Source organism: Cryptomeria japonica, chromosome 7 (assembly GCF_030272615.1).
Source record: "Cryptomeria japonica chromosome 7, Sugi_1.0, whole genome shotgun sequence".
Lineage (NCBI taxonomy): Eukaryota > Viridiplantae > Streptophyta > Pinopsida > Cupressales > Cupressaceae > Cryptomeria > Cryptomeria japonica.
Window position 1 is genome coordinate 276370919 of NC_081411.1, and position 72089 is coordinate 276443007.

The window sequence follows — 72089 nt, forward strand, 5'->3', positions numbered from 1 at the left end:
ACAAGCCAAACAATACAAGAGATATGAAGAAATAAAGAAGTTCTATTTGAACTATTTAGCCAAACTGAATTGTTCTCTCATTGAATCAACGATTAATTCAGCCCAATCCAAATACTACTTTCCTTCTAAAATCAGCTGCACATAACAATAAATCCAGTCATCAAAGCTGTAAGCTTCAGTTGATCCTCTGGCTCGGTGCAACAAAAGCATTACATCATGAATGTGTGCCAACATGTGATTCTTATTAGGATTCTTGGGTAACCTAGATTCACCTCTTTGAGGAACCCTCAACCAGAATTTTGCTACATTGTTTCAATGTTCAGCTCTGTCTGCATTGAACTCAGTGATTGACTGAGCAGGAGAAAAGTTGGAGAACTGATAATCAGGTAGTTTGAAGACTGAGGAAATTACTTTATGATTTATGGTGAGAAGGGTTTCACCATTGTCTCTCCTAATGGTTTCAGACACTGGGTCGTATCTAGCAATACATTCTTGAATCAACTCTGGGTGAGGAATGGCTGGGGGAAAAGTTGCAGCTTCTACAAGACCACTACTCAAAATCTCCACACCAAAGGACTTGTCAATTCCCTTGAACACCCTTTCTTTCAACACCTCAAGGTTTTCCCCTTTTAGATCAGTATCACTAACTATGGGTTCAGTGGATGCCAGGCTAAATACGTTCCCGAACAAATGCACTGTGGACTTCATAATTTTAAATGATAAGCCTAAACTGGTTACAGAAAAACTTTCTGTAAGAAATAAAATGCAAGCAAAAAACCACTGAAGAGAACAAGGAAAAGACTCATGTTCAAATTTGAACAACCGGATGATGGCTAGCAGAAAACAAGACTCCTATCCAAGAAAATCAAAGACACAGCAGCAAGGAACAAATGTGGAGTACTAACAATCCTTCATACCTTATTAGTGAAGGCAATGATACGGAAACATTGAATGAAATAATTCCAATTTTCAGTCTGAGTGTGTCAATTTTTTGGATTAGACCTCGCATGCATGCATTGAATGCATGGCGGCATTTTTGAAGTAACAGCCAATTCCTGAAATGATTACTTACTTTGAAAAACCAAAGAATGACATCACTTAAGAGATTGTTCTGCCTCTTCATATTTGGCAATGAATGCACTATTAAATCATTAAAACCCACGGGGCCCACCAACATCGAACTCATAAGAAAATCCTGAGCAGACTTCATGGGTGTTCAAGTAGTTCAAGATGTACGCTGCGCTCAAGGAGAATTTTGCCAAAACAAATAATACCAAGCTGCTGACCACTTGTGCTATATTGAACATGTTGAACATATTTGAACCTCTTGAACTTAGTTCAATGAGTTCAACACCAGACGAGTAATAAAGTGACATATCACCGAAGAAGGAACTTTTTTTTTAAGAGAGCTGCTGCAAGACACTTAGAGAAAACATTAGTGTGAAAAACCTCCCTGAACACCTTGGAACCTATGGAACCTAAATGAACCTATTGAACCCAGTTCAAAATGGTTCAACGTGTTCACAGAGTTCAATGAATTATCTAAACTTGACCTTTATGATTGGGAAAAGGCTTTACTGACACACTAAGGACTTGAACCAAGGTATCACTTGAAGGATTAGGACTTCCAATTGAAAATCTTAAAGGATGATTCACTCTTATCATGAGGAATAAAAGACGCAGTAACATTGGCTCTGACTGGGGATTGTATTTTTCAAAGGAAAATGCAAAGAACTCACAGACTCTAGTTTCGCATGACCAAAACAAAAAGGAGAAAGGATAAGGGGACACACAATTAAGAACACCTAAGCTACTATATACAAAAATCTCGATCAAAGGACTTACAATTTGTAGAGCTTGAGATCTTGCCCATTGTAGGTATAGGGCATAATCATTCCGTTGGCGTAGCTGAGTCTAAAAGAATTTTGTCCCACCGTTTCACAGGATCTTGAAAGGGCCTTTCCACAATGAATCAAACTTGTCGTGAGCACCTTTCGGCTCTTTCCTTTTATCCCATAACAGTACCTCATCTCCTATTAGGAAACCTCTTGGCCGAGCTCGCATGTCAAAAATCCTCTTCACTCGGTTCTGATGCTCTGAAATTCTATCCACCAACAACTCCCTCTCCTCTTCCAACTTCATCAAGTACATAATTCTTTTATCCAAAGCATTCTGAAAGAAATAATCTTCCACTACTATTTGCAGCTTGGCTACTGATAATTCTAGAGGTAAGGAAAGTTTTGCTCCGACACCATACACAACTTCAAAAGGTGCCATTCCAATAGCCCTCTTGGGTGTGATTCTATCTACCCACAAAGCCTCATACACCTTCTTATGTCAATTCCGAGCACTTTCGTCAACCAACTTTTTCATGATGGCTATCAGGTTCTTGTTGTTGGATTCTGCCAGTCCATTACCTTGTGGAAAGTAATCAAAGGAATGCGAGAGGATAATCTGATGCTCATAGCAAAACATAGTCAACTCTTCAGAAGAGAAATATGATGCATTATCTACCACAATGTTTTGGGGAACCCCAAAATGGACTAGGATGTAATCCTTGAGAAAACTACACACAACCTCTGAGTTTGCCTTTTTAGTGGGAATGGCCTCTACCCACTTGGTAAAGTAGTCAGTTGCTATCAAAATGTACATATGACCAGCACTGGAATGAGGTTTTATTGGTCCTATGAAATCAATGCCCCACTATTTGAAAGGTTCATCTATTACCACAGGCCTTAACGGCAGAGCCACCACATGTGGCTTCCCAGAAAAGAGTTGACATTTCTCACACTCTTTAACATAAATATATGCATCCCCAAACATACCGGGCCAATAAAAACAATTCCTTAGAATTTTGAAAGTAGTAACAGACGATGAGAAGTGTCCCCCACAGGCTTCACCATGATAGGTCTCTAGGATTTTTTGCTGTTGAGGTTTATCTACACACCTTAAGTATGTTCCATCTAAACCTTTTTTGTACAAAACATCCCACCAAATTACATACTTAGCAGCTTTTAACTTAAGATTCCTTTGTTCTTTTTCTGAAAAATGACTTGGGCGGCTACCATAAGTCAAATAATAGGCCACATCTGAGAACCAAGTATCTTGCAACCCAACAAAAAGAGTTAATGGCAATTTAGCTTCAGTTTCCACCTCATTTTCTGCTATCAACCTGCATAAGCCTTGTCCTTTGACTATCTTCATAGGGCGAATATCTAAGTCATATTCTTGTATTTTTGTTACCCAAGTTGCTCTCTTATTTAGTCCAACCTCTTGCTGAGTTAAAATGTTTTTCACTGCGGAATCTGGGACAAAAACCAAAGAGTGGGAGTGCAGAATATAGTACCGAAACTATTTCACAGCTTTAACTACAACATAGGCATGTTTCTCCAAGAGTGAGTACTTAAGCTCATGCTTCTTGAGTGAGATACTCATGAATGCTATAGGTGCTTTGGTCCCAGATTCATCCAACTATAACAGTATTCCAGACATTGTATGCTCTGATGCATAACAATACAAAATGAAGTCCTTTGTGAAATCTAGGTTAATGAGAGTAGGCGCATTTGCAACTAAACCTTTGATTTTTTTGAAAGCGTCTTTGGCCTCTTCAGTCCATTTGAAAAGATGGTGTTCACTTAACAAGTTGATGATGTGTTTTGTGGTCTCTGCAAACTCAAGATCCAATCTTCTTAAGAAATTCATTTGACCAAAGAATGACCTTACTCCAGTCCGGTTGGAAGGTAAATTAAGACATTGAATTGCATTAACTCTCTCAGGATCGATCTTGACTCCTTCCTTTGAGACAATATGTCCTAGCAATTTGCCCTCCGTGACACAAAAAACTGATTTCTTTGGGTTCAAGGAGATTCTGTGCTCGTGACAACACTGTAGAACTACACTCAAATCCCTAAGATGGTCCTTCCTTTCTTTTGAAAATACTATGAGATCATCCAGGTAAACAACAATAATTTTATCTCGAAAATCCTTAAAAGAGGAATCCATAGCTCTTTGAAAGGTGGCTCCGGCATTTATTAAGCCAAATGGCATATGGTTATATGCGAATGTTCCCCATGGAGTGATGAATGTTGTCTTGTGTTGTTCATGCTCTGCAACACTAATCTGATTGTAACCAGAAAAACTGTCCAACATTGACATCATCTCTGACCTAGATATCGTCTGCAAAATGTGGTCCATATTGGGTAAAGTGTAGTTGTCCTTTAGACTCGCTTGATTCAGATTACGAAAATCAACACAAATACGAATTTCCCCATTCTTCTTCCTTACGGGCACAATATTGGCTACCCAAGTAGAATGATGAATTGGATATATGATTCTAGCCTTAAGCATTTTATCAACCTCTTTAAAAATTGCATCCACCATTATGGGGTTACAATTCCTCAATTTTTTCCTGAAAGGAGAGGCACTTGGCTTCAACGGAATCTAATGCTGAAAATGCCCATTTCTAAACTCCTTCAGGTCATCATAGGACCAAGCGAAGACATCAATGTATTTTTTAAACAGTGTGCCAAGTGCTCGCTTCTCCTCTATAGAACAACACTTGCCAATTGTTACCTCTTTTGGGTTGGATTCCTCGCCCAAATTTATTTTCTCGCAATTTCCTTTTTTGTCATCCTTGGGAACTTTCTTGCCTATGAATGCATCACCTCTAGTGAAAAACCTCTCCAGAGTCACTAGCCCTTTCAGAATTTTGTTGCCTTTGAGTTGAATAAAACTATTTGTAGGTTCTACCTCTAGATCTGGACTAAAATCCTTGCAGACATTTTCAGAACCTTCAAAATATGATTCGGAGAATGACTAAGCACATTCTAGGAAATCTTTGATATGTGCATCTGCATAAAACACTTGCCAATGATTTACATTATCAGGGACACTGGGCCTATAATTCATTTCAATCTTATATGAATTATCCTTAAAGTTTGGATGTGGTAATAAAAGTGAAGCTGAAACGGCCAACGAATCTGCCCTACTATTTTGTTCCCTCAGAATGACTTCAATCGAGAAAGCATCAAAGAATTCTAACTCATCCCAAACCCTATTTCTATAATGCCTCAATTTGTCATTCTTAACCATATAAACATTTCTCACCTGTCTGACAATCAACTCTGCATCACCTTTAACTTTGAGCAATTTGATACCTTTACATCTGGCCTCATTTAATCCTAATAATAATGCCTCATACTTTGCAGTATTATTAGTATTCTTAAAATCCAACTTGAAAGAAAATGGGAAAATATTACCAGTGGGTGATAGCAAAAGTACCCTAGCTCCAGAGCCAGAGTTGGTGCAGCTTCCATCAAATTCCATCTGCCACAATCTGCCAAGTTCGTCAACAGCCTCTTCCAGTTCCCTTTCGCCAGTTGCAAGAATGAGATAGTTTCCAAACTCGCATTCTTGAAACAAAATTTGGGCTTTGGGGTTATCTGAAGGAAAAATAGTGTACTTATTTTTAGGCTCGGGTTCAAGCTTGATCCTCTATTTTCCAAGGGGAATAATGGCCTCAGACCAGTCCATTTTGATTTCAACTCCAAGGTCCTTGCAAAAAGTTCTACTCAAAAGCATTTCGTAACTCGCGGGAATATCAGCAACTAGGATAGTTAATCTTACTCTTTTATCAAGGCATGCTTCTAGCACTGTCTGGATGTCTTTTACCTATCCAATAAGAGGAACCTATCTCCCATCCATTGAAAAGCATCTCCCAAATCTTTTAGTGAGGGTCAAACCTAGAGACTTAGCCACAGGTGAAGGAATTATGTTGTCTGATGCTCCTGAATCTATTATGCAATTGCTAAGCTTTTGACCATTCAAGAGAAGGGATATGTAGAAAGGTTCAGGTTTTAGAATCTCAACCTCAAGCCCATTTTTTGCATCATGAAAAGTACAGGGATCAGCCAAGTTAGCTAATGAGCATGGGACGAATGAAGACTTTTCAGCAGCAGTTAATTCACTATTCTCCATACATCCGTGTACCAGGGATTCTGAAGAAGAATCTCCCTTAACATATTTGACCAGTTTATCTAGTTCTTTTGGGTTCAGCTTCAAATACTTAGTAGTAGGAATTTGAACAGTAGAAGCTTTACAAAACTCAATGATGTCAAAGGGGGAGGCAGAGGAAGAGCTATTGTTATCTTCATGATTCCTTTGCAAAACCCTAACTTCAGGGATCTTCGAAAAGCTATTACTTGGGAGATCTTTACCATTGAAATTGCTTCTAGAAGGATTCACAAAAGAAGAAGCCTGGGAAGTTCATTGATTCCTTGTTAGAATTGCACATGAAGGACCTTCAAGGGCCACCAAAATGTTACTATCTTTTTCCGAATTTGACTTATATTTGAGGTAGAATGTTCCAGAGTCGCCAGGTACCTCTTGAATTCTTTCTGCTTCAGTGAACTCACCTAATTCATCTTTTGTGTTTTGCATCTGAACATGTCTTATCATATCAAGACAAGAACCCCCATCGTGATCCATGGTAAGATGGAATGAACACATGACACCTTTGTCGGGAGGTGCCTCTATTTGTAATCTTTGTGGAACAGTAGGCAATTGCAATGGTCGTCCATAGTTATATTGATTTGGAGTTTTTCTGCTTATATCCTGATAAGGCTGTGGATAAGAGCTTCCAGGCTTGGGCATCTACCTCTTCAAAGAAATCATATCATTGACAAGCCGCTGAACAACTGGGTCAGTGGAAGAGGTAGATGCTTGAGATTGGCCCTAAGGGGTTTGTATATCTTTCCTCCATTTTTCAGCTGTTATCAGATCATCTTCAAGCTATACAGCCTCATTTTGTGTAGTCTCTAGATCAGCCGGCCTACTTCTTCTAAGGTGGAAACCCACATTAGGTGGCATGGAATTTATGAAGAAACATTGTTGATTATCTGCAGTTGGTCTTTTGGCTTGAGGAATTTTATGGATAATCTTATTATACCTGGCTACATAATCCCTCATTGGCTCATGAATTTCCTTTTTCATTTGTGTAAGTTGAGCTAGTAGCAAATGTTCATCGTCAACACTTTTGAATCTTTTCTCAAAAGCGGTTTTCATTGTTTGCCAGTCAGTTATGGATCCTGCTCGCAGATGACTGAACCATTCTGCTGCCCCCTCGGTGAGAGTTTGGACAAAAAGCCTAACGGCCATGTCCTCATATTGGACTACCAGAATTCCAGTGGCCACATTAAAAGAATTCAAGTGCTCTTCAACTGAGACTTTTCTGTCTCCATTATATTTAGGTAATACATCCCTCGCCCCTTTTGGGAGTGGATTATGAGCTATGAGAGCAAGAGGTCTAACAGCAGCACCCCATGGTTGGGCCATGATGAACACAAGATAAATAGTTACAAGGGGAGGGGCTTGAACTCCAATAAGCATTAGTGCTTGTCAAGGATTTGAAGAGGAAGGTATAGGAGTAACTCTAATAGGAGAGGAAGGTCTACTCTTAGCTTTTCTTTTAGGAGTTAAATTTGTGGCGAATGACAGCCCTTGCAATTATTTGAAACTATTATTAACTATTCCTTCTCTCCTTTGCGCTCTGGTATATGGATGAAAATATAGTGTTATCACCCTTAGGAATGCTAATCTCTTTCAAGTGAATCTCAATCTCAACGGTTTTCCTAAACTATTGAACTGTGTCTTTGACAAAGCAAACTCTATGAAATTTTGCTGATTATAGGCTCAATTTTGTTATTTCTATGGCATACCAGTCTACTGAATGTATGGTTTTCTCTTTGTTCCGTTTCCCCAGCAGAGTCACCAAAAATCTGTTAGTGAACAGATTTGTCCTTTTTACAAATGATCAATCTTGAGCTCTATTGCCTTATTTTAAGAACAAGTGTTTCACTAAACAGTTGGGTAAGTGTTGTTTGAATCACTTCCCTCTGAATTTTGCGTAGGTACAGCTCCCTATCTCAGTTTTTCAAGGAATGCTCTAAACTATTTATTTTTTAATAGTAGCTTTTAACCCGAAAGCATGTAAGGCAGCCTACTTCATTCTTGGATGAGAGGCTGATATTTCACACATGTTTCAAAAAGAAGAAAGCAATTTTTCCTATCTTTTCAATATATGAGATGACAACAACTGAAACAAAGTTCAGTATACCATTTCCACAGGTTTAATAAAGAATGAATAGATTTAAGAAACTAAATCTGTCTCCAAACATGAATCTTCTCTACAAGTAAACAAACACTCAAAGGAAAGAACATCAGAAGAATAATAATTTTTTTGTAATGGAAAGATCATTACTATTATTTGATCAGATAAACATATGCAAAGATATGTATCAAACACATAGATTTTCCCTCTCCCAAGAACAATATGATCAGTCTATATATATATTCTAATGCAACAAAGGCATGAAAGTACATCTACAAATCTTCTTCCATTCCAGATTTAGCAGTCTAATTCTTCCTTCGACAAAACAGAAAATACACCAAAACGAAGCCAAAAACCAAAAAATTGGTCACTAAATCTAACCCCTATACTATCTAATTTTCCTTAATTTATAGTTTTGAACAAGGGAGGTCTCCCTAAAAACTCGACCACCCCCGTAAACAGTAATGAAACCAAAAAGAAGTATTTTGGGACAGATGTCCCGAAGTCTTTTCATAACCATGAGAAATTACAAAAATAAAAGAAACCAGCCCTAATTTAATGCATTATGCAATATTTCCATCATCATCATCCTCTCCGCTTTCGCGGGCGTCGTGAGTGGTTGTGACTTCTTGAACAATGGATTGGCTTGGGACTTTCATTGCATTGAGCTTCGCCTTTGCAACCTCTTTATTCCACCGGTGTTGCACCATCTTCTTAGAATGTTTCGGCAGTTGATCATTTCTAATGAAAGTCATAGACTCAATCCTTGCCACCCTAGTTATATCTTCAGGCATGAAGTTACCCTTGGTCTTGATCTTCTCCATGTTCATCTAGAAAGATCTGATTGCATCCTGTGTGCTCAACCCACAAATTCCCAACTACCAATCATGGTCAGGGTTAACCACCTTGTTATCATTTACTATGTTGCATTGGAGATCCTGGAGTTCGTAAACAGAGGTCTTTACATCGGTGATCACAAAATTGAAGGTAAGCACTCACCACATTATGATTTTCTTCGGCACAAAAAGATGACATTCATCTGCCGCCAGCTTGATTGAGTGTTTTGTCAAAAACCTGATAACTGCATATTCTTCTATTTTGGCAAACAGAGGCAAGATATTCTGCCATTTGTGCTCCTCTGTCTCCCACGGCACAAGTTGATTTTGAACCTCGGCAATAAGACCCTGTATTTCATCGCATAGTCTCCGGGAGTCGGTAATGTACTTCTCATCATGCTTGATTATCCCCTCAATCCATTTTTCCATAGCTTCAGCAATACTCTTGGCCCATTGAACTTGGTTCATTGCTTTTTATTTTTCGGCGAAGTCGGGTCAAAGTTCTCTGTAGCATGAGATATTGGAAGTGCCCCAAGGCAGCCAATACTATCGATGAACTGGGCTAGGATGTTTATGTGTCGCTTAAGTTCTCTCTTTTCTTTCCCATCCTTTTTTGACCTAGTGAGCATTTTATTTGCCAACACTTGGAAGAAGTGGTTGTCTATGTCTCTTCTCATGTTCCCCAATTCCACCTTTGTGATCTCGAAATCATTAGGGTTAGCCTCTTTGTTTTCACCCTTGGGTTTATATGAGGCGATTTTAGCAACCCATTTTCCAGTTTCCTCATCATTATCCAGGCGAGCGACAGTCTTGAACCTCTTCAGCTTTGGATTCTTCTCTGTGTATTTAACAACCATTTCTTGAATCTGAATAGTCACAGGAAGAAAACTCCTTTTCTTATTCACCAAGGTGGTCAAACACTTAGGAGTTGCACTGGAATGAGTAGTTCCTTCGATCATTTTTGAAGGTGGCATCATAGCCACAGTCACCGTATGAGAATCCAAGGTACTAGCAACTTCGCTGTCCAAGTCTTCAATTTCAAATATCTGGGCATCAAGCACAGTATCTTTCACTCGCGTATCCTTTGCCTGATCCATCTTTCTTTGAGTGACACTTCGCGACCGGGTATGCCGAGGAGCACAAAAAGCCAAAGTTGAATTAGACCTGTGTCTAAGCTGGGGTAACCTATTATCCTTACCTACACGAAGAGGCATAGAAACATTGTTATAAAGACACTTTGGTGAAGGTAGAAGATCCTTATTACTTCTCCCAGAATGAGACTTAACACTTGACTTCATTGCTTTCTTATTGGCCACCCATGTCGCGGTCCTTTCCAGAAATCCTTTGGTCCTTAATTGTATATCATCATTCTCTTCCTCATCCTAGTTAATTGGAGGCATTTTAGCTTCTACACGGGCTAAGTACCCTGGTTCGAATAGTTCTAGACAATCCTCTTCGAGCCCCTTAGTATCCAACTTTATCTGCAAAGAAACAACTTGTTCTAACACCAATCTCATGTTTCCCCTTTTGAATATTTCAAGTTCATCTGTACAATCTTCCCAGAAATCTTCTAACTATGGCATGGGAAGATATGGAATTAGACCAAGACTTCAGGAAATTCCTTTGTTATCAAAACCTTTCCTTTCAGAATACAGAGAAAAATTAAAATTCTTGAGGTCTGCTCCTATACTCAAAGCATCAGACATTAAACTGCAGGACAACACACCCAATTGTATGAGAAAATGACCTTCCCATTTGTCCCTGGGTTGTGCCTTTTTTATTATAGAGGTTAGTTGCCTGCATACTTCCACTAGAACAAAGCAATCTGAATAGAAGTGAGGGAGCTTGAAGGGTTCCGCTTCAAAGTCACCTACCCATCTGTAACAGAAGCGTGGAAACTAGATATAAAAACTACCAAACCTCTTTGTCAAATTTTGTGCATCATCAGAGATTCTTTTAGCTTTCATATTCTTCAATTCATGACACAAATCACCTAGAAAAGCATTGTGCACCCTTCTAAAATCCTATAAAGCTTTATCCTTTTGCAGCATAGGATAGAACTCATATACGGGAACATCCTCCTCAGTGAGATATTTCAATATTCCAACCAACTCCTTAACACAAGCTAAACAATACAAGAGATATGAAGACATAAAGAAGTTCTATTTGAACTATTTAGCCAAACTCAATTGTTCTCTCATTGAATCAGCGATTAATTCAGCCCAATCCAAATACTGCTTTCCTTCTAAAACTAGTTGCACATAACAATAAATCCAGTCATCGAAGCTATAAGCTTCAGCGGATCCACTGGCTCGATGCAACAAAAGCATTACATCATGAATGTGCGACAACATGTGATTCTTATTAGGATTCTTGGGTAACCTAGAACCACCTCTTTGAGGAACCTTCAACCAGAATTTTGCTACATTGTTTCGGTGTCCGGCTCTGTCTACATTGAACTCGGTGATTGACTGAGGAGGAGAAAAGTTGGAGAACTGATAATTAGGTACTTTGAAGACTAAGGAAATTACTTCACAATTTATGGCAAGAAGGGTTTCACCATTGTCTCTCCTAATGGTTTCAGACACTGGGTCATATCTAACAATACATTCTCGAATCAACTCTGGGCAAGGAATGGCTGGGGGAAAAGCTGCAGCTTCTATGAGACCACTACTCAAAATCTCCACACCAAAGGACTTGTCAATTCCCTTGAACACCCTTTCTTTCAACACCTCAAGGTTTTCCCCTTTTAGATCAGTATCGCTAACTATGGGTTCAGTGGATGCCAGGCTAAATACATTCCCGAACAAATGCAGTGTGGACTTCATAATTTTAAACAACAAGCCTAAACTGGTTACAGAAAAACTTTCTGTAAGAAAGAAAATGCAAGCAAAAAACCACTGAAGAGAACAAGGAAAAGACTCACATTCAAAGTTGAACAACCGGACAATCGCTAGCAGAAAACAAGACTCCTATCCAGGAAAATCAAAGACACAGCAGCGTGGAACAAATGTGGAGTACTAACAATCCTTCATACCCTATTAGTGAAGGCAATGATACGGAAACATTGAATGCAATAATTCCAATTTTCAGTCTGAGTGTGTCGAGTTTGTGGATTAGACCTCGCACACATGCATTGAATGCATGGTAGCATTTTTGAAGTAACCGCCAGTTCCTGAAATGATTACTTACTTCGAAAAACCAAAGAATGACATCACTTAAGACATGGTTCTGCCTCTTCATATTTGGCAATGAATGCACTATTAAATCATTAAAACCCATGGGGCCCACCAACATCACACACATATGAACATCCTGAACAGACTTCATGGGTGTTCAAGTAGTTCAAGATGTATGTCGTGCTCAAGGAGAATTTTGCCAAAAAAAATAATACCAAGCTATTGACCACTTGTGCTATATTGAACATGTTGAACATATTTGAACCTCTTGAACTTAGTTCAATGAGTTCAACACCCGATGAATAATAAAGTGACCTATCACTAAACAAGGAACTTTTTTTTGAAGAGAGCCGCTGCAAGACACTTAGAGAAAACATTAGTGTGAAAAACCTCCTTGAACACCTTGGAACCTATGGAACCTAAATGAACCTGTTGAACTCAGTTCAAAATGGTTCAACATGTTCATAGAGTTCAATGAATTATCTGAACTTGACCTTTATGATTGGAAAAAGGATTTACTGACGTACTAAGGACTTGAACCGAGGTATCACTTGAAGGATTAGGACTTCCAACTGAAAATCTTAAAGGATGACTCACTCTTATCATGAGGAATAAAAGATGCAGTAACATGGCCCTAGGTAGTCTTTTACATAGTCCCACTTATGTCCTCATTATCATCCTACATATTTTGCATAGTCCTACTTATGTCCTCATTATCATCCTATGTCTTTTGCATAGTCCCACTTACATCCTCATTATTGTCCTACATCTTTTGCATAGTCCCACTTATGTCCTCATTATCATCGTAAAGTCTTTTGCATAGTCCCACTTACATCCTCATTATCATCCTAAGTCTTTTGCATTATCATCCATATTAATTACATAGTCCTACATTATCATATACGTCATCATCTAGACCTCATATATGTCTACATCCATTGTCAATTATAGATTCATAGCATATGTCTTCATGGGTCTCCCAAGTGATGGTTTTTTCCCCTTTGAACAACCTAATCTAGTTCTAAACAATGGACAATGAGAAATAATTGATGGTCTAGCTAACTTAGCTTGGGACTTAAGAAGAAGCACACCTGAATATATAGGAGTCATACATGAGATAAACGTTGAGCCTAATTTTTCCCATAGAATTGATAGAGAGATTGAGTCTAAACAACTTAGTCAAGAAATGGAAAGACTTGCATTAGAGAAATCTAGAAATTCTCAATTCTCACGTCAAAATCCTCAATAGAGAGTCTAGTGTAGTCTTGCATACCTCATATTTACGTCTACAGTCTAGTGTTAAGTCATTGTCTTGCATAGAACCACCCTCATCTAGTAGTCTTAGATGCTTGTCACAAGATCACAAAAAGTGAAAGGCATAATGGACCTGAACAACACATAGTCTGTAAACCCTACTTGGAATATGGACATGTCAATAGGTCAACACTCAAGTACTCAGACAATGTCTACCCTAAATGAATTACAACAACATTTACCAAGGATGAAATAGAGTCAGCTCAAGAAGATCCACATGTCCTTATGATCCTAGATGCACTTATACATAGTGATTAGGACAAGTATCTCTCATTGTTAATAAAAAATGGGGCAAAACTACCTTAGGATTTTGACATCACAAAGATCTTACCACTAGGAAAAACTTTAGGTGAAGATAACAGTCAAACACCACCCTTGACACAAATACAAGCAACGACCTCCAATTTTCCTCAAAATGTACCTGTCCAAACAAATGTGAACACAAATGCAAACTTTCAAACAAGTGTGTCATCCTCAGCGATCAATGTTAGTATACCAACACAAAGCATATCGATAATATCAAGTGTCTCAACACCTATTCAAACACAAGCAACAAATGCAACTCAATCTCCAATTTCCTATTCTATAGGATCAACATATAGTCATCAAAATACAAATCTAGGTCTTGCCAATACAACAAGTACAACTCAACCAAACATGGGTTTGCAGATCACCTATTTCACAGTACCTAGTGGAATGCACAACACACAAAGTTATAATCTTGGTACCTTCCAATAACCTCCTAGTTATGCAACCATGAATCCTTTTGTGGGACATACACAAACACAAGGTATACCTTTGACACAAACAGATATTCTGACACAACAAATATATAATTTACAACAACAAATGACGACCATGCAAACTGGTAACGATAAAAAGAGCTACATAATGCAGGACTTACGTCCTTATCCATTCGATCATACATTATAGATGCCGCCTTTCCCATAATATTTTGAAATGCCTAAATTTGATAGATATTGAGGGAAAGGTGATCTTAGAGATCATACTAGAGAATTTTTTATGGCATGTATAGAGGTTGTCTCAGAAGATACTTATCTAATGAGACTATTTCCTAAAACTCTGGGAGGTCTGTCTTTAGAGTGTTTTTCACATTTACCACCAACCTTCACATCATGGAGAGAATTAGCTGATTAATTTATTGTAAACTTCTCGCACAACATTGACACCCCGGTTACTTTGATGGACTTGTGTGCTGTTAAACAATATGAGAATGAAACATTTGCATCCTTCATACAACTATGGAGGGCTCTCTATAGGAGGTGCAAGACAGTTATCCCAGAAATAGAACAAGTAGACATATTCACAGAAAACTTGATTCCTAAGATTAAATATTTGATACAAATGCAATGTTTAACCACATTCAAATAAATCATAGAAAAATATCTCAAATGTGAGAAGGGACTAATAGAACATTGTCTTATTACGTATGGCAACACCAACAACAATGACAAATCTAAGTTTTGGTTAAAAAACAAAAATGTCACTAATGATGGTATTGTATATGCCACAATGATAAATAGAACTCAACCCGTTTTATCTTTGGGAACAAGTCAGTTATCTAATCCACATATAGGGAACAACATGACCTCCACAAATGTAAATGCTACACAAAACATAAACACATGATACCCCAGGGTAAATGCTCCAAGATGAAATTGTACACCTCTAGGAGAACCTATTGAGTCAGCGCTCAAAAAGTTAATACAGACAAACATGATCACTTTACCTGAAGTCAGAGTATATGAACCAGGTCCTTTCAAACCCACATGGTGGAATGATAATGATTTATGTGATTATCATCGGACTAAAGGTCACAAAACATAAAGTTGTTACAAATTGAAAAACTTGGTCCAAGATATGATAGACTAGGGAGACATCACAATTGATACTAATAAAAATTCAACAAACACAAATCATACAATTTTTAAGGATCCTTTTGTTAAGCATGACAAAGGGAAAGCTACCACATCAGGCACCCTAGACAATACAACTAACTACACAAAAGTCTCATATGACTACACTATTCATGCCATTAGCTCAAGAGATATAGCAAGCAATAATTCACAAGAAACACTCAATCAACATGAGCAATATCAAGACACTCACACAGATGATAACCAAATTTGCATGATATCAAAGGAACCAAAGTATGATGATGACATAAATATTTGTCTCAGAGACTAGGGGCATGATCAACCATCTCACTTAGGTTGGTTTGAAGATAAACTCATAGAACACATCATGGATGTCAAATGTACACATAAAGACTATGAAGAGGGATTTAACATAAATATCGATAAAACAGCCTATGATACAGACAAATCTTGTAAGTCAAATGATACAGTTGCTACAATCACCATAACTCCTAGAGACAAAGACTATGTAGTGGTTACTCACAAATCAAAGGTAACTTTACAAGGGATACCACCAAATCATCCACAACAGTAGGGACTTACAATGTTGTTGAATAGCTTAAGAAAAATCTGGCACAAATACCATTATTCAAACTTTTGAGTATTTCACCTACTCACAGAGCTATATTGGATAAAGCACTAACAAATTCAGTAGTGGACATGGATATAGATGAAAATGCCTTCCAGACTATGGTAGGAAATTTGACACAAGGCACACGTATTTCATTCACAGCACAGTATATTACTAGTAATAGACTACTTCATAATGACCCACTACATCTGGAATCTTACATTCATAAGAGAAGAATCAAAAGAGTACTCATAGATGGAGGAGTTGGTCTCAACATTTGTACTTTAAATATGGTTAAGGAACTAGGATATAATGAACTTCACATTGATTCTTCCAAGAGGATAAACATCAAGGAATATGATGATGAAGAACGTCCATTAAAAGGAACTATATCATTACCCGTACAAGTGGGACCCATAACAACAGAGGTCACTTTTCAAGTCATGGACAAAGAACTAGGATATAACATGTTATTGGGTCGTCCTAGGATCCACACCATGCAAGCAGTACCATCCATATTTCATCAGTGTGTCAAATTCCCATTCAATGGTATTGAAATCACCATAAGGGGTGATCCAGATCCCTTCCAACATTGCAATTACTTGAAAGGAAGTGTAGATAATTAGGTACCTATCAATCAGGAAGCACCTCTCACTGCACAACTGCAAGCATTAAAAATCACAGAAACAAAAAAGAATATGCCTACAACATCCTCCTTACAAATAAAAGATATGGCTTGTGGAGAGTATTCTATTGCAAATAGTTTAAGTGGGAGACAGTTGTCTCTTTCTCCTAAGTCCTTTGGGAAACCTCAAAATACAGTGCAAAAGTGAGACAAAGGAAAATAAGTTGTTAGATACACAGACTCATTCTCTTTCATTAGATGGGGTGACTTACAAGAAGAATCCTTGAACAAAGATATTAACCACTGGATATATAGAGAAGAAGATCATATGACAATACCTAGAATACCCACAGATCAGTATGGCAATGGATTCAAAATGCTCCAGAGACATGGATATGATGGTACCATAGGCCTAGGTTTCAGAAACAAGGAAGGCTAGAGCCTATTGTTCCTAATGATAATCTAGGGAATCAAGGATTGGTATATAAGCATGTACAACATATCACAGAAGCAAGATAGCATACCCTTGATATATTAAATCAACCAAGAAAACGGTCAGACTACATACCACAAAGGGATTTGTCCATGCAAGTGCTTCCATCTTCATCTCAAACAAGTAATCAGATACCAACATCACCTAGTATAGAATCAGATGGAGAAGACATGAGTCAACTCCTGCAAGAACCTAGTATTGTGTTACAAAATGATGTAGTTATTGACACAACAGTATAGGCTAATGTAGCAACAGATGTAAGTTTACCACCACCACCTGAATCTCATCCATGGTTATTGTCACTACTTCTACCACGAGAAACAAATTAGGCTCAACCAAACAAATCAAATGAAGAAAGATTACAAAGGCTTATACCAGGCTTGAGAAGGGTAACTAATGTACACAAAAAACCAGTCAATCTACACTAGAATCAAAGGCAAGAACAAGAACAAATAAGTGATGATAGCTCACATGATGAACCATATAGTGAAAGTGAGACAAACTCTCATGACTACAAGTTCTTATCACTCCATGATTCCAACCCACCAGAAAGTATAATGTAAGGTATCAAATAAAGCTTATAGATGATGATAATACACAAAGTCATTCAAACAATCAAGTCTTCATGTTATGAGAGTCTACTAAAGAAAGGAGTAATGATTTACCCCTACTACATTCACACTTGATTGATTGGAGGCAAGAAGGAAAACCAATGCTGGATTGGTTTGAAAATGATGAAGCAATTATAAAATTTCTCAGAGTCAGAGAGGGATTTCCACAAGGTGACCATAAAGCAAGGTTTGCTATAGACCTGAATAGAACAACATACTTTGGAGAAGAAAGTACTTCTGCAACAGAAGATAAGGATCAAACTACCCATAATGGAAAGAGTGAGTTGGGTAACCTTCCTATTGAAAGAGAAAGTTCAGCATTACTTATGGAAGAAACGGAAAAAGTAAACATTAGTAGAAGGGGAGGTTATACAATACATTCATCTGGGAAAATCACTAAGGAAAGAAGAAAAAGATAGATTCATTCTTTTTTTTCAAGAAATGACCTATCAACTTTGCTTGGTCCTATTTAGATATGCCAGGCTTAGACTCTGAATTAGTGTTGCATCATTTACCTTTGATACTAGGAGTAAAACCTTACAAGCAAAAATTGAGAAAAATGCATCCAAGTATTGCATTACTGGTTAAAATAGAACTACAAAAGCTGCTGAATGTAGTTTCATTAGACCTATTGATTACGCAGAGTGGATATCCAACCTGGTACTTGTGACTAAGCCCACAGGAGGAATAAGAATTTGTATTGATTTCTAGGATCTAAATAAAGCTTGTCCTAAGGATGACTTCCCGCTACCCAATATCGACATGATAGTTGACCTAACAGCTGGAAATGAAATGCTATCCTTAATGGATGGTTTCTCAGGGTATAACCAGATTAAAATTGCACTAGAAGATCAACATAAAATGACCTTTACATGCCCATGGGGAACATACTGCCGGAATGTGATGCCATTTGGTCTTAAAAATGCCAGAGCAACATACCAAAGAGCTATGAAAATGTTGTTTCATGACACGATCCACAACATAATGGAAGATTATGTGGATGACATATTGGGTAAATAACAAACAAGAGAAGGTCACCTCATGGTCCTTGCACAAATATTTGATCGGTTGGAGCAGTACAATGTTAGATTAAACCCAAAGAAGTGTGTGTTCAGTGTAACAACAGGTAAACTATTAGGGTTCATAGTATCAAACAGAGGAATTGAAGTAGATCCTACCAAGGTTAAGGCAATCATTGATATGCAACCTTCATCAACACTTAAACAACTCAGAGGGTTACAGGGAAGACTACAGTCCATAAGGAGATTCATAGCACAATTGGCAGATAAGTGTCACCCATTCCAGCATTTACTCAGGAAAGGAGTTACTTTTAAATGGACAGAACAATGCCAAGAAGCTTTCCAAGTTCTAAAAGATTATCTTGTAAACACACTAGTGTTAGTATCGCCTACTCTAGGAAAACCTCTATTGTTATACATATCAGCAACAAACTCAGCTCTAGGAGCTCTATTGGCACAACATGATGACCAAGGAAAATAAAGAGCCATTTATTACATAAGTAGGACTTTGATTGGCTATGAGCTTAATTATAACCCTATAGAGCAAGCATGCTTAGTAGTAATATTTGCATCTCAAAAGCTCAGACATTACATGTTGTCATAAGGTACAACTCATTGCACACTTTGATCCACTCAAGTACCTATTGAGCAGAGCAACATTGATCAGGCGATTGGCTAAGTGGGTCATGAGCTTGTGTGAGTTTGACATAGAATACATAGACATAAAGGCCATTAAGGGACAAGTTATAGTAGATCAGTTAGTAGAGGCTCCTTTACAAGATAGTCACCCATTGCTCATAGACTTTCCAGATGAATTAGTGTTTACATTGACAACATCTCCAATATGGAAATTATACTTTGATGGGTCATATACAAGTCATGGGTCTGGAGCAGGAATTCTCTTCATTACTCCTCAAGGGGATTCTATACCTAAATCATTTAGGATAAATTTTCCATGCACAAACAATATAGCTGAATATGAAGCTCTTCTCATAGGACTTCATACAGCTATACAATGGAGAATATAAGAATTATAGGTCTATGGGGATTCACAATTGATTGGAGACTAGGTCAATGATGATTACAACACAAAGGATGAAAAACTCATGCCTTATAAGAAGCTAGTGGAAGATTACAAAGAGCATTTCAGCAAACTCACCTTTGAACAGATCCCAAGAATACAAAACAAGGCAGCAGATGCAACGGCCACCATAGGATCTCTTCTGAATATGCCTGCTAGTGAAACTCAGTTTGAGTTTATCATAGAATAGTTGATGCTACCGGCTTATGAGACTCCATCAGCAGAACATGTATGTGCAATTGTGGGTCTAGAATTACCTTGGTACAATTAAATATATACATATTTAAACACCCAATACATGTCACCGGATCTATCCAAAAATCAAAAGAAGACCTTTATTAGGTAGGCATCTAAATACACCATTATAGCTGATACTTTGTATAGAAAGGGTTTTGCTTTAACTCTTCTTCTATGTCTGGATGAGAATGAAGAACATCTTTCTTTAAAGGAAGTCCATGATGGAATTTGTGGGGCTCACCAAAGTGGTCCATTGTTGTCAAAAAAATTATTCAGAACAGGTTATTACTAGCCAACTATGGAAAAGGACGCTTACAAGTATGTATAGAAATGTAAACAATGCCAAATGCATGGAGACCTCATTCATGCACTAGCACAAGATCTTCAACCCATTACATCATCATGGCCATTTTCACAATGGGGATTAGATCTAGTGGGTAAAATCAACCCTACTTCTTCCAATGGGCACAAGTTCATCTTGACAGCCACTGAGTACTTTACTAAATGGGTTGAGGCAATTCCTCTTACATACACCACTGGAAAGTAGATATCAAAATTCATGCTCAACTACATTATATGCAGATATGGAGTTCCAATATGCTTTGTGACAGATAATGGACGTCCATTTAAAAACTAGGCAGTGAAGGAATTGTGTGACAAATTTCACATACAACAGAGATTTGCCACACCATATTATCCACAAAGTAATGGACAAGCAAAGGCTACAAATAAAACAATATTGAAAATTCTTAAGAAAGTTGTCACTGACACAGGACGGGACTGGCATCTCTAGTTAAATCTCACTCTTTGGGCTTACAAAATAGGAGTCCATACACCTACAGGAGCAACACCATATTCCTTGGTCTATGGTACAAAAGCAATACTCCCCATTGAAATAGAAATACTGTCTCTAAGAGTTTCCTTACAAAACATCATATCAGAGGAAGACTACAAGGTAGCAAGGTTACAAGAACTTGAGACTCTGGATGAAAAAAGACAAACGGGGTTCACCCATCTACAAGGATATCAAAATAGACTGAGATGGAGTTATAATAAAAGGGTCCACCCATGAACTTTTCAAGTGGGAGATCTAGTACTTAAAGAGAATCAAAGGAACCTAGCGGAATGAGAAAGGCCAGGGAAATTCGAACCTAACTGGCTAGGTCCTTTCATCATAACTAGGGTTATAGGCAATGGAGCATATAATTTGGCTACCATAGAGGGAGATCCACTCTCTAACCCTGTGAACATCATGCACCTTAAACGATATTATACCTAAAGGTTGTGTAGTTTAGGTTTTACTTTCCACATTGCATATCATATCATTTAAAACATTGCATTACATATAGTTTCCTTTTCAAATGCATCACATTCTCAAAAAAATTTGACATTTTCACATAGCAGCATCAATAAAACAAGGCAACTGTTCAAATTTATCATCTGTTTGCATTCAAGAGAAATAAGGGTCATCTCCTTTCTTAGATATTCAGACATGAAGTCTTTGAGATCCTAAGGTCATTCATTTTCAACATTACCCTATGACGACGCTTTACTTATGGTTGGGTAGTGATTTCACTATTTGAGACTTGTTAACCCACAATCTATCAATTGCTATATCTCAAACACAATAAATCTCTAATTCACTCGAGACACCTAGTTGATCATATGACTAGTGAAAAATCTAAAATTCTACTTCAGCGTCATTGTAATTGTCATACCCAAAGTAGGTTTCATTACTTACAAGTCAAGGAAAGAAAAGAAAAAGAAAAAGAGCTATGCCAAATATCCATCTTAAGGAAAAAAAAAAAAAATAGAAATGATATATAATTGAAATATCACGCATACAAATGCGATAAAAAGCTTGACTATGGGAACATACAAGTAACTCCATTAGGGCTATGAATTCCTACTGGCAATGGAGCAATATTTGAGAAATTACAATCTATAACCTCGTCGGAGCTCTCAAGGCTTGCTGGCAGCGAGGCTTTATTCAGGATGCTTTTGAAGTTAGAATAATCCATGTAGCTAGTCATATAGGATGCTAAGGATCTTTAGTGAACACAAGAGCAGGATTTAACTCATTTGCACACACATGGGCAAACGAAGATCTAAGTTTCAAGAACTAGTGGGGAATTTTTTTGCATCTCCATTTGTAAATCCTAGTCACTAAGTGTGTTAATTTAAATGATCCAAGGGACCTTAGGGATTGATTGACCGCTTATCTATGAAAGGTTTTGCACCTCCATTTCAATTGGTGTATTGAAAATGTAAAAATAAACACAATCAACCTTGTTCGAATAGGAAATGCATCTTCATCCTGCATATTGCATTTACATAGGTCATGTCAAAAATTCATTTGTCTCCACATATATTCTGCACATCATCATGTCATAGAGGTCTGCACACTAGGGGCATAACTAAAAAAATACAAAAAATCATACAAAGTCTTGAAAAAATCCAAAAAATCATAAAAATCATATAACATCCTTCAACAAAATCCAAAAAACATTGAAAAACTCAAAATCCCAAAAACATTGAAATATTCAAAATCCAAAAATATTGAAAATCATAAAATACCAAAAACATCCATATAAAGTCCTGAAAAAATCATCCAAAAACATTCAAATATGGAAAACATAACAACCAAAAACATATGCAAAACAATCCTAAGTAACAACCAAAAAACATATGAAAAAATGTCCTAAAAAATCATCCAAAAACATTCAAATATCGATCCACATAATCCAAAAACATCAAAAAAACTCTTGGAAAAGAACTAAAAATTGAAAATCAATCAATCAAAAACTTGCAATAAAATGTCTTGTGAGAAACAAATACCCTAGCAGATATCCAACAAACACTTCGCACGAAGTTAACAAAGGATATGACTATCCAGTCAAACATTTGCAATCAACTGATGAAACCGTCTTCTCAATCATATCATATCCATATCAAAGTGATCATTATCTTGTCTTAAACAGAAGAGGATACACTCGAAATCAGATAGGTCAGTCTTAAACGGGGTCCACAACTTTCTGAGATCAGACATTATCAACTATCACATCAAGCAACTAAGAACAAAGGCATAAGGTTAGTCTTTATCTTTTTATCATTTGGCATTATCTTTTTCTTTGTTTGTTGTTTGTGGTGTGAACCAATGAAATTCTAGGGAAATTGCTCTGGTGGGTGTCTGTGATAGGAGCTTCCAGCCATTGGATGCCACACATACCTCGACCCCTAGCATAATTCCCAGAATGGATGGTTCACTCCTTGTTTGCTATGTGTTTGTTTCTACAATGAGATATCTTTGCATCTTGGTTCCTTATACTCTGATGTGCTAAGCTTCATTGTTCGATAATAAGGTTCATTGATGAATATCTATTGGCACAATGAAATATGTGACACAAGTTTGTGATTCATTCAATTTCATTCTCATTCTCATTCTCATCTCATTTGTTTATTGATAGTTTGTTGATTTCTCATCTTTTGTCTAAATCGCATTCTTTCTAACATTCTTTCTATCATCAATCTCTTCTCTCTATCATCTAACTAACATTTCTTCAAGGTGTATCTGAGTTAAAATTGATTCAGCCATTATCATACAAAAACATTCATTATAGATTACATTACATCCATTATAGATTTCATTAAACATACATTATAGATTACATTTGCATTCATTATAAATTTCATTATATTCATTATAGGTTCCATTTACATTCATATAGATTTAATTAAAAATCCATTAGCATCATTAATACATACATATACTATCATTGTATTTCATAATCACATAGAATGAAATAGATATGCATCATAAAACTCATAGCATCATATAAGCATACATGGAAAAACAAAACATAAATAGATCACTGCCAAAAACCTGCATATCATATATATAACTCAAAAATGATAAATATGTGTACGAATACAATAAATAAGCCCGGAGGCTCAGATAACATGATCAAAATAATGTCTCAACCAACATGCCTCTGTTAGTAGGTGGATCCTGTCCACTAGATCTTGCACCAAGATGTCGAGGTGGTCCCATAATGCCACCACTGCTAGTCCATCATGAAGTAGATCTACTCGATATCCTCCCCATAAATGCACTGAAGCTAGGCTCTCTTTGATCCTCAGGGATGACTCTCTCATATGCCTGTCTATAATAAATAGCCTCCTGCACAGTAGTGAAATATCTATCTTCTTGATCACATTCATCTGTACCTGCTCTAAAAAGCTGATCAAAGGCATCCATGGTAATATGACATCTCCACACTACCTCATCTCTCTCCCTCTGGAGATGATCTCTTTGCATCAAGGGAACCATAATCTGTACAGTAGGTCTCCTGCTTGATATCTCGTCTAGAAACCTCATCCTCCAAACTATGGACCCGCACTATAAGAGTCTGTAGCTCATCCTCCTCACCAACCTATACTCTCCCACCCTTGGTAGTAGGCACATCCTCTAGCTCTGGCATATCCTCATCATCATCTCCACTCTCACAGCTCGATGACTCAAAAGAATCATCGCTATCCTCACTGCTAATAGACTTGGTGTCTCCACCAATGTCTACATCCTCATCTCCCTCATCTCCCTCATCTCCCTCATCTCCTCCCTCATCTCCACCACCTCCTCTCTCAGCTCCACCCTCTCCTCCTCCTCTAGCTCCGTCCCCTGCGACTATCCTCAACCGCTATCTAGGATGTCGAATCTACTGTGCTGTAATAGGAACAATAGGATCAGTAAGTGGAACTGGCATGTAACTAACAAACCAAGCATCATATGCCGCCATCATCCTAGGATCTGCTACACCTCTACCCCAACCCCAGAGTAATGGCTGCAGAGCATCAAACTCAGCTGAAGAAACATGTGGTTGTATGCACACACTCCAATCAGAAACCTCATGAGATACTCAAGAAAAGTACGCAGTAACCACAGGTATCACCTGTACCTCACCGAACTGTCTGAGAACTCACCCTGGAAGATACATCTCAATGATCCATTGGGTCTCAAAGGTCCTACCAATAAGATATCTCTGTTGTTGGCAGAAAGGCAAATGCACTGCATCATCAAGCCAACTAGGGCAATCCAAGTATGGTCTCCAAATAAAATGTTGTAGAATGTCCAACTGATGTCTCTAGTACAAGGTGTTCCCCGAACCCCTATGTCTGATACCTATTGTATACCTGAAAACATAAGGCTCACCAGGCTACAAATATACATGAATGACAGGCCTAGATATAGAAATGTGCTCCCATGCCCATGTCTGGAGAAAAGTAACACCACAACTGATAGAACGGTATCCAAGGTACACTATACCATGCATCTAATAGTATAACATGGCTAGAAGACAAGGACCCCAAGCATACAGTTGATGATGCACAATCATATCATGGAGCACTCTACCCCATCCAACTGGAAACCTATGACCTCGTCTGTCAGGTAATAGAAAACCACCGACAACACCACATAAAACAATAGTCAGGTCATCATAGTCTAATCGAGCCCAAGAGATGTCATAATGACCGCTCATCTATAAGTCCTAAATATCACACTTGAAAAGTGCGCATAACCCAGCAATGCCATCATCATGGTCGTATGCAAATCTCTCACCATGAATCGAAATATGTAGTATACACCATACATCCTCTAAGGTAACGGATGCCTCACCAGTCGGAAGATGAAAAGAACAAGTCTCAGAGTGCCGCTGCTCTATCAAAATTGTAATCATGGCCCTATTTGTCGTAACCTCTGGCAAATGTAAAACATAATATACACCAAGTTGTCAGATATGCTCGATCTCCTCATCAGGTAGGTTTGCACAAAGATCCAGTCCACTAGGTTTGCTCTGTCGGCAGTATAACACTCCAATGTTCTTCTACAATGAGACAATGTTCAAAATATCAAATATCGGATCCCAAAAAACAAAAAATATTTTCAAAACGCAGACAAAAAATTACACATACAACGAATGTGTGATAGTTATGACAAATGCAGTACAATTATGACTCTTGCGTGACGTTTAAAGCTAATGTGTAATGAAATGAGCACATGCATTACAATACACACTATTGCATAAAGAAATGAGCGAATGTGGCATGTTTAAAGCTAATGTGTAACACTTAAGATGCATGCGTAACAATAAAAGTGTTTGTGGTACAGTTAAGACGAATGCGTAAAAATTGACAAGCAATTGCGTAATACAATGCAAAAATTGATCATGGAATTTTTTTTGGAAAATAGCATAAAACAGGCCAAAAAAAATCAGGAAAAATTTGGAAAATTACCACGCCGCCAGTCCCAGGAGGTCTCTGATATGAACATACTCGGTCAGACAGGTGCAATCGAGCTCTATAACTAGCCATGATGATCAAATACTCAAAAAAAAGCACATAAATTGCAGAGAAAACCAAGGAATTACCAAATTGTAAATGAGCAAATGAAAACCTAAAAATCTCTATTTATAACTCAAAATTAGTGTTTTTTGACACCTCGACACCCGTGGTCCCCGCTAGCTTCAAACACCTTGTAGCCTACTCAAACAATCTTGAAATTGCATGAAATTTCACACGCTTGCTCGTTAAACTAATATTGAAAACATGGTCTCAATTTTTGAATTTTCCAACCACCTTTTCCGAGGGGGCATATTTACACTATACAGCAGTACCAAGGCGTAGTAGGGCAGAATTTTATGTTTTCTTTGAAACAAATTCATTCTGACATTGTCTCAAAGAGCGGCAAATGTAGACACCTAAAATGTCTCATTGATCATGTACTTATTATTCCTCTAATTGATTAAACAATTCTTTAATTCTTTAATTAAGTTAATTAATCTTATTCTTCTATTTTCATATTTCCTTGTCATCTTACTAATTATTCTATCGTCTATTTCTATCATCATTTAATCATTTTAACCATTTTCTAAATATTAATTAAATATTAATTATTTAATTAATTCTGATTAATTCTCTAATTTAAATAATCTTTATTATTTAATTGAATTCTATTTCTAAAATAATTAAATAGTTTCTTTAAATTATTTAATTAACTAACCAATTCTTCCATTTCCAAATCCCCAAATTCTAATTTCATTTAATTTTGTATTTCTTCTAATTTCTTCCAAATTCAAATACATGTGCATGATTTCAAAAACTAAATTGAAAATCAAAGTCAAGTTCTAAATATATTCAAATGCTAAATTGAATTAAAATAAATTCAATTATTTGAATTAAATATCATGCAAAGATTAAATTGAAAATCTAAGTCTAAGTGCAAGCACATGCTAAATTAATTAATTAAATCATTTATCTCTTCAACTTCTATTTCCATCTTTTAGTTAGCTTTTTCTAAATTAAGCTTTCTTTGTCATCTTCTTTATTTCCTCCAATCATTCTTTTTCTTCCTTAAGTTAGTTTTTTCTCAATCAGTTGACTCCATTAATCTATTCAATCTATTCTGTTTCACTCCTACAATCAGTAGTTCAACTATCAATTTTCATGTGAGCTCACCTAAGTTCCACCCTATTCCACCTTTCAATCAATCTTCTCCAAAAATCTATAGATTGAGCATTCAATCTCCATTTTCAACAATCACGAACTTTGAATCTTTGTGTCACTTGTAGGTTTCCAGTGCAATATCTAAGAGCCATCATACCACAAAGAAGAGAAGAGCAATGGAAGCTATATGCAATCTTGGAATAGGGAGTTTGATTTGAACTATTTTAATTCCTATATGCTTGATTGTGTTATTTCATTGTCTTGTTTTTTAGGATTCTTTGATTAGATAGGGATTCGTGATTTCCCTTTGATTTCTAATTGATTATTTTGATTAAGATGAATTTTATAGACGACGCCTCCATGAAGCAATTGTCCTTATCCAACATGAAGGTAATATCATCTTTGTACTAATCCACCATATTAAGATGTTGAACATCTGAAATATAGAGAGGGGAGACGTGAATCAGTATTCCCTTGAATCTATTAAAACTTTTAATCAACCATCCACATAACATAATTGCAGAATTGAAATGGACAATAAGAAAAACACAATACAACACATAACACCAAGATTTATACATGGAAAACCCAAGATGAGAAAAAACACAAAGAGGATTAGCTCTCAATATTATGTAACCAAATATAGAATACAGGATGTCTCAATACCGTAGGGCTCACTACCAAATGGTGGCTTATAGCCAATATTACAAAAAGTTGAACTATTAAGTTTGCTTCTATCATATGCATGAGGTACAATTCCATTGAGGTACATAATCACTTTCACATTCATTGTAGATCACATAGTATGGTCAAAATATCATAATTCTATCCTTTGCTAAGCATTTGTATATATACAAAACTATGCCTTTTTTAAGTCTGCTCAACTGGAGGTAGGGTTAGACCAAAAACCCTTTGCATGCTACTGCTCAAATTTTCTTATCATACCAGAGAAGTTAGACAAAGAAGAAAGAACTCCTCCCTGAATCAAGGAATAGGTGGGATCATCGAAACCAACATATTGCCGATGATCCCAGAAAAGACTGAACCAAAAAGCTTCACACTGCACTATGTTGATAAGTAAGGTATACTAATACTAGACCCATAAGTATGCTAGAACAAAATATTATATTCTAAAATCCTGGATATAGACATTATAGTAGGTACAAAAGATGTTCTCATAAAATTATGAAAGTATCTAGCAATGCGGAGCAATACAGACCTAAAAAGGAATATGTTGAATCCAAGTATACCAGAACTTTTTAGGCATATACTAGAATATGTTGAATTCATGTTGTCAGATCACAAAAACATCAATGATATTAATGACAACATTATAACAATCTTTCCCTTTGTCATTAATGGCAACATGATGACTAACATTGATAAAAATTGTCCATGTATATATATTTGTCCTTCTATACAAATTGTTTACTTACATACACGTTTATTCACTCCCCCTTTGACATCAATGGAAAAGGGTACATAAAAAACTAAAACAATGAAGAAAATATTATACACTAACTCCCCCTAAGAATAACCTTGCACTAATTGGAGGATTGTTTAATTTTTTGAATGTGTGCACTCCAACTAGCTATATTGTTATCCCAATGTTGAATGACACTTGTTAGAAGTTTTGTCTACACCTAAAGGAATACAAGAGTGTGCTCAACTTCATCTATTGAGATTGGATCTAAGAAAGTAATATTTTTCTTTGGATAGGGCATGGTTCATCAATGAAATATTGTCACTGCACATCTCTTAACTGACCTAGAGGGAGGATAATGTTATCCCTCTATTGTTGGAGCTCAAAGTAATTTTTGTGTAGTTCATCAATAACTGATCTACTAGATCCAGAGAGATCCTAAGATAGCTAAAATCTATGATAAGCTTTTTTAATATTTGACTCAATTCAGTTGATCTCTTCCATAATTCTTTGTGGCCTCTAGCCATTGCAGACTATATAGATGCTATACAATTTTGCCAATGAGACATGATTGTCTTCAAGCTATAAGTTGAGAAATATTTTTGTGTACATTTGCACACTTGGCTTGTAATTCCAATAGAAGCTTCTCTTTCTCAGCTTCCTTCTCTCTTGCCACTTTTGCTTCCACATAAGTTGAATAATTCTTTAAAGAATTTAACAAGGTTTTACACTTATCCAAGTTGCAGCCTGATGGATCAACTAAACTGTCTAGAATGGCACCTTGAAGTGTGACTATTTCCTCTTTAATCAGTCTAATCTTTTCCATCAAACTTCAAAGAGATCATTCTTAGCTTAGGCCTAAATGGCTTCTCCATTCTAGAACTTTTGAATTGAATCAACTTTTATAATATCAACAATTAATCAAGAAGTGATTGGTTGGAAAGATAGGGGTGCAACGAGTAAGCTCTTCAAGGAATCAACAAAGGTATTAGAGCTGGTACCTGCCACTTCTTTTTCCTTGGTGTTGACTTTTGTGACACATTTCTTAGATGGTATCTTTTCTTCTTTCTTTTCTTCCATTATATCTTCCATATCTTTTGAGATATTTGGGGGTACATCAACAACTTTAGGTACATCTGCCAAAATATCATCCATTATGATGTTATCAAAAACACTATTATTAGAAACAACATTGTCTGTGACAATATCAAGAGCATCTATGCAAGGATTGGTTTCATCAACTAACAACATTTCAATCTTTCTTTCCATACTCTTGAGCAATTATATAGTTTCTTCTTTCATTTTTTGTGGCTTGCATATCTTCCATAAGGACATCTAATATTTTCATGGTTCGGAGCTTAGTTTTGGAAACTTGTTCAAGTGAAGCTTTGTTTTCCTTAGAAAGGGTATTATCGACAATTTTCAAATCATACCTCTATTGGAAACAAGGCATAAAACTGAGAGGGGAGGAGGCGAATTATTTTTCCCAAAAACTCTACAAAACTCAATCACAATCTCAGCTCTAATAATTAAGAATGAAAGCACAAATCATTATCACTTCAATAACACATATAACGCCAACATTTTTGACATGGAAAACCTGGTTAAGGGAAAAACCATGGTAGGAACCTACCAAGAGTATAATGATTCCTTGGTAGAAGTATATAAAATATTATAATATGTAATTTGTATGCATTCAAGAACACTACCTAGAGCTCACTGCTCCAAAATAAGAAGGGCTACAACCCTAAGGAAGACTCACTGCCTTACAAACAAATTCAGATTACATCGAAAAGATCAATGAACTAATAGAATATCATCTCCTCATGCATGGATATAGTTCCAATTAAACACACAATCTGATATTCTCTTCCACACTTCTTCACACTTCCGAAAGATCCAAACATTTACTCACACACTTATCTAATCACACACATTTGGTTACACTCATAGATACATATCTCATATGATTATTACATATATTTATACATATCATCAACCTGTCTTTCATGGTCGACTCAACACACATCACAAATTAAAAAGCTATAACCATACATGCTACAACATTACATGCAAACTAAAAAAATGTTGGCTAAGACATAGTATGGGCCTAAATCAACACCTCAAACATGAAACACCTCCAAAAATTAGGCCTCGAACATCCGCAACATGATACAATCATCATGTCAGCCAAGAACATGAAGAACATCACCGGATCAAAGAAAATCATCAATAACATGCATAAAAATCAATGTGAACCACCAACACGAATAGGACATGATCTAGAAACATCCACAAGAATCATGAATTATCATAGAAATAACTGCAACATCACCACTTACTAGAATCTTCATCATCATTATACTAAACCTCAAGAACACTGACTGAACTGACTGTCAAACTGAAAGATTCACTTGCGGACCTCCAAATCATGAACCATCTTAATTAAGGACATAGCAGAATGTCCCAAATACTCTACCAAATCTTCAAACCAAGATATTGTAGCACGGAGCAAAATCCAGAACACTAATAAATACTGAACAATTAAGAAACCAACCGCAATACCAGATCTCATAACTTGATCAAATCACTATGCAAACTTCTAAAACTTTAGCTGAATCAACTAGAGATACTTATCTCAAAAATCTTTAATCCACAACAACTAATGTGCAACACATTGGCCAAACCAACTCATTTAATCTAACTACAACACTGGAACATAGAGGAATATGTTGACATCAATGACAACAAGACATTCCAACAAAATTTTCAATAATATCCAACAATCTCCCCCTTTGGAATTGATGGAAACATATGAATGTGAAAAATAATCAATGCAAAGAAAGAATTCAACTAGCAACAATCTCCCCATAACTCTCAACAATCTCCCTTGGGATCTAGCACACGATATGATAGTTTTTCATATGATTCTCTTCTCCTTTGACATCAATGTAAAAGGAACATATGCAAATCATGATTCTCTCCCCCTTTAGAACTAACTCACAAATATAAACATCTTGAACCACAATACTAACTACTCCCCCTGAGTAGTAGCCTCACTCATCAATCCAGATCACAAGATATCTCTGTGAAGTCCACTAAACTGATGCAAATTCATGCATCTTAGTTCTCATCAAGAGGGGAAATTACCCCTAACTGCTCTCTAAGATAATCAAAAGTATCTGTATGAGAGAAAATACGGTGACAAAAATGAATAACTTGAATCCAAAAGACCCACACACCAATGAGACTGTTGGTGCAAGTATGTGAACTAACTAAATTAGTTCAACTTCCCAAGGGGTGTCCCATTGTTCTCTATCTCACAGGATCCCTAAAGTCAATGTTTTTCTCTTAGATCATTGAGAAAAGTGACTTAGGAATGACAACTCCAAGAACAAGCGATGTTTGATTTATGTGCATGAATTCATTCTAAGATGTATGATATTCAAATTATGATGATTAAGTTAGTATTAAAGATGATGATATGATAAAAGATTATCAAATGTATCCTAGCATGATATACTATCCTATTAGGAATCCCACAGATACTGAGAGGGGGGGTGAATCAGTATCTGACTGGTAATTAGAATTTCTTAACTTAAAACATGCAGAACATATTATAACAGTGTACCGATATGCAAGAAATAATGTAATAAATAGAATTAAGAACATCCACATGAAAAGCACACCATAACACAAGGATTTAACGAGGAAACCCAGTGTAGGAAAAACCTCGGTGGGATTTGTGATTGACAATATTCACTCACTGGCCAATAAGAGAATATTACTTACAATAGGGGCCTGCACATGCAGGAAGGCCAACTGCCTTGAGCTTACTGCTCAATGGGAAGTCTCACTGACTTACAATGTGGATTATACAAATCCAATATCTTTTACTGCTTTACAATAGCATCTATAATGTCTGATCCAGTACCGGTTGCTACTCTGCTTCTTACATAAACCTTTACCCTATATTTCACATAATAGGTCTGCCTTATATTTTTCCTTATCGCTTACTTCTCTCCTTCAAAATGTCTACAATGATCTCTTTTATATATAAGAGTCATTTTACAATTTGCCAAGTCATCTTACAAAGTTTTTACAATAATAAACAAAATATAATATAACAAAATTTTGTCGGCCTCTGTGTCGGTATACTTCCTTTCTTTGTACCAATGTCGGTGTCCTGAGTGCCGGTGTAGAGTGTGATCTGCTGATGCCAGTGCACTAACTTGTCGGTGTAATTCCTTGCTGGTATAATTCCTTGCCGGTGCCATAGGATTGCAAGGTTGCCATCAATGACAAAACCTTCAATCACCTACAATGTCTCATTGGAGTGTGCATATGCCAACAATATCCCCCTTTGGCATTGATGGCAACACTCATAAGAAATTTCAAAAATGTATCCAAAAATGTGAAGTCCAAAAAATGTTACCAAAAATGTGTGTGCTCCCCCTGAGCATATGATTCCTGTGATGTTGAATTTTCTCATCCCACTACTCCCCCTTGGGCATCAATGACAAAGGTTGTCAAGATGTCAGTAGAGTTTGTAGTTTCAACCTTGTAATTGGGTAGTTACAATTTGAAATAGATCCGCCAAAATCAAGTTTATACTCTCCATGAACTTTTTACTATCTCTTATTGTTGTTTCTGTTCTCTTAACTGTACCGGTGAGATGCTGCAAATGCTCCACCGGTGTTTTCTATCCCTGTATTAGTGCCTCAGATACTTCCTTCCGTAGTGATGCTAGATAGTCCAATCTTGGACTCAGTTTTAATCTTAGATGCTTTGCCTTATTCACTATTCTTTCTTTCTCTCTTTCCAATTTAAGTAAATCTTCCTCAAAATTTATTATCTTCTGTTCAAAAACTGATAGTGTATCAGGTGAGTTGACAAAATTATCTGCAAGTTTATTAATTTCATCCTGTACCTTGCCCATCTTCTTGTCTATATCTACAGTCAAAAGGTTTGTCTTACAGCTATCTTTGTACAGAGTTTTGTACTCTTTCAATAAATTACACAGTTCCAGTAGAAGTGTGTCAAAATCTCTGTTACACTTCTTTATTTGCTCATCAAAAAATTTCTACTTTATCCTTCAGTGTCTCTTCCTTTATTTTCTCAATGTTTTCTGTGATATATTTACACAAGGTATCAAGTTGTCCTAAAGAGTCTTTATTATCTATATTATAGTTAGGAGCAATTACCTTCAAAATTGGTATGGTATCATCTATTGCCTTATAAGCTTGTGAACTACAGTCAGTTATCTTTTTGATTGAATCTAATAGTACCTCAGTCACATTAGTTAATTTGTAGCCTGATGATGAACCAACATTTTGAGTACCGCCAGTGGAAGTAACCAAGCTTGTATTGACCTCTGGTAGGTCTATTTGTGTTTGCATTTCCCTAAGCAATGGTTTTTCTACTTCTCCAGATGTTGGTGGCACTATTTCCTTCTATTCTTGTTCCTATTGATCAGGAGCCTTTTGCTCTATTTGTTTCTCTGTTTGTTGCATTGTCTTAGTCTAAGTTTGAGTTTCTACCTTTTTCTCTTTGTCATCAGTCGGTTTCTCCTATGTGTTGTCAGTTTGCTCAGCTATCGGAGGCTCACTAGCCATTTCAGTCTTATCAGTTGTATCTTTGTCTGCCACAATGCTGATCTTTAGAGTATCAACATCCACAGTATATGACTTCAAGATTAGGATTACCATCCTCTACATCCATACTTTCAACTGTCGGTTGATCTTTTGTAGCTGTTGTTTTTACCGGTGGAGTAATCAAAGGAGGTGGGGGTAAGTTGTCTTTAACCTTGATACTAGGTGGTCCACCAACTTTACCTTTACCCTTGTCTCTTTCTTTTTGATAAGCTTTTATAGGTTTGGGGTTCCTGTATTCTTCTTGTTTTTCTTTTTCAACTATAAATCCAATCCATTTTATGTTTCCTCAGTCACCTCATTAACTCTTCCAACCATTAAATCAATGTGTTGGTGTGTAGTAGAAAATACTAACCGGTTGGCTTGAGCAATTAGGTCATCAATTTCTTTGGGTGAATTCACCAGATATACAACAAGTAGTTTTTCAATCTTTATTTTCTTGTCTAGTTCTATTACTACTTGTCTTCTTGCTTCCAATCTCTTAAATAGTTCATCTGGAATTTCATTTACTACTTCCATCAAAAATTTCTTATACATATCCATATGTAATATAACATTGTTTTCTACTTGTTCTTTTTCATCAGTTGTTAGAGTGTCATATATTTTCTCTATATTTTTCAATTTTCCTTCCTTTGTAATTTCATTCAATAGTATATCAAGAGGGGCCAAGTCCTTGTTTGTCCTCTTCTTCTTTTTGGGTGTCAGTTTCTTCTTCTTTGGTGTAGCCTTTCTTACTGGAGATCTCACTGCTTGTTGTTTTTGTCTTGTCCTCCTAGGTGAGGGTGTGGTTACTGGTGAGGGATCTATTTTCCTTACAACTCTCTTGAAAGTTGTAGGCATGTCACTCTCCGAAGAAGTACCTACCGGTGATAGGTGAGTTTCAAGTTGTGGAGCTGCTAACTCATCCTCTGTTATATCGGTTTGCTTTAACATATCTTCTTTGATGGCCTTTGCCTGTTTGGAACCTTTTCTTACAACTGCCTCAACCTTTTTCACTCTTTTCTTAGATTGTATTTGGCTTTCAATAGTTTTTGCACTACCAAATACTTCTTCCTTAGGTTCTTTAGGGGCTTCCAGATGTGCTTTAGCATATGTTTCAATTATATGATCATCTATTTCATAACCCATCTTTGTTACCCAAACTATCCTAGGGATGACTGCTTCCATCCAGATCTCATCTTTCTTGATTACAAAGCATATTTCATCTTTATATTTGTCAACAAGCTTTTGTGATAGCCTGATTCTTTTCTTCATTTTGGCCTTTAGTGCTTGAAAGAAATCATGGATATTGTTTTCCTTGTCTTCTCCCATGTTATTGAATAGTTCTATTAACTATTTTCCTACTAGTATATCATATCCAAGTTCTTTGTAGCCTTTACCGGGAACCTGCTTGGTTATATGTAGCATCAGACATACTAGCAGATTTCCAAACCTGAAAGTTCCTTTCTTGTCCTTCTTAATCTTTCCAAGGTTGTCAATTAATTCATCCTTTAACCACTCACATATATCAATCTTTGCATTATCTATGTCCATATCATAAGCACTCTTAATGCATAAACTTGAAACTTAATTAAGTCTATTTGCATGAGTAGCTTTATACCCTAATATCATGCTGATAAATCTCACATTAATGTCTATTACATCATTTACTCTTAAGGACCTTTTATCGGATGTGGCACCAGTTAGGTTTGTAACTAGGTCATTGGATACCTTCTTAGTTTTGTCTGGTCTTTTACTGGTGGTCGATAACCCTGTGACAGCTTTCACAGCTTCCTTAGTGATTTTGTGGATTGCATCTAGCCAAAAAAATTCACCATGTACCCTTCTTAAGACTATCCTAATCACATCCTTGGGGAATTCAGGAATGTTAAGGATCTTTGTAAATCCTAGGGTTTCAATGATCTTGTGTTCATCCTTTACATTGTCAGATTCATCATATATGATAGTTTTAAACATGGTTTTAATCTCTTCATCTCCTAGTTCCTCAATGTTACAGTGAATGTAAATTCTGGGGTCTTCAACATAAACAAATTCCTTAGGAATTTGAGAAAAAGCACCTAAGGTATCATCTTTCTTTGCTACCTTGGGAACTAATTGAAATATGGGCCTAGGTCTTTTTATCACTTCGACAACTGTAGGGTTTGCTATATATTCAATTGCAGAGGTGGATGCCATGATAAAATACCTTTTATTGCCTTTAGGATGGATGATTGCTTGGAGTGTTCTTACCTCTTGCTCGGAATGCCTTAGCTCAGAATCTTCACGCTCTTCGTAGGTTTGAAATCTCAGTGAAATGGAATGGAGCCAAAACCTCAAATTTATACTATCTTTTCACCATCTACCATATTAAATGCATGCTGGTTAAGTATTCACTTAACATTGTCTGCTGGTAACAAGTAATTTCCAACTTCTTATCTCTAACCGAGGGAATAATAGCACATGTGTTATTAGATTGCCAAACCCTCAAGGAAAATTTCTTCAATTAGATGAAGAAATTCTTGCCAGTGGAGCACTGCTCTGTCCTACCAGTGAAGCATCACTCTATCCTACCAATGAAGCATCACTCTATCCTACCAATGAAGCATTGATTGGTTCTACTGGTGGAGGAGTATTCCCAATATTTAGATCAGTTTTTCTAATCCATTGTTTTGAGAATTCTTTCTTAACCTCTTCAACTTTTTCTTTACCTTTCAAGCTAGAACTTTTGTTGTCTACTGGTGATCCTTTACTTCTACAAAATTTTGCAATATGCCCAATCTTGTTACATGCATAACAAGTCACATTATTCTTCTAAATAGCTTTCCCATAACCTATGCCGGTTTGTGTTCTACATTGATTAGATAAATGTCCAAATCTTCCACAAACATAACATCTTACATTCATTCTACAATTTTCAGAGTTGTGACCAACTTTGTTGCATTTTAAACATTGACTAGTGGGTGTGTTGATATTCTGATAATTTCTAGATCTACATTCATTTTCTCTATGACCATACTTATTATAGTTAAAGCATTTTCCATTGAATTTATAAGCATTAGGTTGTCTTACCGGTTTGTTGTGATCCTGAGTATTTGCAGTACCGGAGCTTTCACCAACTTCAAAGCCAATTCTAGAAGTGTCACCTTTAGGTTTTTGATTCTTCAACAAGGTGCCAAGTTCGTCTGAGCTTTTCTTGAATTTTTCTTTATGTTGATATGCAGTTTATAGTTCTCTTTCTAAGACTTCTTTCTGTCTCATCAGTTCATTGGAGTCATTCTGAGTGTGCATCAAATCTGTCTTCAACATGTCATTTTCACAGATAAGTCTTGTGTTCTCATTTGCTACATCACTTAGTCTTCTGGTCAATTCTTCTTCATTCTTCTTCCTATCCTCAATCTCTTTGCAAAATCTCATAGTCATATCCTGCATCTCATTCTTTGTTGTCATGTTCTCTTATTTCAGCTTGCTTATCTGATCATTAAGTGATTCCTTTTCATCATTCTCATTTTGCAACTTTTCACAAAGTTCTCTTCTCTTATTTCTTGCAATAGTAAGATTCTCTTGAAGTGCCTGAATGATATCTTGAGCTACCCTTAAATCATCTTCTAGTTTGATATTTTTCAATTTCTCTGCATCATAGTCTGAAAGAGCTCCTTCAAGTTGCTTCATCAGATTTTCCATCTTTACCGGTGTCAAGATCTTCCTCAAGTTATTAGACTTCTGAAAAGAGAGGACCAGGCTCTAATACCAATTGTTAGGAATCCCACAGATACTGAGAGGGGGGGGTGAATCAGTATCTAACCGGTAATTAGAATTTCTTAACTTAAAACATGTAGAACATATTATAACAGTGTACCGGTATGCAAGAAATAATGTAATAAATAGAATTAAGAACATCCACATGAAAAGCACACCATAACACAAGGATTTAATGAGGAAACCCAGTGTGGGAAAAACCTCAGTGGGATTTGTGACCCACAATATTCACTCACTGGCCAATAAGAGAATATTACTTACAATAGGGGCCTGCACATGCAGGAAGGCCAACTGCCTAGAGCTTACTACTCAATGGGAAGTCTAACTGACTTACAATGTGGATTATACAAATCCAATATCTTGTACTACTTTACAATAGCATCTATAATGCCTAATCTAGTACCGGTTGTTGCTTTGCTTCTTACATAAACCTTTAGCCTATATTTCGCATAATAGGTCTGCCATATATTTTTCCTTATCGCTTACTTCTATCCTTCAAAATGTCTACAATGATCTCTTTTATATATAAGAGTCATTTTACAATTTTCCAAGTCGGCTTACAAAGTTTTTACAGTAATAAACAAAATATAATATAACAAAATCCTGTCGGCCTTTGTGCCGGTATACTTCCTTTCTTTGTGTCAGTGTCGGTGTAGAGTGTGATCTGCTGATGTCGGTGCACTAACTTATCGGTGTAATGCCTTGCCAGTGCCATAGCATTGCAAGGTTGCCATCAATGACAAAACCTTCAATCACCTACAATGTCTCATTGGAGTGTGCATATGCCAACATATCCTAGCATGAATATTCTATGATATATAAAATGCTTCTAAATGCTATTATGATGATTTAACAAAGAGAGGCTAAATTTTTAGTAATTAGACTATAATGTAGATGCATGAAAGATTGTTGATTATGAAAATGAGGAATGAGAGCTCTATTTATAGTGAAAATGGGGCAATGGATGGTCAAGATTTAATAATCTTAACAAGGACCAGGATTGAAAGTTAATCAATCCATGTTTACAATTCTCACCAATGAAATGGTGACAATTGTCAACAAGAGGTTGCTTGAGAGGAGATCTAAGAAGCGTTAAATTCTTGAGAAGACATGAAGGTTACCCTAGGAGGTAAGGGTTAAGGTTAGGTTAGGATTATCCATTGGATAAAGCTTTTACCCAAGGGGTAAACTCTTGTGTAAGGGTTAATAGGATAACCAAGTTTAAAGTCATGAATGCTTGATGAGACCCTTGGGTTAGACAAGGGTTAAGTTAGCAAGAAAGTCTCTAACCATGCAAGAAGGTTGAGTTAACCATTAATGGTTAGGAAGACTTTAAGGGTTCACTTGTTGAAGACATAAAGCCTTTAATGTATTTCAAAGACTTTGGAGACTTTGAGAAACTACTTCTCTTTTCTTAGGAATGTGATAATAGTTAGGAGATGAATTAGGCTAAATTGGAAGTGATTAGAAGAATTTATAAGGGGTTTAGGATGCAAGTGGGAGATGTGGGAGATGCAGGAGAATGCAAGTGGAGGATAAAGGATTTTAATTAAAATAAAATTACTTTATTTCAACTAAAATAGTTGCAACTTGCATAAATACAAGTGGGGGGATTTAATAAATAAATTATATTTATTTATTTGCAAGGATTAATTTAATTAAAAAGGGAGAAAGGGGATTTAATTAAATAAAGTGATTTATTTAGTTAAAGGCTAGAAAAGGTTTAGGCATATTTAATTAAATAAATTGAGTAATTTATTTAATCAAATAGATGAAAAGGATAAAATTAATTGAATAGAGTTTAATTAATAGGGGGAATGAGGTTAAAATAAATATTAAATATTTATTTAGGAAAATGGTCAGATTTATACGTCTACATTTTGTCTCTCTTTGAAGTGGCATGTGTGCACATGTTGATTCAAAGAAAATTTTGCTGGATATGTTGCAAAAGTGTTATCAATATGATGTTGTGTGTCAAAAATTTGATATGATGCCCCATATGTAGATTTGATGAACGATATTGATGATGCCCCCTCAGGAGATGAATCAAGGATTTAGTGAAAAATTGTCAAGTTGATGAGTGTTTTTGAATTAATTGCAATAGGAGAATATTGACTATGTTGAATGCACATTTATGATTCATCTCCCGAAAATGATGTTGATAAGGTTAAAAATGAAAAAGTGGAAGGAAAATACATGCCCCATGTAAATTAACCTTTTGATTTTACCCTATTAAAAGGTAAAAAGTGATTTTGAAAAATCATTTACACACTTGTCTCTTTGTGATTGTGACATTTGGAGCTCTGACGATGATGTTGATTCCATACTCCTCGCATCTATTTGAGCACATCAAGCGACACTGGAGACCCGCCACCTATGGCCCACTAGTAAGTGGCCAAAATCCATCTTTTTTTTTATTGATTTTATTTATTTTTGTCACGTTTTTCAAATTTTGGGTTGGATTTGCTGGTTTAGCACGTCAGGTAAGTTGTCTAGTGCATATGATAGGAGTGTTAGCGCATAGAAAAAAATTAGGAGTTTTAACATCTGAGGACCACATTGTAGCATGGTTGGGGGGTAGGTTAGTGCATGGGTTCTGCATCGAAGTGCAATGGGTAAGCCAAGTAGCGCATGGGTTCTGCATAGAAGCGCAATGGGTAAACAGGGTAGCGCCAATGGAGTTCTAGTTAGCGCGTAGGGTTTTTGTTTTAGGGCATTGATGGAAAAGGCTAGGGCATGGGTGGCCGCATAGCACTTAGGAGCCTTGGTTTAGCTTTTATAGGGTCCAAAATTGGTAAAAAAGCATTTGTGAAGAATGTATCATGAGTCGAACAGATTAGATAGATTGTGTAGATGTCGATATGGGTTTATTGATTGCTCTGATATGGTTCATGATCCAATGTGAGTCCTTTTATGTGATGATGTCAGATTCCAATATGGATCATGTTACTGTCGATATGAATTGCTTTCGATATGAGTTGCTGATTTGATTTGAGTCTGGATTTTGATATGGGTCTTGATTTTTCGTTTGATATGGATCCTGAGTGATTTTCGATATGCGTCTTTGATTTTCAATATGAGTCCTGATTTTGATATGGATCTTTGATTTTTGATATGGGTCCTTATTTTTTATATGAGTCCTGATTTTGCTTTCGATATGGATCTTGATTGATTTTCGATATGGGTTCTCCTTTGATTTTTTATATGAGTCTTGATTGTGATATGGATCTTTGATTTTCGATATGGATCCTGAGTTTTGATATGAGTCCTAATTTTTGTTTTGATATGGATCTTGATTGATTTTCGATATGGGTCCTTGATTTTTGATATGAGTCTTGATTTTTGATATGAATCTTTGATGTTGCTTTTGATATGAGTCTTTGATTTGTTCATCGGTTGATGTGAATATGTTTTTGATGTATTCTTGAGATGCTTTGTTATTTCAAGTTGATTTTCTTTGATTGCTGATATATTGGATGGAATTGAGAACTGATAATGGATACTTGTTGATTTGTAGGAAGAGCTTGGTGTGCTCTAGTCTCAATAGCGATTTCCAAGGCCATGGACACTGATTCCACATTTGTCACAGGCTGACAGAGATATTATTGAGAGATGTGGGTTGTCCTCCTTATTAGACATGCCTCAGTATATCATTAACCGGGGTTTATTGACAGTGTTGGCCAAGAGGTGGCATAGTGATACAAAAACCTTTCACTTGGTGACGAGTGAGATGACACTTACACCAGAGGACTATTATCAGATTCTGTAGATTCCTGTGGTTGGGGCTCTGTTGCCTTACAAGCAGATTGAGGAAGGTGGGACAAAGGCTCTTTGCTACATCTTCCAAGATGATGAGACTAGTGGTTTTAAGATCTCATGGTAGGAGGTTTTGGATTTAGGTTATACTCTGTCCATCAGTATTAGCAGGTTTTACTGGTTGGTTTTTGTGTCTTGACCATAGGTCAAAGGGACTAGTTGTTGGATAGAGATTGGTGTTGGAGAATATGGTGTCGCAGGGATGCAAGTTTGCATGGGGGTCCTATATGTTGGCCCATCTATATAGAGAGCTTCACCAGGTGGTATATCTAGGATATACTAGTCTATTAGCCGGGGTGACATTGTTACAGGCGTGGACCTAGGAGAATATACCAGTGTCAAGACCGCTTGTAGATAGGGATAGGCCAATTGGTCGAGCCTATGTTTATGGGTATACAAGTGTAGTTGTCTAGCTTAACTTGGGAAAACTAAAGCATTGGTCAAGGGCACTGGATCATATTGATACAATCATTTCAAGGTCATATATGGATTGTGAGGTGTGGGCATAGGACGGGCTAGAGATGCCCTATGTTTATATGTTGAGGTACCTTTTGGGAAGACACCCTTTATTATTGAGCGATTCTTTCACAACTGTGCTCAACGACAGTATGGTAGACAACAAGGGATGCAATAGGGGATGCCACATGGAGCCTATTTATATGCTTATCGATGATAGGATGTGTTGGAGTGGGGACCTACTCTAGATAGCATAGCAGTTGCTGAGGAGTATATGTCGCTGGTAGGACAAATCTGGGATTATGGGGCTAGGGTTGTTGATGCTAGGATGATAGAGGATTTTTCAACCTACTTTGTGGCACATGCAGTGGTACGCATATCTGATATGGTAGAGTTGTTGCCCTCTTTTGATGATGATGAGGATGAGTAGCCACAGAGGTGAGCGAGAGCCAGACGAAGAGATGAGGAGGGAGAGGAGGTAGGAGAAGGAGGAGATAGAAGAGATGGAGGGAGAGGTCTCATTCTTGGTGCTAGTAGGGTTGGTAGGGTAGGTGCAGTGCTAGCTATGGTGGGCAAGATAGAGGATGATAGGTGACCTGCCCAGAGGAGGAGATCTGATGTTCTATCTCCACCGATGCGTTGGACAGAGATAGGTGTGGGTGGGACCATGACACAGGTACCCATTCAGATTAGGGTGCCCACCCATCAACAAGATTCGCATATCAAAGCACTATAGGTCTCAGTGCAGCAGCTACAGGGATAGGTGTTAGCGCAGCAATGACATATTACATAGGTTATTGTCGAGCGGGATACAAAGATAGAGCATTGGGGTCAAGAAGAGGCCCTTGTTGATAGGTTAGAAAGAGCCACAGTTAGTGCCTCAGGTAGGGATACACTCAAAGAGACACAGTACTTGGCCAAGGAGGGCGAGTATTATAGGCGTCTATATGAGGAGGTGGTCCCCCGAGATCACAAAGATCCTAGCTATGTTTCAATGGCATCTAGTCGATCCAGCCGCAGTCATATGAGGACAAAGAACAGACGTGTTACGAGGCCTGCCCAACTTGATCCACCTGGTGAAGATCCAGGTGTTGGGACTGTTGGCCATTTGGTGGAATTGATTATGTGTTGCATTTATGTTTTGTCATTGATGCCAACACTAGTTGTTTGGATGCTTTACCGACACCCTTCTAGTCCCAATAGGTTAAGTGGTTTATGGTTTACTTGAATCTGACATGATCTAGTAGGCTTTGATATAGTCTAGTGATGGAATTGGATTGTCCTTGATACTCATGTTCATATTTGGTCAGTTGGTTTTGGTTTGGTGATTGGATGCTATCCTGCTTGTCTAGAAGATTGTTTTATGGTTTCAGTGAGTGTTTCATCGGTAGAGCTTTTGATGGAGATCTTTGATGAATTACATAAGTGGTGTTGGTGTAGCTTCTGGTGGAGTTTCAAGATGTTGTTGATGATCATATTCGAGACTTGGTGAATGGAAATCATTGTTGTACCATGTGGACCCATATCGGGTCCTGGTTGATCTAGGTTATGGACCAGCTTTAATGTAATGTGTGGATAGGACCTATTGATGTATTTTTGGGATGTCTTATGTGTTGATATTATTTGTTTGGTCTAAGGTTGGCATAGTTTGTAATTATGTAATTGGTTTATTGTCTAGTGGCTGACCTAATTGTTTATGGTCAAGGGTTTTCTATAAATAGATGTAAGATCTCATTGTATATCATCATGGTTAATGCTAGAGGTCATGGTCAAGCAATGTAATGTGCGAATAATGTAATATCATTCAGGTAGAGGAGTTGGTCGATCATCAGAGATCGAATTGGGTTTATTTAAGAGGATTTAGTCTTCTGATATTGAGCTTAACTGGAACTATACGCAGGCATAGGAGATGTTATCTTTTGCATTTCAACACTTCTCCAGATTGTAGTCTGCATTTCTATCTAGTTAGTGAGGCTCCTTTTTTGATGGGCAGTGCACTCTAGGTTGTTGGCCTTCCTGCAAGTGTAGGTCCCTCAATTGTAATTCACATACTTTTGCAAAAGTATTATCTGACTGTGTGTAGGCTTCCCACCATGGTTTTTCCCTTTTATGGGTTTTCTACGTACAAATCTTGGTGTTATGTGGATGGTATTTATTATGTGATTATTGTTTATGCTTAATATCTAGTATTCTGGTATAAATGTTTTGGTTTTCCGTATTAAAATTTAAATTGCTAATGGTTTCAGTAATCTGTGACAACTGATTCACCCCTTGCCATCTTAGTTGTCTTCTAGTTATTTGAACTATCTAAAAATTGGTATCAGAGATTTGGTCCTCTCAGTAGAAAGCTTAACTACTTGAGGAAGATCCTCTGGTGACTAACAATTCAAGTTCATCTAGTTCTTCTGGAGCTATCTTTTTGAGAGATATTTTGAGGCTTGATGGAGACTCATTTGAGATGTCTTGGCAAGGAGATTTGGGAGATCACATAGAATGGTGTCACATCCTATAATCTGGGATCTTGCGATCCTCCTCCAGAAAACCTGGGCAAGGATCTTGAGAATTATTGTAGATAAATATAAGCCCTCTTCTATGCACTTTCTGATCAACAAATAATGGGAGTAACCAAAAAATCATCTGGAAAGGCTATATGAGATAAGTTGGAGACTCTTAATGAAGGTGACCCTACAGTGAAGATTGCTAAACTTGATGGTTACCAGGTGAGATATGAAAACCTAAAGATGGAAGAAGATGAAAGGATTACTGCATTCATGGAAAGGGTAAATGAGATTGTTATGGGAATTCAATGTTGTGGTTGAACTCTGAGCGAAGATGAACTTTTTTCTAAATTCTTGAGATCCCTACCATCGGCTTACAAAATGAAGGCTACTAATATTAATGGGTTGAGAGCAATGTCTAACACATCTGTCAACACAGATACTTTGGCTGGGAAACTATCTGCTTTTGAGCTTGAAGAATTTGGACCTTTTGGAGGTGTGAAGTCTAAACCTTCTTTCCAAGCATCTACATCTACAATTGGTAAGCAAGATGGGAAAGCTTTATACGCAAAGGAATTAGAAGATATGAAGAAAGAAAATGATGATTTTTAGCAAGTTGAAGCACTATTTGCTAGAAGAGTACCTAAAGGATCGGTAGGAAGTAAGTATGAAGGAAAAGCACCTTTTAAATGTTTTGCATGTAATAAGATTGGTCATTTTGCATCTAGATGTCCTAAAATAAATTCAAGATTTGAAGAAAGAGTTAAAAGATCATTTAAGCCTAACCCTGGATATCAGAACAAGTATAAATACAAGGAAAATAGAAACAACACTATGTCCCAAATGTTCCAACATTTTTTTTTTTCTCAAACACTGTCTCATATCAAAGTTTCTTACCATTGCTAGAAATGATGAAAATAGAAGAGTATGGAAATAGTGTTGTGTCTTTGTTGTCGAGTGTTTCAAGTAAGTTAGATCCATTCCCTAAATAATCACATGCTTGGGAAAAGGAAAATAAGCAAGTAAATGACATTAGATTAGAAATATTGAAAACTCCTAAGGTATACCTAGGGACTACTATCACTAAGTCTCCTTCACAAATTGACTACTTCTACACTACCCTGGTGATCAACAACAAGTTATTAAAAAACTATATGATTGATTCAAGGGCTATTAGTATTAGTATAATGCATATGGCACTAATGAAAGAATTAGGTTTATGGGTTGATAATTCATATGGAAAATTATATGCAATGGATAATAGGTATGTCTGATGAATACTAAGAGGGGGGGTGAATTATTATGCCAAAAATCATTGTACTTAAACACTTTACTAGTCTAGTAGTAAACCGGTAAAATAGTTTAGCAAACAAACCGGTTAGCACACATGCAAACCAAATAGAAAATAATGCATTTACCCACAAAAGCACAATCACCATAATACAAGAGATTTTGATGTGGAAACCCAAATGGGAAAAACCACAGTGAGATGAAACTCACAAGTAACTATCTACAGAATAGGAACCAGACCGGTTAAGGTCATACAATGTTCTTTACCAGAACAGATCCTGTTATGAATCTCAATCTTTGTTAGGAGATAATTCCGATTAAAGACTACCTTGCTAGAGGGTTTTAGATACACAGATGTGAACCACCTTATTAGAGGATTTACAAAAGGCTTTTTGGGCCTACCCAGTTAAGGGCTTCAGACTTGTTGAAGATGTGAGTAATCAACAACTGAGTGATCTAGCAAATAGCACAGATTGCTTGGTTAGATCCTTGATAGCTCATTTCTAATGCATTCCAGCATTACTTCAATCTTCAACACATTCACACTCTACCTTTTCTCACAGACATGAACTTCTCTTCTATAATCTCACTTACATAAATTTATCAACCACCTTAAACCCTAGCAACAACCTAAAACCCTAGACATGATGTCCTTATATAGGAATCTGATTTCATGTCGGTCCAATAGGATTTCAATACAATTTCCTAGGTTCAGTCAATCTAGACATATTTGGTAACATGACACAAAAAGCACCACCAGAGTGTTGGCACCACAAAACAATCGGTGGATGGTAACTCATCGCAAAATGTCGGTTGGAAACTCATCACAAAGTATTACCGGTTCAAACAAAATACTGGTTTAAGCAAAATACTAGTTGTCGGTTTGACAAAATGAAGACTGGGAAATATGAGTTGTGCCACTTCATTCCTTCGTACTGCTTGAGATCCTCGAACCGCTTGGGGTCTTCATACCGCTTGAGACTAGTAAAAACTTTCTGCAAAACACCGATAGTCTAAAGACTATAATACATCATATCAGTTGGAACAAAATATCGGTTGAGCTTTAACTCATACATACAAAAAGTGATCTCAAATCAAGTGTGTGTCCATCAATGACAATCACAACATCAATCATAAAAAAGGCCAACAATCTCCCCCTTTGGCATTGATGGCAACATAGGAAAATTTTGACATCTAAGTGTTTTACAATAAAAAATATGCCATAATCAAAATTACTCCCCCTAAGCATATACACTATCTCTTTTGCAAAAAATACAATGTATACTACTCCTTAACAAAAATAACATGAAAGTGTAGCGTCCTAAAATTGCGACACTTGCAATTTCGATCGCATTTGGGTCTTCACGATGGCGACACAACACGCAACCTGAATGGAGACCCCGAAACCTAATTATGACACTGAAAACTGCATTTTCTTGCACCCTAGCCTGAACCTCCTTTGCACCCTGTTGTCCCGGGAGGTGGGACAAGAGCGCCCAGTGCCCTGGTCCTTCAGGACCAAGGCGCCCAGTGCCCTAGTCTCCTAGGACCATGGCACCTAGTGCCCTGGTCCCTGGGTCCTATTTTGGGCCCGGTCTCTTTTGGACTTCGGGTCTTTATGTTTGCAAATTGGAAAATTATCTTTCCTGGTCGGCCTAAGGTTGGGAAAATCAATCTATCAGCCCTAAATGACAAGTATATAAACTACATTTTCCTCTCTCATTTGAGGAGAGACATACATGACGGAAAAAGCGTGGAAACTATACTCAAGCATTCAAGCATTCAAGCATTCCTTCAGGCAATTGATCATTTCAAGTCTCCATTCAAGGCTAAGTGTTGCATTCAAGACAAGGATTCAACCATTGAAGAGGAGATCACTTACTACATACTACTACAACATACAACATACAACATCTATACCTTCGCACATAAGGATACAAACATCCTTACAACAAGGTATTAGTACTTGTTTTACATTACAGACATTTACATTTACAGCATTGCTCATTTCTTGGTTAATTCCAAAACCGGGGTTTGACCTAAAGGCAAACCCCTAATCCCTAACCCCCCAATCGTCTTCGCTTTTCTATGTGTAGGTTGCAGGTACGTGGCTGAAATTGAAGATCTGGAATCCTTGTGCAGAGACGGACAGATCCCCCTTCGTTTCGCGGATTTTTCGGAGGACCGTGGTGCTCGGGCACCATCGTCCCGACAACTTTCGCTCAATTTTGTAGGACAGCGCCGTATCGACATTTTACTGCTAATTCCAGGTCCGCAGCTTCATACTGTATTCCTATCTCAGTTTATAAGCGAATCTTTCTCACTTTCTATGCATTCCTAGCTTAATTCTTCTATGCACATTCTTTACAAAAGAGGGTAGTCTTGCTGTCATAACCCTTGAAACTCATTTAGCATCCAATCTTGCATTGCGTGGGATTGGATCTTGTGGGTTTCAACCCCTCTTTTGAATGTAAAGTCTCTCCCCTAAGTGAAAACCATCAACCCTAGTGAATCTCCCTTCTCTCTCCTTGGAGTTGGAAGAGGGGAGAGCAACTAGGGTTCGATCGTGATTTTCCGCTTTACAGAAAGTATACATCAAAATTTATATACTTCTCCCCCTTTGCCAACAATGACAAAAATATTGCAGACTAACCCCTGTTTCATTAGTATTAAAATAAGAAGTGTTTATGACAGTAAAGAGTAAAACTTGTCAAAAAATGATTTAAAGTCCTGCAAAAATTGCTTCATGGATAAGGACCATGACTCAAGTAGGGATGTAGCCACCTCTTTCTCTATCTGCATATGGGAGACCTGTTCTTCCATGGCATCTATCATGCTCATTTCTTGAGTGACCGTTAGGGCATCAAGATTTAGATAGCATTTCTGGAGAATTTGCAGTCATGGCAGTAGGATCAATTGAAGTTCCTGCAAATTACGTGTCTGGTTGCTTATCTCTGCCTCTATTCTTACAAACTGGATTTGAAGCCGGCGAACAGTTTGACCATATGTGGAGAAGGAGTCATAGGGCATCTTGAAGGTGCTAATAAATGACTGCATATCAGTTTACAGTTTGTCTTTCTGAGTGAGCACATCATCACAGAATAAATGAGGTTGACAAATCTTGCTGGGTAGTAGATTGCCCTCATTCATTGCATCTCTAATGTCCTTTTGTGCCTTCTAGAGATCAGACCGAAGCTCTATTAACTTTCTCACCAAGGTAGTGTCCAAAGCCTTTTGATGTTCCTTCTTAAAATTTGCTTCTGCAACCTCTTCTAGGCTTTGCACCTGGTCTTCTACAACTATGCATAGGAGCTTCAATTGTGCAAGTGAGGAATTGGTAATAGGAAGGTTCATACCGAGTATCAAACTGGTAAGTGTTTCCACCACAGTTTGGATAACATCTTCCTCCTTTTCCTCCTTAGAGCACCCAATTGCTCTTGAGCAAGCTTAATGCTCTACAATAGCTGTGATTTATCTGTAGAATGGAGGTCAATAGGACTGGTAATGTCAGCCAGTTTAGCCTGACTACCGATTGCCATTGGGATCTCCACCTGTGTGCACTTTGTCGCTGCTTCCTTGTCCTTGGCTTTTTGCTTATCTTCTTGAGCCTTCCTCTACTCCTCTTCTTCTTTCATTCTTTTCTCTTCTTCTTATCTCTTCTCTTCATCTTTTCACTTCTTCTCTTCTTCATCCTTCTTCTTCTCCTCTTCCTTCTTTCTCTTCTCCTCATCCTATTTCTTCTCTTCCTCTTTCCGCTTCTCCTCTTCTTTCTTTTCCTCTTCCTTCTTCTTATTCTCTTCCTCTTGTTTCTTATTTTTCTCTTCTCTTCTCTTCTTCTCCTCCTCTTTTCTCTTATCATCTTCCTCTTTCTTCTTTTCCTCTTCTTTTCTCTTATCCTCTTCATCTTTTTGTTTCTTCTTTTCTACTTCTTGTTGCTTCTTTTCTTCTTATGCCTGCTTCTCCTATCCTGTTCCTTCTAATGGTGTACCCTAAGTAACTTTTTCACCGTCTAAGGAGTCAACATCAATGGGTTCCATTTGTTCAGTGACCGGTTCCCCTTCACTGTCATATACTTCATCTGGTTTGCCAGTTTTCGGTTCTTGCTTAGCTTTCCTGTTGGCTTCAACCACTTGATGCATCTTTAGAGCTTCTTGAGCATGAGTATGTGTATCTTTTATCACTTCATGAACCTTTCCTTCCAGTAACAAGAGTCTTCTTCTTCTCATGAAGAAGAGGCCTTTGTATTTATTCATAACTTTGAAAAGTTCTGAATTTGATACATTAGGAAAATATTGAGCAAATATTTCCTCCCTCATTTCCTATTCCTTTTCTATGGTAATGCGCCATTTGTTGTCTAAAGAATTATACAAAGAATCCGGTGTCTCGGATCTAATTTCTGAAGGCGATTGGTCATTAACACACAAATACTTAATGATTTCTTGTTCAACTTCTTCCTTTTCATTATCATTGAAGTCATAAAAACAATCAATTAAATCATTCAGCAATTTTCTCCTAATATTCTTTATAGTTCTTTGACAATGTGTCAAAGGTTTGTAAGAAGAAATATCAATATTTACTGGTGCAGATATTGTCGGTTCAGTCTTTGTCTTTTTCTTCATTTGCCTAGTTTCTTTTGAGTCTGATGTATTGCTTTTCGTCTTTTGCTTCCTCTCAAAGACTTTGGTAGGTGCAGCTTCCAGGTTCTTCTTAGCTAGTGACTGCTTGGTCACTTTGGGACTGGCTGCAGTAACCGGTGTCATTGCTAAAGGCACTACCTTTCTTTTCTTTTTTGAGGGTTCTTCAACTGGTGTAACCCTTTCCAAATAGGTGTCGGTTCTCTTTTCCTTAGGATTGAGGGGTGAGGTGATTAGGGTAGAGGCATACCCGTCCAGCATATCATACATTACCTCATAGCCCATATGCTCCACTTCTTCTTGTCTAGGCTCAACGGCCTCCATTATGCATTCATCCACTTTGATGGTGAAGCAGATGTCTTCCTCATACTTTTTGACTATATCACTAGATATTCTTATCCTTTGGCTCATCTTGCATATGAACTCATCAAAGTATTTGTTCAGTGCTTCTGGATAGCCGGTTCCAACCGCTTGTAGACTTTCCTTGATTTTCTTTGTCACCCGTTGGTCAGCTAACCATTGAATGTCACCTACTCCTGGAAAGTTGCCTTGGAAGTAAAAGAACAACCCAACCAATAGTTGTCCAAACTTAAATCTCAGTGCATTGTCCTGTTTGATTGAATTAAGATTCAACAGAAGTTTACTTTGCATACAAGTGCATAGATCAAATGTTGCATCTTCCTTGATCATCTTGTAAGCGGCATTTACCACTACAGTAGAGACAAAATTAATTCTACTAGCAGAGAACATCCGGTAACCTATCACCATGCAAGCATACTTGACCAGATCATCCTTGATTGAGTTGATGGTCATTTCACGTAAGTCTCTCACTGAACCGGTGAGCTTGGACATGATAGTCTTGTTGACCTTCCTTAGGGCTGGCACTTCCCCTATGTTACAGAAACCAGTGATGGCATGAATCGCTTTCAGTGTGATATCATGCGTTTGTTCCAAGTATATCTTATCATCATGTACCCTACTTAGAATAATGCAAATGTGATCATCCGAAAATGCTTCAAGAAAGTAAACTGCATTGTGAAGTTTCTTCTTTTCTAGAATGTTGAATTCTGGTTTAATCTTCTTATCCTTTCCATAGAACAGGCTCAGCTAGGAATGGATCACAAGAGACCCTAGGTCTTCGATTTTGTAGTCTATGTAATTGGAAATGCCTTCTTCCACTATAAATCCAATAGGTACTTGAGACAAGGCATTATATTTTGACTTTCATTGAATGAATTCCATAGAATCAATGGGTGCACTAGAGCTATCATGTGATGCGAAAGCCATGATAAATAGAGAATTTTGAAAAACACCTTCATAGATCAAAATTTAGGGCTTCACAATTTGAACTACACTTCACACTCCTTCAATTACTGAAATACCACTTTGAGTTCTACACTCCTTCAACAGATGATAGCTTCAGATTATTCTCCAGGTTTTTGATAAACTCTTTGAATCGTAGTGTAAATCGCTTTTCTTCTCTCTGCACTTGAAATACTTCTTCACTCGAAAAATGATAAGTGAGAAATGATTTGAAAATTCCTTTTAAACAGGTTCTCCACCTAAAATAATAAATGCTCCACTATTAGGGTGTAAACCCTAATTTGCCTTTTACTGTTTCCAGTCTTTTGCCGACTGATAGGTATCTCATATCGATTAAGGTCTTATACCCGTGTCAACCGGGGGTTCGAGATATTTCACCATTTGCTCCCCCTAAGACTTTTGTAGCTTAGTTTGTCGATTCCAAAATTTCCACACTAGGTGCAAAAACCGGTTCTTCTTGCAACACTCCTGGTTTCTCTTTCTAGGTTTTGTTCATATCTGCTTGAACAGTTTTAATATCAATCTTTCCTTCTGGAGTGACCGGTATGTCATCCAATATGTTCTTTCTTGTTCTGTAGAATCTGGCAATGTGACCTGGTTTGTTGCAATGATAGCAGACCATTCCAGGTGCTCTCCATGGTCCATTATTCATGTTACTGTTCTTCCTCCTGCATGTTGCAGCAGTGTGACCATGACAATGATAGATCACACAGTTTTCTCTCCATCTAGTTGCCGCTTGACAGCCACCGCTTCCTGACTGATGATTAAAGGTATTAAACCGGTTGGGATTCTTGTTCACAAAAAGTTCTGGACCAACTCCTTGAGTCCTCTGAGGATATCTTCCAGTGTTGTTCATAACAAACCTGCATTCAAATGTTCTATGCCCAAACTTGTTGCATGCATAACAATTACCATTGAATTTATTGGATCTAGGTACATTGTTTATAAAGTAAGGAAAATTATTGTAGGCTTTGCTCCTACACACATTAGCAGTATGTCCTTCTTTAAGACAGTTAAAGCAAACAGGTTTGAACTTTTGCTTACCTTTACCTTTGAATGTCAGTTGCTTCTTCGATGCTTCAGCATTTGCACCAGAGGTCTCACCTTTCTCATGACCAGAGTAACCAAGTCCATTAGTATTCTTGATAGGTTTGGCCAATTCAAGCTTTTGCTCTAGCTTAAGAGTACTCTTGTTGAATGTAGCAAGTATTTCCTTTGACTCAGAGAGTTCTTTGTGTTGGCATATGCACACTCCAATGAGACATTGTAGGTGATTGAAGGTTTTGTCATTGATGGCAACCTTTCAATCCTATGGCTCTGGCAAAGCATTATACTAGCAAGGCATTACATAGACAAGTTAGTGCACCAGCTTCAGCAGATCACACTCCACACCGACACTCAGGACACCAACACTGGCACAAAGAAAGGAAGTATACCGACACAGAGGTCGACAGGATTTTGTTATATTATATTTTGTTTATTGTTGTAAAAACTTTGTAAACCGACTTGGCATGTTGTAAAATGACTCTTATATATAAAAGAGATCATTGTAGATATTTGAAAATAATGTAAGGAAGGAAGTAAGTGAACAAAGTGATGTATGCGAAATATTAAGGTAGGCCTATTATGCGAAATATAGGTTGAAGGGTTTATGTAAGAAGCAGAGCAGCAACCGGTCCTGGATCAAGCATTATAGATGCTATTGTAAAGAAGTACAAGATATTAGATTTGAATAATCCACATTATAAGTCAGTGAGACTTCCCATTGAGCAGTGAGCTCTAGGCAGTTGGCCTTCCTACATGTGCAGGCCCCTATTGTAAGTAATATTCTCTTATTGGCCAATGAGTGAATATTGTGGGTCGCAAATCCCACCGAGGTTTTTCCCACACCAGGTTTCCTTGTTAAATCCTTATGTTATGGTGTTCTTTTCATATGGATGTTCTTAATTTTGTTTATTACATTATTTCTTGCATACCAGTACAATGTTATAATATGTTCTGCATGTTTTAAGATAAGAAATTCTAATTACCAGACAAATATTGATTCATCCCCCCTTCTTAGTATCTGTGGGACTCCTAACAATTGGTATTAGAGCCTGGTCCTCTATTTTCTAAAGCCTAACAGCTTGAGGAAGATCTTGACACTGGTAAAGATGGAAAATCTGATGAAGCAACTTGAAGGAGCTCTTTCAGACTATGATATAGAGAAATTGAAAAATATCAAACTAGAAGATGATTTAAAGGCAGCTCAGGATATCATTCAGGCACTTCAAGAGAATCATACTATTGCAAGAGATAAGAGAAGAGAACTTGGTGAAAATTTGCAAAATGAGAATGATGAAAAGGAATCACTTAATGATCAGATAAGCAAGATGAAACAAGAGAACTTGACAACAAAGAATGAGATGCAGGATATGACTATGAGATTTTGCAAAGAGATTGAGGATAGGAAGAAAAATAAAGAAGAATTGACAAGAAGAATAAGTGATGCAGCAAATGAAAATACAAGACTTAGCTATGAAAATGACATGTTGAAGACAGATTTGATGCACACTCAGAATGACTCCAATGAACTGTTGAGACAGAAAAAAGTCCTAGAAAGAGAACTAGAAACTGCAAATAAACATAAAGAAAAATTCAAAAAAAGCTCAGAGGAACTTGTCACCTTGCTGAAGAATCAAAAACCTAAAGGTGACACTTCTAGAATTGGCTTTGAAGTTGGTGAAAGCTTCGGTATTGCAAATACTCAAGATCACAGCAAACCAGTAAGACAACCTAATGCTTATAAATTCAATGGAAAATGCTTTAACTATAATAAGTATGGTCATAGAGCAAATGAATGTAGATCTAGAAAATATCAGATATCAACACACCCACCGGTCAACGTTCAAAATGCAACAAAGTTAGTCACAACTCTGAAAACTGCATAATGAATGTAAGATGTTATGTTTGTGGAAGATTTGGACATTTATCTAATCAATGCAGAACACAAACTGATATAGGTTATGGGAAAGCTATTCAGAAGAATAATGTGACTTGTTATGCATGTAACAAGATTGGGCATATTGCAAAATTTTGTAGAAGTAAAGGATCACCGGTAGACAACAAAAGTTCTAGCTTGAAGGGTAAAGAAAAAGTTGAAGAGGTTAAGAAAGAATTCTCAAAACAATGGATTAGAAAAGCTGATCTAAACATTGGGAATACTCCTCCACCGGTAGAACCAGTCAATGCTTCACCAGCAGGATAGAGTGATTCTTCACCAATAGGACAAAGCAATGCTCCACCGATAGGCAGTTCTTCATCAAATTGAATAAAGTTTCCTTGACGGTTTGGCAATCTAATGACACATGTGCTATTATTCCCTCGGTTAGAGATAAGAAGTTGGAAATGATAGTTATGATACTTAATATAAGTACAAATCCAATAGCCAACAAGATGAGAGGGGGGTGGGGTGAATCATACAAACTTAATCATCCATAAAAACATTAGATTCAACCTCGGTAACATATATATCAGTCATATAACCAAAAACTATCAAACATGGAAACTCAAAGGCATATGAACAATATAAACCTCATAACACTAGATTTAACATGGAAACCCAAATAGGGAAAAACCACTGTGGGATTCCAGACCCACTAAGAAATATACTCTTCTAGAGTATGCTCGGTTAAAAGCAAATCCTGTTAAAGATTACAAACACATTGCTAGATGTGACCCGGTTAAGGGATTTCCCTTAGATCTGTTAGGATCTTCACTTTGTTAGAAGTGACCTTGTCAAAATATTTCAAACACTCAATTAGAATGTCACCTTGCTAGAGGATTTACATATAAGGCTATTAAGTCCACTCAGTTAAGAGATTTTCTATCACTTTTACAAAATAACAGTAATAAGGATATGTCTACAACTTCACATCTAAAAACGCTAAAGTAGATTCCTATTTGTTCAATACAATTTAGACATAGAACTAATCTTGTCTATCTGCTGGGCATCTACACTCTGTTATTCTAACAGGTCTTCAAGCTTCTGTGCTTGGTAATCACTATGTAGCATCCCTGTGCATACACTTGCTCGCATACATTGTTTATCAATAGTTTCCTATTTATAAACAATCTTCTAACCGCTCAATCTCATTGATCACATTTCCCATGATCAATCATAGCCATCAGATCTTCAATCTTGTCCAAGTTTAATGTATCTTTCGATCTAAAAATGTTTAACCCTGCCTTGGAACTTGCATTGTCACCTTGGAACTTGTGTTAGGGTATTGCGGTTCAATCTGAGTTGTAGATGTTCATGCTGACTTTCCATTGCCTTAGATTCGTTAACAAACTTCTTCCACGGCTTACCAATCATTGATCTGCTCCAGCTCATCAGCTTCTTTCATTAAATATCACATGTAAACATTTAATGCATTTTGTTATAGCTTGGTTGTAACTCGGTAAATACTAAACTTCACTCAATAGACATTCTGCCTTCATTAACCGATAGCGATAACCTTAAAGTTTACCGACTAGGTTCTTTGCCTGATAACATAGTATAGTATTTACCTTTACATTTTACAACATATGTATGATGTTAAAACAATCTAAAACATCATGATCTCATCATTGACTGACTCGGTAGTAGTTGCCCATTGAATAACTTATCCCCTTATTCATCATATTCTTTCTTGTGTCTTTTACCGACTTCTTTATAATCTTCATATCATACTTCTCAAGATATGGCAACATCATGCTGAATTAGAAAATCAATTTCTTGACATCAATGACAAAATAATAATATCAAGATAGTAAAACATCTTTAATCAGTTATGTCCATAATCATCAACAACCTTCTCAATATCCTTATTGAAATGTCAACAATCTTTCATTGTCTGTTATAATGTAATATTGCCAACAATCTCCCCCTTTGGCATTGATGGCAAAACCAATTGATTTGAGCTTTAAAAGATTCAGATTGTTGTGATTCTGAAATGCTTGAAATGCTCTCCCCCATACATTAGACTTCTCTTTTGTTTTCAATCTTTATTTCAATCTATAGTCTTCTCTCAGTCTTCTCTGATATATTAGTCTTCTGCCCCTTTAGTAGGTCTTCTCCCCCTTTGACAACAATGCCAAAAAAGAAAAGAACTAAAACATAATTTCTTTCTATAAGAAGTTATTTCCTGCTATTGTGTATCAACTGAGTCTTGGTCAGAGCATTTGTCTTCAATTCCTGTCCCTTGTATCATTCTTTGTATTAGTCCAGTATTAATTCCAGTACACTTTTAGAAAACATTCTAAAGTGTATAACTCCAACATCAACTCCCCAAAAGATATTCAATAGAGTCATCGAATTGATGTTTTCACCGAACTCGGTTAGTGAATGGAAGATAGGGGTAGGACCCCTAACTTACTTCTGAGATATTCAAAAGTGTCCTTTGGTAGTGGCCTGGTGAAGATATCTGCTATTTGCTCCTTTGTGCTAACATATTCCAACACCACTTTCTTCTCTTGAGCTTCTTCTCTAAGATAATGATATTTGATAGAGATGTGATTTGTCTTAGAGTGCATAACATGATTCTTTGAAATATTAATGACACTAGTATTGTCACAGAATATAGTTACTAGCTTGGTAACTTTCTCATTTATACCTTCCAACAGTTGTTTGATCCATGCAATGTTGGTGCAATTCAGTGCTATAGCAACGTAATTAGCTTCTGCTGTTGACTGAGAAATACATCCTTGTTTCTTGCTAAGCCAACTCACTAGTCTTTCTCCTAAGAAGAAAGCTCCTCCACTTGTGCTTTTCCTGTCATCAATCTTGCCTGCCCAATCAGCATTAGTATAAACTTTTAAATCAAAATCATTTCCTTTCTGATATACTAAGCCATAATCTTCAGTGCCTTTTAAGTATTTGAAAATTCTTTTGATTGTTGGAATGTATGTTTCCTTAGGATTTGTAGAAAATCTTGCAACAATACCTATTGCATGTGCTATGTCTGGTCTACTGTGAACAACATATTGCAACTTTCCAATCATAGATCGGTAAAGTGTCTCATCAATAGATGCAGATTCATCATCATTTGATAGTTTATAGTTGGTAGTCATAGGAGTACTTACTGGTTTTGAATCCTCCATTCCAAATTTCTTCAAGATTTCCTTTATGTACTTGGATTGAGTAATGAAAATCTCATTTTTCATTTGCAGTATCTATAAACCTATAAAATACTTTATCTCACCGATTAATGACATCTAAAATTCTTTGCTTATTTCATTTCCAAAGTTCTTGCATAAAGAGTCATTTCCACAAAATATAATATCATCAACAAATATGGCTGAGATCAATATTCCATTTTCATCATTCTTCATGTACATATTGTTGTTCTCACTTGTCCTTATAAAACCAATCTTAATCAAATAAGAGTGTAATCTTTCATACCATGCTCTAGGTGCTTGTTTCAGACCATATAAAGCTTTGTTCAATTTACATACCTGATCTTTATTATTGTCTTCAACAAATCCTTCAGGTTGAACAATGAAAACTTCTTCTTCTAATATTCCATTTAGAAATGTAGATTTGACATCCATTTGATATACCTTGAAGTTCTTGAAAGTAGCATATGCCAACAATGTTCTTACTCCTTCAAGTCTAGCAACAGGAGCAAAAGTCTCACCATAATCAATTCCTTCTTCTTGGGCATATCCTTTGCAAACAAGTCTTGCTTTATTGCGAATGACTTCCCCTTTTTCATTTAGCTTGTTTCTAAAGATCCACTTTGTACCGAATACATTTTTGTCCTTCGGTCTTGGGACCAGTGTCCATGTGTCATTCTTCTTGATTTGATCAATCTCTTCTGTCATAGCATTTATCCAATCTTCACTGTTAAATGCCTCTTTCACTACTCTCAGTTCATATTCAGATATCAAACATGTGTTCTGTCTCAGTTTGTTCCTTGTCATCACTGGATCATCCTTATCTCCTATAATCTGACTTGGTGCATGATGTCTTCTGACATACTTGGCTAATACAAGCTCGGTAGGCTCTGTATGATCTTCTTCATCACTCAGTAACTGGATATTTTCTTCATTTTCTTCAACAATTTTCTCGGTAGGACTTCTCAGTTGCACATAGACAAATCCATCATAGTCTTCTGGTTCTTTGGAATTTCCTTCATCATTTCTTTCTGCAAATTCATCAATTTTCACATTTGCACTTTCTACTATTTTGTTAGATGATTTGATCAGACATTTAAATGCTTTGCTTCTATAAGAATAACCTAGAAATGTTCCTTCTTCACTTTTCTGATCAAACTTGCCATTTCTATCATCTTTATGAACATAGCATTTACTTCCAAAGATTTTAAAATAACTTACATTAGGTTTCTTGCCATACCAGATTTCATAAGGTGTCTTCAAAGTACCTTTCTACAATTGAACTCGGTTCAAGGTGTAAACATTTGTGCTTATTGCTTCTCTCCAAAATGTTTGTGGAACCTTCTTCTCAATCATCAGTGTTCTAGCATAATCCACAATAGATCTGTTTCTTCTTTCAGCAATTCCATTTTGTTGTGGAGTTCTCAGTGTAGAGACTTGTCTTTTTATGCCATGATCATTGCAAAATAGGTTGAACTCATTAGATGTGAACTCTCCTCCTCTATCTGATCTAAGACATTTCAGTTGTCTTCCTGTTTCATTTTGAACTCTAGCCTTGTACCATTTAAACATTTGAAAGGCTTCTGATTTTTCTTTTAAAAACATTATTGACATCATCCTTGAATAATCATCCACAAATAATATGAAATACTTATCACCATAATAACTTTGAAATTTCATAGGACCACAAAGATCAGCATGCACAAGATCTAAAATTCCCTTAGAAGTGTAGGACTTACTTGTAAAGCTAGATCTTGTCATCTTACCCATCTGGCATCCTCGACACATAGCATTCTCGGGTTTTTTGAGACTTGGTAGACCTCTTACTCGATGCTTCTTACTTATTTTGATCAGATTATCAAAATTAACATGACAAAACCTTTTATGCCATAACCAGGTATCATCAATCTTTGCATACAAACACTTATTGTAAGTTGAATCAAGGTGAAATGTATTACCTTTTGTTTGTGTCTCGGTAGCAGCTAACTTTCCATTCTTGTCATGAACTTTGACAATTCCTTTCTGAAATTCTATTATGTAACCTCTTACCGGACATGGTGCATCATTACCAAATCTAACATAGCCTCCATCATAATCTTCTAACATAACAAACTTGTGTTTATCTCATGTCATATGATGTGAGCATCCACTATCTATAATCCAAGAATCATTAGTGTTTATGTGAGATATTAGGGCTTTTTCTTCATACCTTTCTTCATCTAATCCATCCTTGATAGCTAGATAAACAACTTCCTCTGTATCAGTCTCATCTGATTTATCATCATTAGATTCCTCATTAGCTATTATGCATGTCTTTCTATCTCTTCTTCTGAAGTCTCGGTGTCCTCTATAATGATTATCTTTTTGTCTGTCATCTTGGTAATCTCTCTTTTCAGTAAAATCTTTGTCAGGACAGTTAGAAGCCATATGTCCAATCTTATCACAATTGAAACATTTCAAAGGTAGTTTTCCTTTATACTTACCTTTGCATCTCAGTAACCTTTTGGCCAATAGTGCTTCAAACTCTTCTTGCTTTCTGATTTCTTCATTTAGTTTATGTACTTCTTCCATGTTCTTCTGAAATCTTTCACTTGCTCCACTGTGATCTCCTTCAGAGTACTTATACTTTCTTTCATTGTAATAATTAGATTCATTCAGATGAAAAGAACTAAATGTAGATTCAACTTTGTTTACTGATGACCCACTGTTATCAAAATTACTTAACTCAAATGCATGTAGCTTACCAGTAGTAGCATCCAAATAAACTGGCATATTGGGTACAGACCTCAATTCATTGATTGCAGAGACTCGGATTGCATAGGCAGGTAGAAGGGTTCTTAACAACTTACTTGTTACATCCTTTTCTTCAATAGTTCCTCCTGCTCCTTTGATTTGATTTACAATATCCTTTAGTCTTGTACTGTACTGGGTTATGTTCTCACCTTCATTCATCCTCATAGATTCAAGTTGTCCTCTTAAACTATCTACTTTTGCTCTTTGAACATGTTCATCTCCTCCATATACAGATATGAGCTTAGTCCACACTACCTTTGCATTAGTACATCCTTCTAGATCATTAAACTCTGAATCGGTCAATGCAGATGTTATTTCAATCATTGCTTGAATATGTTCTTGCTTCACCTTTATCTCTTCCATTGTCAATGGATAGTTGCTCGGTGCAACAAAGTCATTCTCTAGATAGTATATAGCATATTCTCCAACTCCTAATAAATGTAGCTTCATCCTTTTCTACCATGTAGAGAAACTTGACTTGTTCAGCTTCGGTGCATCCCTCTTATACATCTTTGGATCTTTAACTCAAGTGCCTTTAAACTTTCCTTTCAGAGTCCAAAGCTCTAATACCAATTGATAGTTCTGATACTTAATATAAGTACAGATCCAATAGCCAACAAGATGAGAGGGGGGGGGTGAATCATACAAACTTAATCATCCATAAAAACATCAAATTCAACCTCGGTAACATACATATCAGTCATATAACCAAAAACTATCAAACATGCAAACTCAAAAGCATATGAACAATATAAACCTCATAACACCAAATTTAACGTGGAAACCCAAATAGGGAAAAACCATTGTGGGATTTTAGACCCACTAAGAAATATACTCTTCTAGATTATGCTCGGTTAAAAGCAAATCTTGTTAAAGATTACAAACACATTGCTAGATGTGACTCGGTTAAGGGATTTCCCTCAGATCTATTAGGATCTTCACTTTGTTAGAAGTTACCTTGTCAAAGGATTTCAAACACTCAATCAGAATGTCACCTTGCTAGAGGATTTACATATAAGACTGTTAAGTCCACTCGGTTAAGAGATTTCCTGTCACTTTCACAAAATAACAGTAATAAAGATATGTCTGCAACTTCACATCTATAAATGCTAAAGCAGATTCCTATTTGTTCAATACAATTTAGACATAGAACTAATTTTGTCTATTTGTTGGGCATCTACACTCTATTATTCTAATAGGTCTTCAAGCTTCTGTGCTTGGTAATCACTATGTAGCATCCCTATGCATACACTTGCCCGCATACATTGTTTATCAACAGTTTCCTCTTTATAAACAATCTTCTAATCGCTCAATCTCATTGATCATATTTCCCATGATCAATCATAGCCATCAGATCTTCAATCTTGTCCAGGTTCAATGTATCTTTCGATCTGAAAATGTTTTACCCTGCCTTGGAACTTGCATTGTCACCTTGGAACTTGTGTTAGGGTATTGCAGTTCAATCTAAGCTATAGATCTTCATGCCGACTTTCCATTGCCTTAGATTCATTAACAAACTTCTTCCATAGCTTACCAATCATTGATCCACTCCAACTCATCAGCTTCTTTCATTAAATATCACATGTAAACATTTAATGCATTCTGTTATAGCTCGGTTGTAACTCGGTAAATACTAAACTTTAGACATTTTGCCTTCATTAACCGATAGCGATAACCTTAGGGTTTACCAACTAGGTTCTTTGCCTGATAACATAGTATAGTATTAACCTTTACATTTTACAACATATGTATGATGTTAAAACAATCTAAAACATCATGATCTTATCATTGTCTAACTCAGTAGTAGTTGCCCATTGAATAACTTATCCCCTTATTCATCATATTCTTTCTTGTGTCTTTTACCGACTTCTTTATAATCTTCATATCATACTTCTCAAGATATGGCAACATCATATTGAATTAGAAAATAAATTTCTTGACATCAATGACAAAATAATAATATCAAGATAGTAAAACATCTTTAATCAGCTATGTCCATAATCATCAACAACATTCTCAATATCCTTATTGAAATGTCAACAGTCTTTCATTGTCTGTTATAATGTAATATTGCCAATAGGAAATTACTTGTTACCAGCAGAATACTTAGCCGACATGCATTTAATATGGTAGATGGTGAAAAGACACTATAAATTTGAGGCTTTGGCTCCATTTCATTTCACCGAGATTTCAAACTTACGAAGAGCGCAAAGATTCCGAGCTAAGACATTTTGAGCTAAGAGGCAAGAACACTCCAAGCAATCATCCATCCTAAAGGTAGTAAAAGGTACTTTATCATGGCATCCACCTCTGCAATTGAATATATAGCAAACCCTACTCTTGTCGAAGTCATAAAAATACCTAGGCCTGTATTTCAATTAGTTCCCAAGGTAGCAAAGAAAGATGATACCTTAGGTGCTTTTTCTCAAATTCCTAAGGGAGTTGTCTATGTTGAAGACCCCAGAATTTACATTCACTATAACATTGAGGAACTAGGAGATGAAGAGATTAAAACCATGTTTAAAACTGTGATATGTGATGAATCCGGCAATGTAAAAGATGAACACAAGATCATTGAAACCCTAGGATTTACAGAGATCCTTAACATTCCTGAATTCCCCAAGGATGTGATTAGGATAGTCTTAAGCAAGGTACATGGTGAATTTTTTTGGCTAGATGCAATCCACAAAATCACTAAGGAAGCTATGAAAGTTGTCATAGGGTTACTAACCACCGGTAAAAGACCAGACAAAACTAAGAAGGTATCCAATGACCTAGTTACAAACGTAACTAGTGCCACATCCGATAAAAGGTCCTTAAGGGTAAATGATGTAACAGACATTAATGTGAGATTTATCAGCATGATATTAGGGTATAAAGCTACTCATGCAAATAGACTTAATTCAGTTTCAAGTTTATGCATTAAGAGTGCTTATGATATGGTCACAGATAATGCAAAGATTGATGTATGTGAGTGTTTAAAGGACGAATTAATTGACAACTTAGGCAAGATTATGAAGGACAAGAAAGGAACTTTCAAGTTTGGAAATTTGCTAGTATGTCTGATGCTACATATAACCAAGTAGGTTCCCGGTATAGGCTACAAAGAACTTGGATATGATATACCGGTAGGTAAACAGTTAACCGAACTATTCAATAACATGGGAGAAGACAAAGAAAACAATATCCATGATTTCTTTCAAGCACTAAAGGCCAAAATGAAGAAAAGAATCAGGTTATCACAAAAGATTGTCGACAAATATAAAGATGAAATATGCTTTGTAATCAAGAAGGATGAGATCTAGATGGAAGCAGTCATCCCTATAACAGTTTGGGTAACAAAGATGGGCTATGAAACAGATGATCATATAATTGAAACATATGCTAAAGCACTTCTGGAAGCCCCTAAAGAACCTAAGGAAGAAGTATATGGTAGTGCAGAAACTATTGAAAGCCAAATACAATCTAAGAAAAGAGTGAAAAAGGTTGAGGTAGTTGTAAGAAAAGGTTCCAGACAGGCAAAGACCATCAAAGAAGATGTGTTAAAGCAAACCGGTATAACAGAGGATGAGTTAGCATCTCCACAACCTGAAACTCACCTATCACTGGTAGGTACTTCTTTAGAGAGTGACATGCCTGCAACTTTCAAAAGAGTTGTAAGGAAAAGAGATCCCTCACCGACAACCACACCCTCACCTAGGAGGACAAGACAAAAACAACAAGCAGTGAGATCTCTGGTAAGAAAGGCTACACCAAAGAAGAAGAAACTGACACCCAAAAAGAAGAAGAGGACAAACAAGGACTTGGCTCCTCTTGATATACTGTTGAATGAAATTACAGAGGAAGGCAAAATGAAGAATATAGAGAAAATATATGACACTCTGACAACTGATGAAAAAAAACAAGTAGAAAACGATGTTATATTACATATGGATATGTATAAGAAATTTTTGATGGAAGTAGTAAATGAAATTCCAGATGAACTATTTAAGAGACTGGAAGCAAGAAGACAAGCAGTAATAGAACTGGACAAGAAAATAAAGATAGAGAAGCTACTTGCTGTATATCCGGTTAATTCACCCAAATAAATTGATGACTTAATTGCTCAAGCCAACCAGTCAATATTTTCTACTGTACACCGGCACATTGCTTTAATGGTTGGAAGAGTTAATGAGGTGACTGAGGAGACAGAAAATGGATGGGATATATTCCTAGTTAAAAAAGAAAAACAAGAAGAATACAGGAACCCCAAACCTATAAAGGTATATCAGAAAGAAAGAGACAAGGGTAAAGGTAAAAGTGGTGGACCACCTAGTATCAAGGTTAAAGACAACTTACCCCCACCTTGTTTGATTACTCCACCGGTAAAGACAACAGCTATAGAAGATCAACCGGTAGCTGAAAGTATGGATGTAGTAGATGGTAATCCTAATCCTGAAGTCTTATATACTGTGGATGTTGATACTCAAAAGATCAACATTGTGGTAGACAAAGATATAGCTGATAAGACTGACATGACTAGTGAGCCTCCGGTAGCAGAGCAAACTGATAACACACATGAGAAATCGACAGATGACAAAGAGAAAAAGGTAGAGACTCAAACTCAAACTGAGACAATGCAACAAATAGAGAAACAAACAGAGCAAAAGGCTCCTAAACAGGAACATGAACAGAAAGAAACAGTGCCATCAACAGCTAGAGAAGTAGAAAAACCATTGCTTAAAGAAATACAGACACAAACAGACCTACCAGAGGTCAATACAAGCTTCATTACTTCCACTAGCGGTACTCAGAATCTAGGTTCATCACCAGGCTACAAATCAACTAATGTGACTGAGGTACTATTAGATTCAATTAAAAAGATAATAAACTGCAACTCACAAGCTTATAAGGCAATAGATGATACCATACCAAATTTGAAGGTAATTGCTCCTAACTGTAATATAGACAATAAAGATTCTTTAGGACAACTTGATACCTTGTGTAAATATATCACAGAAAACATTGAGAAAATAAAGGAAGAGACATTGAAGGATAAAGTAGAAATTGAAAAGTAGAAATTCTTTGATGAGCAAATAAAGAAGTGTAACAGAGATTTTGACACACTTCTACCGGAACGGTGTAATTTATTGAAAGAGTACAAAACTCTGTACAAAGACACCTGTAAGACAAACCTTTTGACTGTAGATATAGACAAGAAGATGAGCAAGGTACAGGATGAAATCAATAAACTTGTAGATAATTTTGTTAACTCACCTGCTACACTATCATTTTCTGAGGAGAAGATAACAAATTTTGAAGAAGAATTACTTAAATTAGAAAGAGAAAAAGAGAGAATAGTGAATAAGGAAAAACATCTAAGATTAAAACTAAGTCCAAGATTGTACTATCTAGCATCACTGCGGAAAGAAGTATCTGAGGCACTAATACAGGGACAGAAAACACTAGCAAAACATTTGCAGCATCTCACTGGTATAGTTAAGAGAATAGAGATAGTTACAAGGTTGAAACTACAAACTCCATTGACGTCTTGACAACCTTTGTCATTGATGCCAAAGGGGGAGTAGTGGGATGAGAAAATTCAACATCACGGGAATCATATGCTCAGGGGGAGCACACAGATTTTTGGTAACATTTTTTGGATAATTTTTTTTCTGATACACTTTTGAAATTTCTCATGAGTGTTTCCATCAATGCCAAAGGGGGAGATTGTTGGCATATGCACACTCCAATGAGACATTGTAGGTGATTGAAGGTTTTGTCATTGATGGCAACCTTACAATCCTATGGCTCTGGCAAAGCATTATACTTGCAAGGCATTACACAAACAAGTTAGTGCACCGACATCAACAGATCACACTCCACACCGACACAAAGAAAGGAAGTATACCAACACAGAGGCCAACAGGATTTTTTTATATTATATTTTGTTTATTGTTGTAAAAACTTTGTAAGCCGACTTGGCATGTGGTAAAATGACTCTTATATAAAAGAGATCATTATAGACATTTGAAAATAATGTAAGGAAGTAAGTGAACAAAGTGATGTATGCAAAATATTAAGGCAGACCTATTATGCAAAATATAGGTTGAAGGGTTTATGTAAGAAGCAGAGCAGTAACTGGTCCTGGATCAGGCATTATAGATGCTATTGTAAAGCAGTACAAGATATTGGATTTGCATAATCCACATTGTAAGTCAGTGAGACTTCCCATTGAGTAGTGAGCTCTAGGCAGTTGGCCTTCCTGCATGTGCAGGCCCCTATTGTAAGTAATATTCTCTTATTGGCCAGTGAGTGAATATTGTGGGTCACAAATCCCACCAAGGTTTTTCCCACACCAGGTTTCCTTGTTAAATCCTTGTGTTATGGTGTGCTTTTCATGTGGATGTTCTTAATTCTATTTATTACATTATTTCTTGCATACAGGTGCACTATTATAATATGTTCTGCATGTTTTAAGATAATAAATTATAATTACCGGACAGATACTAATTCACCCCCCCTCTCAGTATCTGTGGGACTCCTAACACTTTGGAAATAGCAGCATTTGTTTCCATCAAGTTTGCATTCTCAGAGATGGCTATGTTTAGTTCTCCTTGCATGTCTTCCTTTTCCACTTTGCTCGCATGGAGTTGAGCAGTTAGGGCATTGATTTCTTGTTTTAACTTGGAGATTTCATGATCTCTGTCTTTTACAAGATCTTCAACTTTCCTTCGGTTCTCAAGCTCTTGACATATTCGGATAGTCTGTCCTTCCAACTCCTTTCTTAGGTTGGAATTGGATTCATTCATCTTTTCTACTTCTTGAATTAGGGCTTCCATGTCCGCTTCATCAAAGGAACTATTTTTAGTTAGCTCCATCAGTTTTTCAGTATGTTCTCTCCTTTTTGCCTGAGAGGCCTTGTATTTGACCATAAGTTCATCATAGGCTTGCTCAGACTAAGTGAGCCGGTGAGTAAGTTCCCTCATAGTGTATTCCCCCATATCTCTTTCCAAGTGGTTAAACTTATAGAAAGGTTGGCTCTGATACCAATTGATGAATACTAAGAGGGGGGGTGAATTAGTATGCCAAAAATTACTGTACTTAAACACTTTACTAGTCTAGCAGTAAACCGGTAAAATAATTTAGCAAACAAACTGGTTCGCACAAATGCAAACCAAATAGAAAATAATGCATTTACCCACAGAAGCACAATCACCATAACATAAGAGATTTTGACGTGGAAACCCAAATGGGAAAAACCACGGTGAGATAAAACTCACAAGTAACTATCTGTAGAATAGGAACCAGACCGGTTAAGGTCATACAATGTTCTTTACCAAAATAGATCCTGTTAGGAATCTCAATCTCTGTTAGGAGATAAGTCCGATTAAAGACTACCTTGCAAGAGGATTTTAGATCCACAGATGTGACCCACCTTGTTAGAGGATTTACAAAAGGCTTTTTGGGCCTACTCGGTTAAGGGCTTCAGACTTGTCAAAGATGTGAGTAATCAACAAGTGAGTAATCTAGAAAATAGCACAAATTGCTTGGTTAGATCCTTGATAGCTTGTTCCTAATGCATTCTAGCATTACTTCAGTCTTCAACACATTCACACTCTACCTTTTCTCATAGACATGAACTTCTCTTCTATAATCTCACTTACAAAAACTCATCAACCACCTTAAACCCTAGCAACAACCTAAAACCCTAGACATGATGTCCTTATACAAGAATTTGATTTCATGTTGGTCCAATCGGATTACAATACAATTTCCTAGGTTCAGTGAATCTAGACATATTTGGTAACATGACACAAAAAGCACCACCAGAGTGTCGACACCACAAAACAATCGGTGGATGATAACTCATCGCAAAATGTCGGTTGGAAACTCATCATAGAGTATCACTGGTTCAAACAAAATACCGCTTTAAGCAAAATACTGGTTGCCGATTTGACAAAATGAAGACTAGGAAATATGAGTTGTGCCGCTTCATTCCTTTGTACCGCTTGAGATCCTCAAACAACTTAGGGTCTTCATACCGCTTGAGACCGGTAAACACTTTCTGCAAAACACCAATAGTCTAAAGACTATAATACATCATACCGGTTGGAACAAAATACCAGTTGAGCTTTAACTCATACATACAAAAAGTGATCTCAAATCAAGTGTGTGTCCATCAATGACAATCACAACATCAATCATCAAAAATGCCAACAATGTCCCATTGGTAGGAATCATGAAGGATGTAGAAGTGATATTGGCTTCTTACCTTGAAGCTAATTATAGAGTGGACATAATAGTTGGAGATATAGCTCTGAATTATGGGATGTTGTTATCTAGATAGTGCACTGTGGTTGTGGGAGGGAATGTGCAATTGGACTTGTCATATGCTACTATACCTATCAATGGGAAATATGTCAGGTTGAGTAGGGAACCATTGTCTGAAGACATTGTTGAATAAATAGACCCCAACCAAATAGTATGTTTATGTGACATGGATGTCTAGGTAACTTCAAATTCAATATGGTTGAACCCCAAATGTAGAATAGAGATCCCATGGTTGGTGACCTTTAGAGTGACAAGGAAGGGTTGTCACAAAAAAAATTGATGGTGCATGTAGCAAGGAGGGTTCAAGAGTAAGTATAAATTTTAGAGCTCCCCATGGGAAGACTTTCAAGTATTCTTTCTTGTTTTCTTTTGATTATACAAATAATGTTGTTGAATATGAGGCATTCTTGTTAGTCCTCAATATGACTATGCAACATGGCATTAAGATGTTGATAGTGTTTGGAGACTCTGAGTTAATTGTTTCACATGACAAATCTAAGTACTCAAAAAATAAAAGATTAAAATATTATATACAATATTTTTGTTTGGGACACCCTAGAATTGTTTGATTCTTTATCTATTGACTAGATGGATAGGTCTAAGAATATAATGGTATACTTCTTGGAAAATGTAGCTTTGAGGAGTGGTGATGTTAATTTGGTAGGGATTTCAAAAGTGGATGTAAAAGTCAGACCTTCTAACCCTAACAAAATTTGCAATTGGTAGGTAGTTCAAGATAGCAATGATTTACTAAAGATTTTGTAGTGCATAGACCAATATGAAACACAAGAGATTGACTTCAATGCCTTCATTGAAGTTGTAGATAGGAAAGATATTGTCTTTGGGAATGAAGTTGTACAGTTAAAGACCAACAAAATCCCAAGAGGACTGGTTGCACTGGAAAGAGTGTTTGACAATAATGATAGCAGTGCCATAAAACCTACCCTTGTTAATAAAGAAGATCTAGAAGAAGTGAGATTAGGAACCAAGTCTTTTCCAAAAATGATTTATATCGAAAAGAAGATCAATCTTAAGATCAGAACAATGTTGATAGCTTTGCTAAAAAAATTAAAAACATGTAATTGCATGGTCATGTGATGACTTGAAGCCATATAGAGAGAATATTTTCCACCATGAAATCCCATTGAAATTGAATGCTAAACCCTTCAAATAGAAGAAAAGGCCTATCAACCTAACACTAGCACCAAAAATGCAAGAAGAGTTGACAAAGCTCAAAGATGGAAGCATAATAAAGCCCATTCAACACTCATCATGGGTTTCAAATTTAGTGCCAGTTAGAAAGAAGAATGGAGACATAAGGTTGTGTGTTGGCTTTAGAAATTTGAATGTCTCCTCCTTAAAAGACAACTACCCATTGCCCAACATGGAGGCTATGTTACAAAGGTCACTGAATCTGAGTTGGTGTCTATGATGGATGGATTCTCAGGTTATAACCAAGTTAAACTCAAGGAATCAGAGCAATATATGACAACATTTACAACTCCTTGGGGGACTTGTGTTTATGTGAGAATGTCATTTGGATTGACAAATGCTGAAGAAACATTTCAAAGAGCCATGGAAATTGCATTTGCTGACTTGATTAACATAATTATGATGGTCTACCAAGATGATATAATTGCATTCTCTAAGAAGGCAAAAGATCACTGCATGCATTCTAGTTAAGATGTATTGGGAGTAAATTCACATTTTGGAAATATTAGTCTACTTTGTTGCAAATTATTTAAATATTGCAAAGGGTCACCCCTAGGTCTTGTAGAACCTAAATCATTGGCCACTCATCTAATTAAATTCTTGTTGATAGAAAATGGCTCATTCCTACTTGAATTTAGGCAATCAGTCGGAAACTCCAACAACACCCTTTTTCTTTGATGTCAAAGAAGGAGTGAGTGTTTGAATTGGCACAAGTGTTTTCATTAATGACAAAGGAGGAGACTTTTGCAAATATGATTTTTATTGTCATGTAAATTGGTAACATTCCTTGGTTTGGATATGGTCTAGTATAATGTAGTGATAGTGAGAATGTACTTTGATCATGCAAATGTGTGGAACCTATTTGTGAATGCTTGTTAAGGTATATAAAGATGTAACATGATGTTTTTTAAAGATTTGGTGTGGATTTTTATATTCATAATTGGTACTCAACTATGTGTGATTGTTTTGGTGATAGTTTATTGCATTCCTATGCCAACTATTATTTGAAGATTTGGCTCAATGATTTAGTGTTGTCAATATTTGTTGATACCATTTTGAGTATCTACAAGTATGGTGGTCTGCATTACAAGTTGAGTAAGTTGTGTTGGTGTGAATTAATAGTGTAATCTTTTATACGGTCAAGCAATGATGATTTTGGTCTGTGCAGTTGTGTAGGAGATAATTTGGAATGGTTTTCACTTGGTGTTCCATAATGGTGTGATGCCTCACACGTTTCATCTATCTTTTACATTACCTTGGAGATCATGTTTGGTCTGGCTATTCTTTATTTACACAT